Consider the following 72,089-nt stretch of genomic DNA (forward strand, 5'->3'; position numbering starts at 1 on the left):
GATTAGACATCAAGAAAGATAAAGAAGAATGGATTGAAAAATTGGCCGATGCGTTGCCACAAGATGTTTGGGGCACGTATCTTATGATGTTGAAAAATGATGATGAATTTGGAAATCTAACATTGAGCCAGTTTATTGAAAAACTCGAAGTTTAAGAGATGGAACAACGGAAGATGGCGAGAACGAAGGACTTTAATGGTGAACAAGACATTGGTCTATATTACAAAGGAGGTACTAGTGATAGAACCAACATTGCACCAAAGATCAAAACTGCATTTAATGCAAAAAGTTATTCTGGAGAATCATCTCAAGGATCAAACAACAAAACTGGATTCTCTTCATATCCATCATTCGATCCAAATTATTCAGCAACCAAGAATGGCAAAGTACTACAATGCAACATTGCATTAAATCTTGAGAATGGTCAGAATTTCTCGGAAGAGGTTGCCAAAGGTCATATGTCTCTGTTGGTGACCGTGTTAGAATCCTATGAAAGTTTGGTTGCAGAAAGGATCGGAAATCCAATGTTGACAAAAGAGGATTACTATCAGATTGATGCTGAGGAGATGAAACTTATGGATATTAAGTGGTGTTTAGAAAGCGTGTTGAGAAGAGCTGAGAAGTTTAAACAAATCACTGGAAGAGATGACTTTCGTGATGCTAATGTTTCTAATTTAGGTTTTGATAAATCTAAAGTTACTTGTTTTCGTTGCAGAGAAAAAGGGCATTTCAAGCGAGAATGTACAAATCGCGAAGCAAGTGGAGCTCAAAATCCATTCGGCAACAATGATTATTATCGAAAAGCAATTTATCATCAAGTTGCTCAACAACCGTATCAACAACAACAGCCACAAACTGCACATGCTAAGAATGTGATCGAGGAGCCATCAAAGAGAGCTTGGTGATGAAAGGCTTCCAGAGGGCTTCAGTTGGGATAAGTGGGATCCTAACAGAACTTCAGAAAAAGTAGCATTTGTTGCTCAAATTTATGAAGACTCAACTGCTGAAGAAGAATTGGCGTATGCTTACTATCAATCTCAACAGTACAATCCTAAAAAGATTGAAGAAGAACCAGTTTCAAAAGAAAAGGCTTCAGAAAAGGTTTCAGAAAGAGCACCAGTCTTTGATCACTCATCGGGTGAAAAGAGTGATGATGACAGTGAAGAGATTCGAAAACTTGAATTTTATGCAAGAAAATTTTCATCTGATAATGATAATTTGTGTTTTGCAGGTAAAACAGAAAAGATCAAAGAAAAACAAGCTGCGAAAAAGAAGAATCGTAAAGCAGCAACTGTTAAAGAAAAAGATGATAGTGATGATGATAATTCGTATTATGCAGGTAAAATAAAAGAAATACTGGCTGCGAAAGATGACAGTGATGATGAAAATGTTCGAGTGATAAAGAAGAAGGTTAAAAAACTAGTTGACGGTGATGATGAAGATGTTCGAGTGATAAAGAAGCAGGTTAAAGAAATTCCAGCTTTCAAGGTTGAAAAGGAAGTTGATGCAGAAAAGATACCTGAGAAATGTGAAAATTGTGATACTATGAAAAGGCACAACAACAAATTGATTCATAACATGAACAGATTGAAAGAATCTTATGATGTTCTAAACAAAGCCATGAATCAATACAACAAGTCAAGCAGTGAACAAGTGTTAGCTATGAAGACACTCAATGGAGCGTTCATGACAAAGCAGAAAATCATCAATAATTACATTGAGAAATGTGCTGTACTTGAACAAAAATTGGAAACCCAGAGGATAGAAACTGAACGGGTAAACAGGTTATTGAGAAGTTACTCATGTGCTTCTTATGTGATTGACAGGATTTATCCTACAGTGGAAGGCATGAAAGCGTTTGAAGAAGAGAAACCTGAAGAAGAAAATTCTGGTAAGAAACAAAGTGTCAGTTATAACAGGTGTCCACCTCCGCTTGAAAATGGGTATTCTCCACGAAATCCTAATTCAGAAAAAGTCAAAAAGGCAACCAATTTAAAGTGGGAAAATGAACCTTCAGATGGATTGCCAGACAACATTGATGTCACTTTCACATCGTCTGACACTGATCATGAGTCCGAGTTAATTAAGAAAGTGGTTGGATAAAGATGAAACGGAGGAGTCAAAGTCAGAGTCAAAGTCTGAGTCCGACACTTCAAGTCCAACCGTCGAAAATGTCAAACGGGTTTACAATAAAGATTTTCTGATGTCAAAGAATAATTTGAATGACGAGACATTTAAAGTAGCATATACTTTGAATGATTCTGACAAATTATTTTCTGATGAGGAATTTCCAATAAGAGGTGTTAAAACTGAAATGATTAACAAGGTTTTCAAACTAACATAAATTAATATTTCTGAAATAAAAGATGTAAATCTTTCTGGAAAATCTAAAAAGTACACCTCAAGAGTTCAACAAAGGTTAAACAAGAAAAAAGGTTACAGTTCTGGTTCGAGTTTTCAAAAGAAATCAAACCATAACGGTAATTTCAAAAAGAAAGGTCTAGGTTTTATTCCACTAGAAAATCATAAAAATGAGAAAATTTATAAATCAAAAACTAAATTTGTTTCAGGAACAAGTTCAGAGGAAGAGGAAAAGAGCTCATTCTGGAAGCAATCAAACAAAGAATTCCTTGCTAAGAAGCAAGAAGGAATGAAGAATGATGTCGTTCAGAAAAAAGAGACGAGAACCTGTTATCAATGCAAAGTAGTTGGTCACATTGCCTTGAACTGTCCAAAGGCAACCAACACAAAACAGGGAGTCTCTGAAAAACTGAAAGAAAAGATGGTTGAGAATGAACCACCAACCAAACAATTTAAAGTTTTCAAAAATTCAAAATTTAAGGTTGGTGAGTGTTCAAAAAGTTTTTACAAAAGAAAAGTGAAGCTTAACAACCAAAAGTGGGTTGTTAAGAACTCAGATGTTAGTTCTGGCGATGAATCTGACTCGTCAAAGTCAGAGGAGCCACCAGTTGATCTAAAAGAAGAAAATTCAGTTCCGCCAATGGATGATGTCAACTTTCCACCGTTGCGGACTGAAAATTTTAAACAAAAAGTTGGAAAAGTCGAGATTTCAAATCAATTCTTTTCTGAAAAGAAAGAATTTGATGTTGAAAAAGCCTTTAACCCCAAAGTTCAAAATATTTTTGAAAAAATGGTTGACGGGAAGGTCAAAGGGGTAAAGGAATTTTATGAAAAGAAAAAGAAAGGTAAGAAACCGAGTGAGGATGACTCGGAAACTCCCAAGGACCGTCAGGCTTGGGAGAATCTTTATATCTGAAAAAAAACCTGACTTGTCGGAGCTCCCAAGTTGGTAATCGTGGAGCATGAATCGGCATCTTTCTTGAGGAATTGGAAAATTGTCATATTTCGACTTACATGTGGTATTGTTGATGAGAACTTACAAGTGGTTAATCAAGGTCATTAAGTTGAACTTGAGTTAACTTTCATACAAATGGTTGAAAGAACAAAGTGATGAACAAAACCCCGATCTTACAAGTGTTTGTGAAATAACAAACAAACTAATTTTTCGGAAAAACCATTTTGATTAAAACAAACTTAAGTGTTTTGAAATCTTAATGGGAAAATAGTTTGTTGTCAGAGGGAGTTCTGATTGTTTATGCTAAGTGAATGGAGAATTAAAGCAATTCACATCGGTTTGTCAAATTTTCTTTAAATGGTTTTGAATTTTAGGGGGAGTAAGAAATTTCAGAAAATCCAAAAACATTAGAAAATTTGAAAAATCCAAAAAAAATGATAAAATCTCAAAATCCAAAAACATCGAAAAAAACAAAAATGAGTTTTGTTGTGAAAAAGAGGAAATGATAGTACATCAGTAAACAATCACAGCATGCTAAAGAAATGAAAAGTCAAAATGTGATAAACGGTCTCACTGATGATATGCCAGTAGGTTTTTATACATTCAGTAGATTGTTTTCGAGATATAAACCTAAATACGAATACTTACTTATTTCGTGGGGAACATCTCTCGGATATATAGGTAACTCCTGAAATCTTGTTTGAAGGGCTTTCTATTTCTGACATACTAAGTCTTTGTGCGTGATGATATCTGGGGTATTATACCAGGACTTCTGATTTTTAGGGAGCAATAGCCTAGTCCTCGTATAATACTCTGCACTGCTTTAATCGTAAAGCTCACCCTCGGCATAAAAAAATGATGAAACATTGAAAAATGCTAATCATGTGCTGTTGAAGAGAAGATCCCCAAACGGGACACACCTAAAGACGAGCCATCATCTCTTTGTTTGAACGGAAGTTCTAACCTGAGCTCTCATGGTCTCGCATTACCCGTTTACGGATATCATTAGTGTACATTCACCTGTAAGACTGAATATAGAAGTCTGGATACGAGAGTATATTCTGAGGTGGGACACACGAATAAGTTAAGTCCATTAAAACACTAATCTTGTATCTCGAAACAGTTGAACTTTGTGTGAAAATTTAAGTGGATCAGTATACTGACAATCTAGGTGAATCGTTTAGAACTTAAAGTCTAAAAGGTCAACGGTGTTAGTGATTTGTCTCAAAAACTGATATGATCCTCTTACACAAACTCACAAAATATTGTCTGTAAATATTTCTTTACTGCTTTTCATTAAAAACAAAATCCAAAAAGAATGTGTTTTAGTACAAAGTTTTTGAAAAATTCAAAAAGATTCTATTTCATCTTATTTTCGACAACTGATGTTAAAAAGCTGATTTTCAAAATTCCAAGTGCTAAACATGATGAACAGTGGGTTTGGGAGAGTTTGTTTAGAAATAAGAAAAATGGTATTCTTACAAGTGGTTATTAGAGATTATAAATGTAAAATTATTTTGGATGATATCTACAAGTGATGGTTTGAGATTGATTTTACAAGTGGTCTCTAAATTTGTCCAATTTTTAAATTTGTGAAGTTTATTTTGAGGTAGAGTTTGTGCAGGCAGAAGCAGCCAGGTTACGACTCCTGAGAATAGGCAGACTTGAGCCAGGTTCCAGATCCTATGGCTACGGAGAGCCAGGCAACGTTCCTGAATCTGTGAAAGCTGAAAAGTGTGAGCAGAGTTTGAGCCAGGTTTCCGATCCAAAGCCTGTAGATTGTGAATTCCAGACTCGATCCCAGCTTATCGAAAGGGGGAGTCTAAAGACATTAAAGCCAGGTTCGAATCTTGTCTGCTAATACTGAAGATTTTGGATCAACATCCAAGAGGGAGTCTGAAGATGTAAAGAGCCAGTTTCTGATCATGGAACTATGTTCAAGATAGAAGTTGCTGATGCTGATAAGCGAAAGAAAGAAAGAGACTGAAGGATGCTTACAGCGAAAGATATTTTGGAAGAGAGCGAGAAGACTGAAGACTTGTCATTCTGAAGACTCGACACCGAAGACTTTGTCAACATCCAAGGGGGAGTCAAGTGGTATCAGAGCTTCGCTACCGGAATCAGGAGTGTTACAAATGAAATCTCAAGTCACCTATTTATACTAGATCCAGTCCCCATGAAACTGCCACTGTCCACTTCGCACGAACTGGTACACCCAGTTCGTATGAACTGGTCAGTTCGTGTGGACTGGCCATTTCATGATTGTTTTCCGTTTTTTTCGTACTACGTGACTCGATCTAACAATTCTATTACAAGACTCGATACAAGATGAAGTCGACAGACCTATGCACCAACAATACGATGTCCTAAAAATGATAAATCAATCGACATAATAGATGATCAAGAGAAACTATAACAAATTGATGAGTAATACCTCCAGATTTTCTGTCAGAGCAGAGTTGTTGTTTTGTGTTTTGTTGTTGTCGAGAAACCAAGAATTATAGGAGGAGGTCGCCATCTTCACAGGTTGTTGAATTGTTAGATTTATTTAAGGGTAAATTATTTGGTCCGTAATTTAATTTCACGCCCTGTTTAAACACTTGTTTGAGGATGAACTAAACGGTAGTCTGCAAGTTTTTATGTCAAATCATAACATTCTTGAATTTCAAATGATCGTTTGTGTATATTTAAATGTTTGTGTGTATATGTCAAATGATTGTTTGTCGTCTGTATGTCAAATCATAGCCCCTTGAATTTCAAACGGTCGTTTGTGTATATGTATGTCAGATGACTATTAGATGATGTGAAACACTGTGGGATTAGAAAGCAAGGGTATGGACATTTTATGGTTTTTGTTACTTTTTTTTTATTTATCTATTTCAATCATAGATTTGAGTGACAATTGAACTTGTTACTCTCTTTATTATAGATGGGACCCGTTTGTGTTATGCGTATATAATGTATATACGTGTGGGCTATCGGGCCGCATGGGGGAAGTGAAAGTACAGTAATTTTAACGTTTTTTTACTAATTTCGTGAAAATAACTTTAAAAACCGAGGGACGATTAATCATGCATCACGTGGTAGCGTTGATAGCCGAAAGACAAGGGGTCCATGCACTAAGCGGCTTTTGTCTCAATTGTTGAGTGTTATGTGCCTTATGTCCAAGGCTTGATGCAAAACTACTATGGAGTCGGAGGTCTCACTGGGAGCAGTCTCTCTATTCCTACAGGGTAGAGGTAAGGTTGTCTACATCTTATCCTCCTCAGACCCTACCTTAGCTTACTATTGGTGGGATTTACTGAGTATGAGTATAATGATGATGACGACGACTCCTCCTCCTCTTCTCTTTATTATAGAATATCATTGTTTATCTTAGATAATTCTTGAAATGGCTTAAATACAAAACCAACACTAAAATAAAAGTAGTCAGATTTTGTGTTGTTAATATACCCGTTTGCCAGACATGTTATTAAAACACTACATGTTTATTAAACAGATTAACTCAAACGTACATTTAAAAATGGGTAAACCCTTTTAATCTTGAAATGGAAGTGTTTAGAAAAACTCATAAAGCTCGTATTTAGATTTTGAGAATGTTATTTAAGAAGGCAAACATTCAAAGTTTGATATTTCTGTATCTTGGGATTGAAATTAATCTTACCTTTTACCCAGTGTTCTCAACCTTCTATCCTCACTTGGCTTAAGGATCGAACCCAGGTTTCTCTGGGTCTCCTATCACTGTCCACCAATGTCTCACTCTTTTTTGCACCAAATGGAAATTAAACTTGAGTCTTCAAAGAAAAACTCAAGTCCTCCTACCACTTGAGCTAGAAGTCATTGGCATTTAAATTGTTACTTAGTCACCATGTATTACTCATTCACAAATGAATATTACCCGACATGATTTTATGTATGTCCAGACTTTGTTGATGTTTTTCACATGAATAAATATACGGATCGGGTTTAGGTACACCTATCTAACCCGTCAATCTAGAATCCTTCAACCCGCTAATCCGACACGATTGACGCCCATACTATAACCAAATCGGTCAGATCAAAATCCATCTACATAACCAATCCAATCGAGTACTTTTGGACCGCTTTTATTTGGTGAACGGACTAGTGATTGGATCAGAGGTTAAAAACTGTTTCTTATATCATCTTTCCTATCAAAATCTCATTCACGATTCATTTATTTTATTTTGTTAATATTGCAAAACCACACCAAAAGCTCAATTAATTTCATATTTTCTTTTAAATACATGTATATTCACACACGGATACATTTACATATATGTGTAATATATAAATTATGACGCCATTTGTTTTTGAAACCGGTAAGATAATTCTTGCGGTTAAGATAACGCCTTCAGGCATATCTCCATAGTGCGGCGGATCGTGTACATGACCTAGGAACGGATACCAGTTTCTTTGTAAACACCGCAACTAGTTAAATGGTCAAGTTATCAGTGGCGGATCCAGAATTTTTTTCCGTCGGGTTCCTTTTAGTAGATTTTCACTAATTCTCACTATTTTTTAAAAATCATACAAAATTTTCACTATTTTTTTTATTTTTTTCCAAACCGAGAGGGTTCCCGGGAACCCCCAAAACACCCATGGATCCGACATTGCAAGTTATCCATTTTATTAAAAAAAAACTAAAAATACATAAATTGTTAGGAATATTTTCAAACAGAGAATAATTTTGTATTTTGGGTTGAAAGAAAGAGATAAAATAGTTTTGATGTTATTGTTAAACCCTTGTCCTACATAGGAATAAGATGGATACTGGATCAGCTTTATATGTTACAAGTTCTCTTTTATCATCAAAACTATTTTTTTTTTTTTTTTTTGAACGGCAAATTTGGATCCTTGACGGACCATTGAAGTATCATCGTGCCACCAACGGAACCACCCGATCATATCCATCTCAACTAGACATAATACCTATACACCAATTCAGGAGGAAACCTAATAAATATGGAAAAACCCTCATTGTGGGAATCGAACCCAGGACCTATTGGTCCTAAAGTCTTATCCCACCCCAAGTCTCATCAAAATATTTACACCATAATGTAATTCTTCTGGTGGTACAAGCATAGCAGCAGATGCATTTTTTTAACAAAATAAACATCCCTTGAACTATTTACACCACACTTTTTAAGTACATGCAATACATCACATTATTATCAATAGGATTATTACAAAAACCATACACAAATTCAATTTTGTATTTTACTTCCTTTAGGTTTACATTGATAATATACAATGTACTAGTATCACTAGCATGCAGATACACATGGTTTAGAAATCAAATATACTTACAAGCGTATCAATTACCATATCATGACTAGTTCCCTCAAACTCATAATATGCCTAAATGGCCGATGAGGTGGGGCGAGGCAAAACAAGGCCTAGGCACCTCATACACACGCAAGGCGAGTAGCTTGATAAAGCGCAAGTGAGACGAGCGTCTTGATTTAAAGATGCAAAACCAAAGGAGGAAATACTAAAACCATACGACAGATGTGCAAAAATAAAGAAATTATGTAAAAATAAAAATGTTACTTTGTCAAACTCAACTTTGGGATGACATGTTTGCTCATGTCATTAACATGACATGTATAATAAGGAAACGAACAATTTAAAATAATATATGAAGAACGTTATAAGATGAAATGATTTACCAGATTATTATTCTTTATTTACTCGTCTTCATAGATGAAACCTATGTTTATTTTTGTACAAAAATAAGAACTTGTTACCAGGAAACTCACGGATCTTGCCAGTACCATGCTAACCAATGCATCAGGTACATCGTAACTTGCTTTGGGTAGGTGGCCTACAAAAGGTTTGTCAAAGGGCACACGAGGCACATACCTGGATGCTCGGAGAATGACAAGTAACACATAACTAAAAAAACTAATCTATAATGTTTACGTAATTGAACATTTAACACTAATAACTTTTGCTAACGATAGTAAGTTTAAATGCTAATGGGTCAATCTTGATTGGGTTGTTATGGACTCAATGTATCATATTGGGTTGTAACGGGTCATAATATCCATGCATCGTTAAGGTCATTGGTTTTAACATAATGATACAATGGTATATTCAGATGTGCATACTAACCTAAATGTAAATCCCAATTCAGATAAGGTCAGGATAAAACATTAAAATATGTAAAATCAAATCCAATATAATATTTAAAATGATTAAAAGATAGCATGGAGCACGCCTTCCTCCTACAGAACTTGAACAAAGGATTAAAGTACCTCGCACACTATTCTCGAAAGTGGCAAATGTTGGCTCCCTTTAGTAGTCACTATCTTCTCTTTACAAGCATCTCATTTCACTTGATGGATAATTTTTTAAGAATCTTGGTCAAAGTCAAGTTTACTAACGGTGGCAACATTTGGGTAACGGTTAGACATGTGGTCAAAGTCAACATTGGTCAAAGTCAAACCTTGACCCTTACGGCATTTATTTGCTTAAAAACTCAAAGGACCTTACCAATAAGTATGTCAATATAATACCAAGTGAAAAAACTGAAATTTTTTAAAAACTTACCTGATCAGCTCAAATACGCTTTCTTTATACTTGAGCATTATGCAACAGCTTCGAGATGACGAGATCGTGCAATCTTGTTTCCTCAACAAAACTTCTTTTTTCACAAAGATAATAAAATAAAAATGTTAGATGTGAACCTGTGAGAAAACGATGCAGAAGCAAGGTGTAAAGGTCAGTACTTTGACCCAGAATATTGTAGGATAAAAAAAAAATCAATAATGCCCAAAAATAACCATTTAGACGAAATAAACATGTTCAAAGAACTTCAATAGGCTACTATATGTTTCAATATAATGATAGGAAGTAAATTACAAATGCTTTTTACAATTAATATGAAGGGATTTAATGAAGAGTGAAAACACTATGATTCTGTCATCTATTAGTAGTTTTACTAGATGCAGAAAGTAAGTTTTTTAACATGATCAAATGCTCATCATTTGATATATGGAGTGACATACGAAGGTTTGTTACCATTGTTTCTTTCTCCCAATTTAAGGGTCCCGACGCGTGTAACGCTGCCATGGTGTAACGGTAGGCATGCAACTCTAGTCTATGAATTTCATCCGCCACCGCCTCGTTGGCATCTGACTCATCAGGTTCTTGACTTTGACTTTCTTCATGGTATCCAAATTGACAAACGGACTCCGCATCACTTTCGTGATCTTCAATATCTTCGACAAAACCTGATCCATGATAAAGTTCATACGACTTATAGCTATTAATGCTACAACTACCACTTGAAGATGCATATCCAGAGGTTTTGTTTATATATGTCTTCCTATTAGCAACATCATCTACCTTTCGTGCACTTTTTTTATTCGGTTCATCTTGAGAATAAGAGCAGAGTGATGCTCGTTTTAGGGTTTTAGAGGAAACGATACGTGAATCCAATAAATGGGGGTTGTTTTGAGTATCAAAACGAAGATCTTTCGTGTAGAAATCTTGTTTTCCATCAAGCTTAGGGCGGTTTGCATCTTTATGATCACTAGGAACCTTCATGTAAAAAAAATAGTATTAATTTAAATATCACACAAGGACCAAAGGTAAACAAAAAATACATAGAGTAAAATGCCATTTTTCGTCGCTAAGGTTTGGCCAGTTTTGCGACTTTTGTCCAAAGGACTGAATTGCCCTTTAAGTTAACAGAAAAGACTAAAATACCCCTGGCTTAACAGAAAAAAAATGGATGGATTTAACGAGCCGGATGAAAATGGCATGATACCTTTGGACGAAAGTCGCAAAACTGGCCAAATCTCGGGGACGAAAATAGCATTTTACTCAGATACATAAAACAAGCATAGTCTAAAAATTCTTAAATAAAGATACCTTGCCAATCACAATCCATTCACCGTTTTGATACGATTGCCTTACACGGAGTTCTGATTTGGTTACTTCAAACTCTTGTAAAGATCCAACTAATCTGACTATAAACTGGTCCAAACCGAAATCCTTCAACACGAGTGCCATCTTCCATGAAAGATCGTGAAACACTTCCGCCACGTCACCAGGAACCCAAGACTCTGAACTTTCAAACAAAGGAGGACACGGCCTTATAGATTTTATAGATATGTGTTCCACGTCATCCTTGTTGGTAAAACCAGGATAAACATCGTAACTGACGGTGTAGTTGTGTCCTTTGCCAGAAACTATTCGAGCACAACGCCAAGATTGGTAGCAAAATACCTCCACTGTACTTCCTTTCTTATACTTCATGATCCAGAATTTGTCTTCTTTTCCAGATTAAAGTCGTTAAAACCTGTTCATAAAACAGATTATTGTATGATTGGTCAAAAGTTACTGGAACCAAGTCAAGCATCTATATTTTACTAAAAAAAGTCATCATAACTTTATGTAAGTCAGAAAACACAAGCAAAATAACAAAGAGACAACAATCATTTTTCATATCTTATACATCCAATCCTATGCTTATTATAAAAAAAAAAAATTATTAATTTCTCTTACAAGACAAAACCAGCAAGCATCAATACAAGATCTTAACAACAATCAATCATAAAACTACTCTAAACAATTCAAACAACTACGCAACCATCACTACGCTTCTACGAACTATTAGAATTTAGAGCGTCAATTAAAGAACATTTATAGATGATCAGGAGATACTGATCCAAAAACTAACATAAACTTTCAAAATCTCAAAATAACATAAGGATAATCAATCCAAACCACAACGCAGCAATCACTACGCTTCTACAAACTGTTAGAACATCCATCAAACAACATTATAGATGATCGGAAGATACTGATCCAAAAACCTAACGAAAAATTTCAAAATCGAACAATAACCATACGCAATCAAAATCTGGAAACAAACTAATCGAAATCTCGAAATAACCTGACGATAATCAATCCAAACCACAACGCAACAATCACTACGCTTCTACGAACTATTAGAACATTAATCAAACAACATTATATATGATCGGAAGATACTGATCCAAAAACCTAACAAAAACTTTCAGAATCGAACAATAACCGTACGCAATCGAAATCTGGAAACAAACTAATCGAAATCTCGAAATAACCTGACGATAATCAATCCAAACCACAACGCAACAATCACTATGCTTCTACGAACTATTAGAACATAATCAAACAACATTATAGATGATCGGAAGATACTGATCCAAAAACCTAAGGAAAACTTTCAAAATCGAACAAAAAACCGTACGCAATCGAAATCTGGAAACAAACTGATCGAAATTGACGAAATCGTATGGATAATTAGTGAATGATTATAGTAATACCTTCAGATTTGCTGTAGGACGAAGTGTTGAAGTCGAAATTTGTGTAAAAAATGGTGTGTTGATGTTTCGTGTGTTATAGAGAGAAGAAGACGGTTGCTAACTTCACAAGGAGTTTTTGAGGAATAAATGACTTGTATAAAGAGGTTGGAATGTTTTGGTTTATTATTATAAAAAATAAAAAAAAAATAAAAAGAAACTTTATTTTCTTAAATCTAGGGTTTGTTAAAAACGATTAGAGTTAATTGGATGGTCCCTGTAGTTTCACGTTTTTTCACGTTTAATCCTTACCTTTTGAAAATAGCAGCTATCCTCCCTATGGTTTGTTATTTTGTTACTTAGATAGTCCCTAAGTAGATGTCAGTTAGTTTGGAAATAGCAGGTATGCTCCCTATGGTCATGGTTGCAGAAATCGGTCTAGGCGGCCGATTAATCGGCGCCTAGGCGCTCATCTACTGCCTAATTTTGAGCTAGGCGGTCAATTAATCGGTCATGGTCAAAAATCGTCAAAATCGGTCCTAGGCGGTCAAAAATCGGATTAATCGGACAATATTAGTCGGTCAAAATCGATCAAAATCGGTCCTAGGCGGTTCTAGGCGGTCAAAATTGGTCAAAATCGGTCAAAATCGAACCATACTATCTGAAACTTGAAGTATTTATGTGAATTTTGAAGTATTATTTTTATATTATTGGGTATATATATATAATTTTGAAAAAATACATATAAAAATCCCATTCCGATTAATCCCGATTAATCCTGATTAATCCCTAGGCTGTACCTCACCGCCCGACTAGCGCCTAGCGCCTTCTACAACATTGCCTATGGTTTGTCATTTTGTTACTCGGATAGTCCCCGGAGTAAATGTCAGGGGACTATCCGAGTAACAAAATGACAAACCATAGGGAGCATACCTGCTATTTCTAAAAGGTGGGGACTAAACGTGAAAAAACATGAAACCACAGGGACCATCCGGGCAATTAACTCAAACGATTATAAAAAAGAGTAAACTGCGAAAATGGTAGGTTTGGTCACTTTTTTCACGTCCAAAATTTAAACCTTTTGAATCTGTATCTCTATGGTTTCAATTTGTTGTCATTTTCATTCAAAATCAAAATCTGATCAGATTTTTCAGTTAACATCCAGTTTTTTTTTTTTTTTTGTCTTTTTTCTCCCTTTTAATGAAGGGCAACATGGTTTTTGATGAATATTACCACTGACAGTCCCATCATTTAAGTATTTTTTTCTCACTATACATCCGTTAAAAAAAAGTTAACAGAGTTAAGTTTTTTCCTAATTGCAAACTGATGTTTTAGGGTTTTTTATCAAAGCGATGATACGAGTCGATTGATGTAAAACTTACTTCGAAATGGTGCTCCAAACGACGAAAACGGTGCTTCAATTCGGGTGTTTAAACTTCCAATCAACAAAAATCAAGTCGTTTGGAGCACTGTTCTGATGTAAGTTTTACATCAATTGACTCGTATCTTCGTTCTGATCAAAAGCCTAAAACATCAGTTTAAAATTTGAAAAAAAAAACTGCACATGCGTTAACTTTTTTAACGGATGTGCAGTGAGAAAAAGTTACTTAAAAAGTGGGAGTTCTAGTAGTAATATTAAAAGGTGGACTGTCGATGGCCAACCAACTTTAGATAGGATTATTAAAATCCAGTTTCACTTTAGTTTTATATAAATTTATGCTTAGAACACTAATAACCGAAGCATATATGGATGCAAATGGGATGTGAACTTTAGTTGTTGAAACCATAAAGTTGTTGGGACCTAAAACTTTAGTTGATGTCAAGGACTCAAGTGGCAGCACTTACAAACGCATGTAACAACGTTAAAAATGTGACATGTCAAAAATGTGTCATGTGACTCGTATCAAAATTAGTGGTCGGTAGGCTACATGTCATGTGTCATATAAAATGATTAAACTACATTTAAGAGAAGAAGAAATTAGTTCATCCATATAACTATAACTAGTGGGAGACCTGCGTGTTGCGACGGAGTCGATAACGCCAGACATAAACAAATCACCAACTTACCACCAGCACTTACCATCTACAATACCCTATTTTAAGAAAATAGAAGTTAAAAAAAAACAATAGATTTGTCAATTAAACAAATACACCACTTAAAACATGATGTACAAGTTAATATGGAGCAAAGTTTGAAAATTGTATATTGAATGGACCCCTTTTTGGTAAATAGGTTGAAATTTCCACCTTAACTTGTTATTGGTGGTAATGAAATTTCCACCTCAACTCTCCTCGATATACTCCTGATCCCATCTCGCATCTCCTCGATAAACACCATCTATACTTTAACATATACTTATTCATTGAGATTCTTATTAGAATATATGTTTTAAATCTAATATTACTGATATGAATTTTAACCTTTTACCGTATTATCTTTTATTACTCGACTATTTGCCAGTAAGTGATTTTGTTAACCAGTTGGTTGTGAAAACCTAAACTAAAACACAAATTATAGTTCGGCTTTCACCTATAACCAATATCAACTCAAGCTCGCCAAATAATTAACACATGCATCTCTATCAAAAATAGTGCCAGTCTAATGGTTCACTAGTCTAATGGTTCACTGGAATTTCTTGATTTATGCTCGAACTCGGTTTGATCTTTTAGACACATAAAAACATTTTCCTCTAATTGAAGAAAGAAAAACCATAAAAACATTGATTTTACAATGTCCTCTTCAACTCAATATATTCTATTTGCATTCCCACATCCATAACTAAACATGGAAACACTGTCTTTGCACAAAATTTCCCAATGAGATGAAATTGCACCTCTAATGGTAGTGAAAAGAGATCTGGACTACATGTGAACTTTTAGTAAAAGATTCTCATTTCGTTTAGACTCATAGATGCTTAGTTTGCCGCTTTGATGGTCCTTCATTATCCATCCTAGAACTCTTTCCACAACCTACCTACAAGAAAAGATATTAAAACAAAATATATAAATAAAAAAAGAAAACTAAAGTGGTCTAATGTGATGATATTTATTACGGAAAGCAATGTATTTGTACCTCGTCACCTTCATCGGCGTAAGGAGTATTATCAACAGCTCTAATCTTTGCGTTTGAACTTCGAGTTTATGGGTTAGTTCCTTGTTCAAATCCTACATCATGAAAAAAAAATATTTCAACAAATAATTTATGGATTACAATATGATCTGAATATGATGATATCATGACTTGGAACTTAGTGATGATTCGGTTGACAACGCCCTGTATCAACTCTTCCTTTTCCAAAGTTAACTGAAACCAGACAAATGTAGAAATGAACATTACATGTCGATTTGGGTTATCGCTTATCTCCAACAATCAAACGGGTCAAACTAAAACAATTTAAGGAGATATGGGTCAAGCTGAATGAGTCAACCAGGTTCTCCTAAATCATTTCATTTCAAAAATTAGATTACATCAGAATAACAAGTTTTTGTAATCATATTAAAGCATTGACTACTTTAGAAAATGAATAACAATGTTTGTGAGTAAACCAAGCCCATTTCAACCGCTGATAACTTTACCACCTCTAGTTCTATTGTATACAGCCGGTATCAAACTGGTTAACGGGAGTAATAAAAAAGCCAAACCTACCTCGCTCAGTGCGATCTTTTAGCGAAACGTTTAGCTGATAAGAATTCGAATAATATGCATTTGCCAAGTTGGTTTCATTAACAAAAGAAATATGATTATACATATGATACGGTCCGTTGACCCCAACTCCATCTCGGGACCGGGCAATCCGACCCATCATCACATACCCACGTTCATTAAGTTAATTAGGATGCATATTCATTTAGTTATATAGCATGCATATGTTTACTCTTTCCTGTTACCCACGTTTACATTAGTTAGTTTGCATGTTAAACCACACTCCACGTTTCCATGTTTTGCATATCTCCATGTTTACATGTTTCAATTTGCATCTTGTATTTAACACTCATTTTGAGTTTAATGAAGTAAGAAGAAAAATTAGCAAAGTCTTGTTTCTATCTCTAATTCTTGGAGTCTACCCCGCTCAAAGGGTTTCTATCAACATATTAATTAGTTTAATTAAAAAAAATATCCATTTAGTGGAGCTATTTTCTTATCATAAGAACATGATATCTGTTCGAAACTTTCAACTCTGACCTTCCACGAGGTCATAAATGTTTTAAAAACATTATAGTGAATGGTTGGAAAAAAACATTATATTGAATGGTATAAGCAGTGCATTAAACATGGATCACACGGGTTGTTCTGCAGGCTCAAACCAAATGAAACAACAAAACTGTATTTTATAAAGATTTTAAAAACAACAAAAAAATAGTTTATTAAGACAGAAATTAACGATCGAGTGCTATGGAAAGAAAAATTAAATTAGTTAAATATTGGAGGGTTAGTATGCCAAGAGAAGATGATAAGGGGTTAGGATTGCCATATGCAAAAGTTGAGGGGGTTTTGCGGAAAGCGGAAACCCACCGACTTTGTACTTTAAGATTATGTATACTAGTACAAAGCTTATAATTAAAGATCGGTTTACAAAGTGGTAAAAAGCAGGAAAAAATCCATATTAGATTTGTCTTTTGACCCGTTATAGCTTAATAATTGTAACATCTGCAGAGGATCTTACCTTAAATTAACCTGATGATGATGTTAAAAAGCCTAGCCCTTTTATAACAACCCTCGGTAAAACCAACATCCTCATAATAGTTCTGACACCTTAATATATCTTGAAATGTATCAATATGTCTTTATATGCACCCCGTATATGAAAACCGAGCCCAAAATACAATATAACATATTAAATAAATTAAAAACAATAATTATTAAGTTGAGGCGGGCCGCATAGACCTCACCTCAACTTAAGGCGGGCCGCATTAAAGTGTAAATGGACTCCGCTGAAATCTTAAGTTCATGCGGGCCGCGTATGTGTTAGTCTAAGTTCATGGGGGCCGCGAGTGTCCTGAATTGTGGCACGACCCTGAGCTGACACGTGTCAACATCGTGTCAAGCCTAGTAGATGACCGGGCCAAGCTATACGTTGACCGGAGGTTGACGCGGGCCACGTAAGGGTTAGCCTACTTAACGCGGGCCGCGTGAAGACACGATATCAGCCCTATAAATAGAGGCCATCGGCCTTCAGTCCGTCTCGTTCATTTCTTTCTTTCTTTCTTAATTTTCTGTAGTGGCATTATTATACCCAGGCATTATACCCCCTAATTAGGGAGGTTCTACTACGATGTAAGTATTATAACCCCTGGAGACGTATTAGGTACGCTGCCCGATTGATCTAGGGTTCCGTAACGGCTGTCGTGGTTCTGCCCGACGTAGTCGTTGGAATGCCGTCTCGGGGAGGGTATTACTAATGTTAAAATGGGTTATTATACTAACACACGTGCATTTGTGTAAATTATAGATAATCACCAGGAAACCCTAAAGAATAACCTAAAACAGCAATGTGAGTGATCCTTCTTTTTATGAACTCATTTTTGTGAGTTGATCCATTTTTGTAAACCTTTTTATTTACTGTTTTTACAAAACCCCACTTAATTAAATATATACAAAGCAGTTATTGAGTATTTGTAAATAATACAATTATAGTGGGTATGTTGGGGTTTTGTATACAAGATTGGTTACTGGCGTGGTAACATCCCATAAGTTGAGTATGACCGTACCACTGATGTTAATTGTGATGTCTTGGAAACAAATGTAATTGCGGATGTGCCCTCAATACTGCAAATTGGTTTTTACGTAAACTTGATTAAACTGGGATTCACTCACCAGTATTTCCCACTGACAAAATGTTTTTAAAACGCGTTTCAGGTAACAAAATGTGAAAGCCAAATAGAAGCCAGCTGGACAGCACTGAAGGCTTGGAAAAGTGGCAATAAAGTTACCTAAAAAGAAATAGATGTTTTTCTTAAATAAAATAGGGAATATCCCTATGAAATTTCAGAAAACTTGGGTTTTACCCATGTGTTTAATATTATAAAGTATGGTGGTTTACTCTGATTCAATATTTCCTAACTACGATTCTGATGAAAATTTCCGCTGCCAAATTGAATAAATAAACGTGATACCACCGAAACTGGCTTGCAGCCGCCCGTTCCCGGGAACTAGGGATCGGGGGCTGTGACACCTTTTGTTATGACCCGTTTACAGAGAAGGTGAACCTGAAAAACAGAACAATATATATATATATATATATATATATGTTAAAATGTTATACTATCAACTGTTGTTCATGTAATTTGTTTTACTTATTTAAAACTTTATCTAATATACATGTAAGGTTGGGATGAGCAAATGGTACCGGGTACCGATACCAAACCGATACCGGGTATATTCGGTACCGGTAACGGTACCCACTTTTGGAGATTTTCGGTATCAGTACTTTCCGTACTGGTACCGGTTCGGTACCGAGCGGGTACCATGCTCATCCCTAGCAACTCAAACATACCAAATCAACATATTTAAGATTTGAAAGACAAGGTATTTGCTTTTTAGCGGTTACTGTTAAGAGACATAAATTACTAAATATGGTGGAGACAAAAATAAGATAAGTTTTAACATTTAACTGATGGAAGATTAACTAAAACACACGCACTGTAATTATGCATTGTATAAATTGGTTTAAGGCACATTACATCACTTCCCTACATTGATAAGGGTCTAACCATTTTCAAATAATAGCAATGAAATTTTAATAAATAAATTACAACAAATTTTCAAATAATAGCAATGAAATTTTAATAAATACAGCAGATACCATGGTGCTTGTGTCCGTGTGAAACGTTGAATCATCGCCATATATTACTAACCTGTCACACCCCGATTTCCACACGTTTCACCGGTGGGCCCGATGGGGGATTACCGTGACGTAGTTGGCAACAATATAGTCAAACCACACAATATTTAAATGCACAGCGGAAGCATAAAGATAGATATATTCCAACTATCAAATGTAATATCCAAGTATCACAAGTAGTCGAAATAAATCCACAGGGGATCAAAATAAAAATAGAAATATTGTTCAACAGATAGTGGCATCCCAAGCTTGCGAGACTCTAACGATGCTAAGGAGTGGCCAGCCTATTTCGTGTAGAACCTGCATTTAATCTTTTTGGGGAAAATACGTCAGTTTACACTGGTAAATACATTCAACCGACACTTTTGTAAAAGGTTTATTAAAATTGATTTGAATGCACAAGGCACAAACTCTTTATAACTTGGGATAATTAATCAATCAAATCTTGTAAAAGAATTACATGTTCACTATGCGTTCAGTCGCCCGGGTCGTGCCGGGTTTAAGGTTAATAGACACGCCACATAGCATAAAGCCGTGGCGGGAAAACCAACGGTTATACCTTTATAAGTATAGACACATTGTCGGGTGTACGCCTACACCCGCGTGTCAAGGTCGTGGCCATTTCGTAAAATGCTGCCAAGGATATCCGGGACATGGTCATTAAGCTCCCAAAGGCGTAAAGCCAACAAAACCAATTTTTAAACGGGTCATATTGATAATACCCAACTACTAATGAGTTAGGGTCAATTGCCCGACCAAGCGGTATTTTATATACCGTAACCCAAGCCCGTATAACGGAAAATAAGTTAAAAGTATTTATCTGAGCAAGTAATAACCTCAATAAACAAATGCAAGTATCTTTTACTGGTCTCCTATTCTGGAACGAAGGTTTATAACATCCTATTAGAATCCTAACGGGTCTTTAATTTAGCCTTAGCTTAGACCGGTCAGTTTCAAAGGATAAATACGGTTTAATCGCGTGAAAGGCGAAAACCGGTAATGGAATGTGGTTTGGACCCAACAAGTTTGAAGACTTGTTTTATTTGGGTAATATAAACACATTATGGATTTTGAAGTAAAAACGATAAGGTTTGACCCGTTTCGGCTAGTCTATGTAAACTAGTTACATAAACCGAACCGTACGCGCAAATGGCGTAACGGGTAACCGTAAGACTCCTACACAGGTTTCCTAAGTTAATATGCTCTAAAGAGGTTGTGGTATCAGTAGGATACCTTCCATTATGCCCATAACGAGTTAAATCACAACATACGCCCCGTAGGGGTATTTCGGTCATTTTAAAGATTATAAAAGAGATTTCCGAGTTCTACAGGAAATCTGAGTTTCCCGAATAGGTTATAAAGTTTAAAATACTTTATTTATTATATAAAATCAGTAGCAACTGGATTCGGGTCAAAATACCATGTAGAACCCATTTTACGTCCGAAAAGGGTATATTCGGTATTTACCGAATTAATGCCATAACCGCAGGTTATGAGCAGGTTAAAAATATTTTAAAATCTTTAAAAATCTCAAAATATTATTTTACATCAGCGTGTAAAAGGTTTGGTGTCGAAATTTGGGTTTAGATAGGTTTTATGCTAATTGCGCCGTTTAATTACTAAAGTTTCCGTAATCGCGCTATTTAGCATAACTCCTGTTCTAGACCTCGGATTGACATTAAATTTTAGGGACATGCTTAGAAATCAGTAACTAAGGTTATTGTCCTTTCACATGTCCAAAATTCTCGTTTTAAAGTAAAAAGGGCGTTATGGTCAATATTTAAGCATATAACGGAAATGTGCAAACGACTCGGACAAACAACGAACCGGTCACAGAGGGTTATACCATCATGTAACCTAGTCCTAAGAGAGTCCTAAGGCATATCTAAATCATACCATAACGGGTCAGAACTGAAGTCAAAGCAAAAGTCAAAATTTTGCGACTTTCGGTTCCGAACCGGGTCAAAACAGTAAATGGTCGGATCAAACAAGCTTAGACCAGTTATAATACTTATTATCATGTTATATGAGTGTCAAAACAGGTTACACGCCATCTACATTACTGATTATGCATAAAATCGAAAGTTAGCATTCTGTTGACTTTTTCTAAGCAACTTTGACCCGACATTTGGACTAGCTAGAGCGGGAATCAGAGGGTGCCCTTTTAAGGGTTTAAAGCCCACATAATTACCAACATATAACTACCTTTGATTCGGCTAATCACTGGACCATTTGTGATTAACCGTTAAGTCAATCGTTAATTACGACGGATTGACTTTTAAGCGATATCTAAGCAAAAACTAAACTATAAAGGGTGGAGCACACTTACAAGAGTCCTATGCACGATCAGGGATGAGTAGTGAAGACACTTGAGCTCCAGAAATGATCAGAAGTGTTGTTTGAAGGTGTGAAGAACATTGTTGCACTAAGTGGCCTTTTATAGTAAACTACACACCTTAGATCATTGACAACAATGCCTATAAGTGTTCTTGGATGATCAACAACTATCCCTGAGTGCTAGGGGACGTTTAGGGGGCGCCCATGCTCATAATAATGGCTCATATGTTGGTTAAAACACTCAACAGTGCTTCTGTCCGACTTTTCTGCATCTGGGACATTGACGCGGCCCGCGTTAAAGATCATGCAACCTTTACGCGGCACACCTGAATCCTAATGTCAGAGCCCATATCTTTCCTGTCAGCGCGGCCCGCGTAAAGTCCTTTGCTACCTTTACGCGGCCCGCCTGAGACCTGTTTGCAAGATTTTCAAATCTTTTTCATTATTGCAGTTGGCCTTTGGCGTTTCGAAGGGGTAACTTTGCGTTTTGGGCCTCTTTTATTTACGTATAAGGGCCTCGTGACTTTTACCCGCGCCGTTAAGTCCTCGGTTAGTTTATTACTACCCGAAAAGTCCTAACTTTCAATGTTGACGCTTTTAACCCCTCGCATACGAATTCGATCATAACTTTCTCGTTTTAAAACAGAACCTTGCGAAATTTATACTGTATATTCTAGTGAGCATAATTTACTGTTACAAAGTCTCGGGTTTGTTAAAGGGTCACTCAGAGGTATAACTTAAACATGTTGACACATTTAACCCCTGTAGTTTGTAATCTCTCACTTTCTTCCACATTTCGTTCCGTACGATCCATGATTTATTTGTTTGAAGGTACGAGCATCATTTAGGGTTACTGTACAGTATATTTGTCCCTTGTTGACATTTTGAACCCTCGGATTCACATACTTTCTATGTTTGTCAACTTTAGTCCTCATTTAGCATTTATTACCACGTGTAAACTTATGACACGTGTCAATACATTATAGGACGCAAAATTTCGAGGTGTTACATAACCGCTTTCTCATTCTTCTGGCTTCTTTTCCCCAACCATGGATTGTATCTCTAGTTCTTTGGGGAATTAATTCAGCCTTGTAATTTGTACCCATCTGCAGGTATTACAAAGTTCCGATGAATGCAAATATATAAATATTTGATTTTGCAGTCTTTTAGTTTGAAAATTATACCTGCGTATCAAGTGCATACATTGGTAGGGTGCTATAACTGCATAAGAACTGTACCACAAACCTATATGATGGAAATCAGGCATAACAACACTGAATGAGATTAATCCCTATTAGGGTATTTATCGCTAAGTTTTGCAGCCGCTCTGGAACAAAACTAAAAAAAAACACAACTCACAAAATAAATGAGATTAATATGAAAGCGCATCATTTCCCTTGCATTGGTGCGAAGAAAGTGTTCCGTTAATATAAAGTTATAATCGTAAATCGATAATACCCAATAAACAAATCAAACAGACACTGTAACTAAAATTAAATTAACTCAAATCCAAATTAGAAAGAAACAATGGAATACCGTTTCAGATCGCTTAAGAAGAAGACCCTGCAAAAGATTTCGATCCGACCCAGATGCCAAATGTCGTTTTATCTAATAGAAAGTGGCCTTTGTAGCATTGGCCCCATCTTTATCTCTCTAGTTAACTGGAAATACAACAAAATCCAATATTAGCCATTTAAGAAAAGAAACTGACCACGGATGAAGCCCCATTGGTACAAACTACAACAAACTAAATCCTCACACTACACTTGTAAATTTGAATCATAAGTATGTAACAGGCATTGTGTGAGTGAAGATCAACACATCAACACGGTTTAATGAGAAATAAAAAACCAAGTAGATTAAGCTGTAAGACAACGAAATCGAAGGGTTACCTATTTCTGAATCCTCGTAGGTGGATCTCAAATCAACTTGAATCTTTGTTTTCACCTTCGGTTCTGACATGGAACCCTAGATTTTTTAAATAATCTATCAATCTCAGATCTGGTCGATTGAGGTAAGAATTGAAAACAGGTCAGGGGGAAGATGAGAGTCATCTCCATTGATGTAACCTTTAAGATCGGAAAATCAGGTTATAGGGGAGATGGGAACGACAGACTACCAAAAGGTCGCATAACGGAGAGTGTAGAGTAGACGCGACGTGGAGGATGGAGATCGGGCCATGGTGTTAGGGTTAGGGTTTAGATTGATAAACCCTAACTGGTTTTATTAGTGAAGAAGAAGATGGAAGATGAAGGCGGTTGGGTTGTTCGAATGGTTGGCTTTCTCCGACTTTTCGGTGGCGTCTTATTTAATTGGTGATGAATGATGAGCAGGGGTTTCGATGTATGAGAGTTGTTTAACCATTGAGTTTTGTAGGGAAATGAGGGCAAAATGGGAATAAAAATGTAAAAATATAGAGTTTTGTTTGAGACTTTTAGTCTGCCATCTTAAAATATGGGGATGAAATTACATCTTAGTCCATAGGAAATGCTTTATAAAGGTCTATAGATAACATCTAACATAAGAGAAGAATAAATTAGTTCATCCGTATAACTATAACATCTAACATAAATATCTAATATCTAAATATCTAATATCTAATTTAAATCTAATTTAAATATTAATAAAAGACTTCAATTAATGGCACATAATAATCTCTTTTTCAACCTCACAATTTTACTTTTAATTTATTTAAAAATAATTTTGTTATCATTATTCTTATTATTGTTATTATTACTATTTACTACAAGTTATATCAGTTTTATTGTTTTATGATCTCTTCGTCTAACTTTAATCTTATCTTACTATAAAATAAAAGAAACCATTTGATGGACACTTGTCATCATATTAAGCCATGTCTTATTGATAATTATTGTTTTAGCTTAATCTCTTCTAATTAATTATAGATAACCATCAGACTAAATATTATTTAGTTTATATGTTATGGATAATTATTATTTAGTTTAATTTCTTCTAATTAATTATAGATAACTCTCATACTAAATTATCTATATATTAAAATCATAATGAAATGAACAGTATTTTGTATATATTATATTATATTCAAATATTCTAATAATTGTTATTCTCTTTACTTTTTAAGTTTGATAAGTTTGGCGTCAACCGGTACTTGTATCGAAAAGATCGGTTCAACGCTAAAAGTCGGTATCGGACTGAGTTTGATACTCTTTTAGTTCGAGAAATTTGGTACTGCTACCAGTACTATTTGCTCATCCCTGATCACGGGTACCGTACGAACAACAACGGTATCGTACACCTTTTTTTTAGTTTCAAGGGTATGGATGAGCTCGGTGCCAACTGATACCCCGGTTACGGTATCGATATATGAATGTAAAAAACGGTAGCGAACCGGTACCAGGAACGCCAAACGTCAGTACCGAACTGGTACTTAGGATCTTTCGGTTCAGGAAAGGAAATTCGGTACTGGTACCCATTACTATTTGCTCATCTCTAACTACGGGTTTATACCGAACAACATCATTACCATACAACTTCTTAGTTGATTTTCTTTCGGTTATTTTTTAGTGTTTTTTTCTACATTTTCTTTTTATTCTTGTCAGCGGTTCTGTGTGCAACGCCCTTGTATTGATTTCAAATACATATAAACACAGACTAAATAACAAAATAAGTTCGCCGCAACGCGGCGACAGTTTTTATAGCTAGTATTATTAATTTAAGATGTTTTTAAATAACCAAATTATTTATCACCAAAAACCAAACTTTGTATTAGTATATTATTTATTTTTATTTTCATTATTAAAAAAAATATTATATCAATTTTATTACATAATTTTTAACAAATTGTATGTAACTTTTAATATTACTTTATATATAAAATTAGATTTATTACGGGTTTTTAAATATAATTTATATTTTATCACTGAAATGGCTACTTATTTGTTTCTTGAATAACATGTTTGATCACTGTATCTTCTTTTCAATAATCATCTCCTCAATCACCATATCTATCACGTACCAAGTATATCCATTAGTTTTTTTAAATATAATTTTCTTTATTTGGTATATAAAATCATATTTATTCAAGCCATGTAATACACGAGGGATTTTAAAGATATAACTTTTTTTATTATTTGGTAAACAATATTACATTTATTCAACCCGTGTAATACACGTGGTTTTAAAGATATAATTTTTTTATTATTTGGTATATAAAATTACATTTATTCAACCCGTACAATATGGTTGTTATAGATATAACTTTTATTACTTAATATTTAAAAATGATATTTATTCAACCCGTGCGATAAATGAGGTTTTTAAAGATATATTGTTTTATTATTTAATATATAAAATTTACTTATTCAACCCGTGTAATACACGGGGTTATAACCTAGTTAATATTATATACTAAAACATCTTCCAAATATTATAAAATGATAATAGGAAATTATGGTTTATTTAACCTCTTATAAATAAAACTAATAAAACTTTTCAATAACTCACTGAAAGTCTCGTTGATAAATGATGAATTTTGATTATGTATACTTACTCATGGTCAAGTATGGTTATGTTTGACGAATTTCAATCGTGTCTAATTAATTGAGACTATTACTCTTCAGAAAATTCATTAGTTTTGTCCTTCACAGTTTCACGAGCCAAATCAATGATCTGTAATAGTTTATTAACATTGCTTGTTAAGCTGCAATTTTCTTTTTCATTTTACTTGAGTTTATTTAAACAATTTGACTCTCGTTTAATCAACAGAACATTTGATTCTTTTAATTTTTCTAATTCAACTAACAGAATTTTGTTTTGCTCTGATAGTTTGTCAAATTTACCTTGAAGTTCAGTGCAACTATGACAAGTATAACTTACAGATTCTGATTCTGATTTTACCTTTTTGTTCTCTTTACTAAAGAACCCTGATAACTGTTTTCCAGAGCTTCCTACAGTTCTCTAGATGTCACATACCTATGGAAACTATAACTAACTTCCACAGGTAAGGATTTCTTTATCACTGTTAAAGCTCGTTTTTCAACATCAAACACCCGTTTCTCATATTCAACCATCTTCTCATATGAAATCACTAGAATTCTCTTGTCAATTCGTCGCGTGGGAGCAATATACCCATCAATCATACAGCTCCACATTCTAGCATCTTCACTTTGAAAAACAGCATCAAACTTCTTCTTCCAAGCAGCATATTCTTTAACGTTTATCAGTTTTGGCCAGTTATTAACAGTGTCGCTTACCTTGTCCATTCTGACCATGTTTAACACGCAACTTAAAAGTTTAAATGGATTTTGGTATACATGTATCAAAATCTAAATCTAACTTCTCTACTGGTCCTTGTCGAGTTTTACCATGACAGTACCGTTAAAAAACGGTTAAAAATTTATCCAAAATCATTTTTTACCAAATTATACCGTTAGAATCGTCTCGGGAATACGAATCCAACGATATATAGTGTCCAAACCTTTTTTCTGGATTTTCTTTCCTTTTTTTAACTAAAAATAAGGCGGTTCAAACCGTGCAATCCGTTTTTAAAGTTCGTTTACTGATAATTTTCTATTCACGAAAACGTTAAATACTCAATACGTAGCTAAATACTCCAATTTTTAATTACTCCACCTTTTAAATACTCCAACCACGCAGGTGGATAATTACGCTAAACCAAATCAATTACACTGATTAAATACGTCGGCAGGTTAATTACGCTGAGGTTTAATTACGAGGTTAATTACGCGAGCAGATCAATTCAATGTTATGACGAATAGCAAAGTCGCTGATCATCGTGATAGTGTCGCTGATGACAATTATCACAGTTACCAAATCGCCTTTGGATTTAATTACGCGAGTCAGTCAAATACGCATATTCAGACTGCGCAAACGACAAAAACGCAGCAACTTGTTCAGCAAGTCAATCAATAAATATGCTGGTAATGCTGGAAAAGGAATCTTTTCAAAATTTGAAAAGATTTTATCCAAAATCTCCAAATCTTCTTAATATTTTCCTGCAAAATCAAACAAGCAAAATATCAGTACTCTTATAAAGATTTAGATAAACAAAATGAAGAACAAAGCTTCAAATCTTCAAGTTTTTTTCTTTGAATCGTCAAGTTCCCTGCAAGTCATCATCATCATCATCATCGTAATCAGTAAATCCCATCAATAGCAAAGCAAAGGTAGGGTCTGAGGAGGGTAAGATGTAGACAACCTTACCTCTACCCCACAGGAATAGAGAGGTTGCTTCCAGTGAGACCCCCGACTCGAAATATGCAGCATTAAATACACAGGACACCAAAAACAACCTTTTTCAAACCAAAACTCAACTCCAAAACCCTAAAAATTTCGAAAACCAATAATAGCCTCAAAAATTTCGAACCAGCCTTCAAAAATTTCGAACCAGCCCAAAAATCCACCTTTTTCTGCAGCAACCAATTCTAATACCAATTGAAGGTCCCTTAATCCTATGGTTCTTTTACAAAATTGTCTATCTAACCTAGAGTGCGGAATCCTCTACATCAGATTATGACATAAAATAGTAGAAACATAATTAAATTCAAATGGGTTTTCTATCGATTATCCAACAGAAACGTTTACAATCAACCTAGACCTCACACAACCTCACAGCCAATCTCTGTGATTTTTCCTCTCTATCTATCCTACGAATTCTCTCTCTCTCTCTCTACGTTCTCTGTCTCTAGAATTCTCTTAGGCTTCTCTAGGTTTTTCAAACCCTAATCACAAAACATGTTTATATACCACATGTCTGTGAACTAGGCTTTTAACAGAGCTAGGCCATACTCCAAGTCCATTACAATAATTAACTCACTTACCAATAATGGCTTGGATGGCATGGGATCATGTGGTTGCTCCAATAGAATATGGGGGTTTGGGGTTTGGTACACTTAGGGATGCAAACCTAGCGATGCTTGCGAAATGTTGGTGGAGGTTCAAGACCGAAAAGGACGAGTTATGGAGAAAAGTTATATGGGCCATTCGCTACAACTCCAGGTCTTGGAATCCAATTCCAGCGAAAGTTTCGATCGCAGGTCCGTGAAAGCATATACTTAACATTTCATTGAGTTTGACGGCGTTGGGGTTCGGGATTTCTAGCGCTATTAAAGGAGAAGTCAGAGGTGAGGCGGAGGTAGCTTTCTGGTTAGATATTTGGGCTGCTTCAGAGCCATTACAGTCCTTATTTCCACTATTGTTCCAGCTCAAAAAGAATAAATGGTGCACAGTGGCAGAAAAGGTTCGGGTAGGGTCACTCAGGTCGTCATGGGGATGGGATTGGAGACGCCAGTTGGCAAGCAGAGACAAACTAAGGGAGTTCCAACAGATAAATGACTTGCTGCAGGGTCTCTCAGTTTCGTCAGGGCCAGACAGATGGTTATGGAATTTGGAGTCAGCAGGTCAATTTTCCATGAGCAGCATTAAGAGGGTTTTAATTGGATTCAACCAGGTGAGACCTGATTATGTGGTTAAGTGGAATAGTTGGATTCCGAAGAAAGTAGGCATGGTTGCTTGGCGTGCTAAAAAATAGCGCCTTCCAACCAAAGAAGCGTTGTCTAGAAGAGGTATCTTGGTCCAAACTTTGGAGTGTGTGTTGTGTCGAGACTATAATAAAACTAGCGATCACCTCCTAGTCTGGTGCGGGTTTACGCAAACTGTGTGGCAAATAGTATTTCAGTGGTGTAAAATGCAGCCGATAATTGCTTTTAGTCTAAAGGACATATTGGAGGTGCATGAGCAGTTTATCGGATCAGTTCGGAGGAAGAAAGTTTTTCACGCGGTTTGTTTGGTCACCATATGGAGCATATGGAATCTGTGAAATGACGTAATATTTTCTGGAAAAGTGAAGACGGTTACGAACATTGTAGAAGAGATTAAGGCCAAGAGTTTTTTGTGGGTAAAACATCGCTCCAATATGGTGACTTTGACCTGGGAACAATGGAGTGGCTTTGATGTCTTTTAGTTTTGTTTGGTGTCTAGTTGTCCTGTTATGTTCCTCTTGGGCTGTAAGTATTTTTCTGGATGATGTATTTTTGGAGTTAGCCACTAGCTAAAATTTTTTAATAAAATCTCTTTCTGTTGGCCTTTCAAAAAAAAATATCTTACAGGATAGATTCTTTTGTTTTTTTCAAATAGTTAAGTTTATTCATAGAATGCATGCTGAAAATGTGAAAGGTTAGAAACCCCCTGTTTAAGCATACGTCAACCATCACGCATGAGAGTTCTAACTTTATGCCAGTTTTATATAGTAGCTTATAGCAATATCGAAAGCGAGGATTTTACCTAGTTCACAGACATGTAAAAGGGTTTGACACTAAATGGGATTCGTAATATGAAATGTGAGGGTTTATTTTCTTGTATTTGATATTGAGAATGAATTCTCGGATAGTGAGGGAGAGTTATAACGCTTCAAAATCAACATTCTAATATTTTGTTATAGACAAATTGGAAACAAATAATCCCATCTAACTTAATTTGGCCGATAATAATCTCAAGTCAGTTATTGGCCGATAATAATCTGACCTGATCAATTTTTTTTTTTGTAAAATAGTCCGCCGTTAAAATAGCTTAACGGAGTTAAGTTTTTTTCCGAATTACAAACCGATGTTTTAGGGCTTTTGATCAGAACGAGGATACGAGTCAATTGATGTAAAACTTACCTCGAAATATTGCCCCAACCCACAAAAACAGTGCTTCAATTTGGGTGTTTAACTTCCGATTAACAAAAATCAAGCCATTTCGAGCACAATTTCTGTGACAACTGTCAAAAATCCAGGTATCCGTATAATTAATTAATCTTGATTAGTGCTTAATGACTGTGCTGAAATTATAATTAACTGCATTCTGATTACTGCCATACACAAACATGTGCATCATACATTGTTAAATGTCATCCCAATATTGCAAGAAAGCTATATTACCTCAAATGATGCATTAAGTACAGTTAGCACAGTTATCTGATAAATCAGGAAAGTGCTGATAGAACTCAGCACATAGACAGATAGTGTTTTGAGACCCAGTGTGGGCCAGAAACTAAGTACTACACTAGTATAGAGTGTAGGGAAGTAAGGATCACAAAACTGTTTTTCTAGGTAATAGTTTAAGTGCCGGAAAGTGCCTAAAACTCACATAAAGTGCTGAATTCAGCAAAAATCAGCAAAAATTAGCATTTAAACCCATTAATATTATGCAAAAATATGGTAAAATGGTACTGAATGCTTTCCTAAGTGTCGGTAATTAAAAGTGTCACAAAAGGGTACATAAAGAACACTAAACTACAAGTTTAACACTTTAACGTACCAGTATCTAACCGAACAACCGGACATTACCCGAAACATCAAATTTACACTATAAGCATTGTTTTAACATTTCCAAGCTAGTTATGGTCCCCGAACATCATAACACCCCATACAAAATATCTAGTAACTAACACATATAACTAACACTTGGATTTGAATTTGTATGTAACTAACTAGTTAGAACCTAGCCTACATACCACCTATCTCACGGCCCATGCATGACCCCACCAAGGGGATTTTATTTCATTTGTTTAATAGATCTTGTCTCTTGATTATGAGCATATTATACAAGGGTTAAGGACTTGATATGGATTATAAGTTAGCACCATGAGTTCTTCACTTCATTCTCACACACACTTCACACACCATTCTCTCTCCCTCCCTTACTCTTGCTCTCGGCCGAACCCAACCCACACCACCATCATCATCATTCAACTTCCTTCACTCAATCCAACACTTACAAGGGTGCTAGAAGGTATACAAAGGAGCTTGGTGGCTTTGGAAGCTAAAGGACCTTCTCTAATTGCTTTTATCCACTCACTTTCTCCACTTGAATCATCCCTAGCCTTGTGCTAGTGGTAAGAACCTTGATCTATCTATGTTACATCTATTTTAAGTGGTTAATAATGAATCATGATAAAAAACATCAAGAACACCAAAGAATCATATGAAGTGAACATGAACATAAGCTTAAAATGTGAAGTAATCTTGATGAATATAAGTTGTTATGCTTGTTGATCTTTAATTGTTTGTAGAAGTGATGTTAATCATCATAAGGTCTTGCTAAATCATGATTAAAAACATAGTTTAGCAAGATGTGTGTAACGCCCAGTGTCCCTAAACCTTAGACACTTGGCAAGATCAGTCCCTGAACTCCTATAAATTGCTAGTTTTAGTCCCTACGGTTATGTGATGTTGACACTTTGAAACGTGGCATGAATCTTATTTGATATTAATGCTTAATTCCTTATTCTAGAAGTTTGAATCTTGACACTTAAGCTATAAGACTTGATACCTAATCTAGATACTTGATTCTTTATGATTCCTGATGCTTGAGGAGTGATGATTCTTGACTCTTGAGACTTAAATTGGGTGCTTGACTCCTTAGACTCGCAAAACTTAACCCTTGGTTGAACGAGAGACTGGAGCCTTGTCACTGGCTGAATCTATGAAACCTGGAAACTTCTGGTTTATAATGTAATCTAGATACTTTACCCAAACTATGCATAACGCAACGCCTAACCTAACGCGTAAAACGAACCAAAAACTGGGAACGCGGAAAGATGGATTAGTCAGAGTGGTCGTCCGATCGGATGACCATCCGATTGGATAACCAGCCGATCGGATGACCACCCAAGCTGAACCACCCTTTCCATTCCTTTCTCCTTCACCTATAAAAAGGCCTGTCACATCACCTTTCAGTGATGTGACAGCTCTGCATGACCAAGAACATGCGCTCACGCTATTTCTTCATTTTCTCATCAATTTCGGTACGTTTCAAGCTAGATCTTTGTACTTTCTCACTCTACACATCATTCCCCACGTGATTCTCGCTTGAAAACACACTTTTCACCATGAAATCTCTCAGATCTGAGTTCTTAAGGGTGACGTCATCATGGCGGTGGTACAAACTACCATGTAATGTCATTCTGAGCAAGATCTGACTCAGATCAAAGGTATTTCATACGTTTTTACACTAAATCTAAGCTAAAACCTATACTTCTCATATAAAACTTAAGTTTCCTCATTTCGTTCCTCAATTTCTGATTTAATTCAGTGATAAACGTGCCGGAACGGACTGTAGACTCGATCGGCGGTCTAGAGTTGGTTTAGGAACGGATTGTTCACCGATTAAGACGATCACGAGATGGATTCCGGCATAAACCCGTCACCAACAGACAAACGGGTCGGACTGGGGTGATTCCCGACCGATCAGAATGTCTGTGAAATGATCAGTAACTGATTGCCTCAGTCTGGACCGAGATGTCACCATAAATTTTCAAACTTAGAAACTTTTTGACAAACAAGAACAAGGGTCACCCGATCGAACGGCAACCCGATTGGACAACAACCCGATCGTATAGCCACCCTATCAGGTGACATTTGTCTTGAAGCTCTCAAACTCTTGGTAAACAAACAAAAAATTGGAAGTTTGATCGAATGGCCGTCCGATCGGACAGCCATCCGGTTGAAATGTCCAGTTCAACAGCACTTGGATCGAGTGGTAATCCGGTCGGATTACCATCCGATCGGACAAGCCATCCTGGTCCCTTTCATGCAAATCACAACCGAACGGATGGCAACCCGATCGGATAGCCATCCAATCGGGCAGCCATTGTCACTTTACATCACACGCATCATCCGACCGACCGGCCATCCGATCAGACAGTCGTCCGATCGGACAACCCTTCAACCCGGTGACTGGCTTAACACTTTATTCAATCTCGATACTTTGCCCGACTCTTACCCTATCGAAATCTAATCAGGCTAATCCTAAAAAGAGCTTTGTTTGATCCAATAGCAGTTGTACTGTTAAGCAATCACTGTGAGTATACTCGAACCCCTTTTACTTTAAACTTTTGGGGTGTAACATGTATTCTATGAAACTTAAACTTGATTCTTTGGAAACTTATACTCTATCCTATGTGAAACTTGTGATTCTTGATTCTTGACTCTTTGTGCTAAGTGACGTTTAATCCAGAGTGTATAGTTCCGCCTTAACAATAGTAGCGCTATAGGAGATGCACCTCTCCCATTATTCTCGGGGGGGTATTGTTAGGAGGATTCTAGTTTACCTTGAGTCTTGGGTAAACACTAAAGCATCGGGACACTTGGGCTATCTCTGCATGGACCGCGACACTAGCACGGCTGAAACTATTTTATTGATTACACTATGGATATAAGTTGTTTTAATCTATTATTCTAATATCAAACGTGTATACTCGCCAATACTTTTGTATTGATATTTTAATACATGTTGCAGGCTGATAGGATGCTTGGAGGTGCATGGAAATCAGCTAGGAGATGCTTAGAAACATCACCAAGTTAACTTAGAATCTTTGAACTATTTGAACAATATTTGTTATGGTCTGTATTCGATACTCATGTTAGTTATGTTTGCTTTTAGACAATGTTATGATGAATTTGATCTAAATTCTATTGAAACAAATAGTGTTATGGATTCTCATGAGCAATCTGAACGCTTAGTGCTCGCACCTCGATGTTTCCGCCATCGGTTGGGGTGTGACAGATTGGTATCAGAGCCATAACTATAGGGAATTAGGATGAGTAGGAATACTTACCCTAGTCTATAGTTCTAGGAACTTGATTCTTGTTTGTTGTTTAAGACTTATGCATTCTACCGTATCTGCTTCCTAGCAGCACATTTTCCTATTAAACTTACGTGCCTTTCCTAAGGCTGCTATAATATACACTCTATACTATGAAGACACTGTTACACAGTGTTTATTTTAGCACGAGATTTGCCCACAGGATAGGAGTGACATCCGAACCTTGAGGGGAAGTATCCATATTATTCTAAAGTCGGTTTTGTCTGCGGTTAAAAGCCGACAACATTTAGGGTACGATGTTGTCAAGATAGAGGTGAAACTCAGACCTTGATAACTAGTTCCACTCTTTAATGATTTCATGTCTCGCCAAAGTCTCGTGACTTACAATCAATTGAGTGCGTGAAATGACTAAAAGGACGAATATCGTAGGCCTAACATCAATGACATATTTGTCTAAGTAAGTTAAGACGCGTTACCTCAATTCGAAAGGGGTTCAAATCACTTTGGTTAGTCGTCGTTCCTCTACCCGGAACAATCCTGTGTTTTAAAAGCCTATCTCGTTTTTATGTTATCTCGATTTTATGAAAGTGGTTTTATCTATAGGGTTTTGAACTTAATATTTCGTTCATTTATAAATGCTTTTATGCAAGCTTGCACGTTGTCCGCAATCTAAAACGTAAATTCTAATCTCAAATCAAACTAAATTTACGAAGTTTTATTCTATAATCGACGTGGTAAACTTGATCGACTATGGTATGATATGTTGATGTGGTGTGAGACACTAAGATGGCATGGAAGTACGGGACAGAAGTGGTGTGACCGAAGCATGGTGGATACGCCGCTGGTACTTCCTATATATAAGTGCTTCCGTCATATTACCAACTTTCGTACCAAGTGCCATGCGAGATTTAGTGTTCGCAGACCAGTACGGGAAGTCTATGTAATCTACGAAATGTCTATGCAATCTATGGAAAGCCTATGTAATCTATGAGCAGACTATGTAATCTATGAAAATTCTAGCATGATCTATGGTTGATCTATTGTGTAAATCTATGGTAATCTAGCACGTTAAACTCTTTTGAGCTAATCTATGTTAGACTACCTTGGTCTATTGGTTTAATATATGATCATCTACTTAGTTAGTCTATGTAAACTATCTACTTGAGTAAGCTATGATAATCTATCGATATAATCTATGCCAATCTATGAAATGATCTATGTTAATCTACTTGAGTATTCTACGCTGATATGATTGAGTATTCTATGCGAATTAATTGAGTAATCTATGAGTAATCTACGGTAATCTATTAGTCTATGTGAATGTATGATGATCATGATGGGTATGATAAATGTTGCGACACATAGCATGACACCGAGTACGAGGAGAGGCGATGTGCCCGAAGTGTGGTGGATACGCCGCTGGTACTTCCTATATATAAGCATTTCTAACATGTTGACCAAACTTCGTACGATGTACCATGAGGAGGTCGTGCGTTGTGTGGTGTTGATAGTCTATCTCGTATTTTAATCCTTTAATCAATCATGAGTGAACCTTTATTGTGAGATCTCGTGAATCTAGAATCATACGATCCTCTTGTTGGATCTTTAGGATGTCTTCGCGAAAGCTATCCGACACTCTCAGGAAATCCAGGGAGAAGTCTCAGAAAAAGATGATGTCATTCATGGCCGACCAGATTGCTCGAGTCATGCCAAAAATCGTCTCTGAGCTCCAAGGATCAAATACCCCTCCATCCTCTGTGGACTCCAAGGCTAAGAAGCAGAAGCCTACTAAATTCAACTACAAACATTTCATCTCTTGCAACCCTAAGTCTTTCACGGGCAGTGATGGGGTGACTGCTATGCTCGAGTGGTTCGACAGCATCGAAGTTACCTTCATTAACAACGAGTCTCCAGATCATTGATAAGTGGTAAACTACACATATTTGTCCGTGTAAAATGTATAATTATTGTATAGTTTTTATTTATTCTTTTTAGTTTTTAGTATTATATTACATTATCTTGTGTTTTGGCAGGTCCTGGTGCAAATGGAGTGAAAACTAGTAATATGGAAATGACCAGCCAGTTGAGTAGAGTGGGGCGCCAGTGACTGAATTAAAATTTCCGCTATTTTCCGTGATTGGGTTGAGCCCAGTTATCTCTATATTAACAAATTCAAGAGGCTATATATTAATAATATAAATGGATGGAGTGTGGCCGAATTAAAGTCTGCTACATTGCCACATGGGCTTTGAAAAGTAGAAGTCCAGCCAAGTGTTTACGTGAATTGGGTTTTTTGGGAATCAATTAATAGAACATCGAAATTGAAAAGAATATATATTTTAAAGGGGTTTCACGAAAGAAATAAGAGGAGTCGCACACAATCAGAAGCACACACACAACAAGTTTGGGCCGCAAGCCCATATACATCGAACATTAGTGGGGGCGGCTGGCATATTATTTTTCTTGGGGGGGGGGGGGGATTCCCATTATTTATATACTTTGGACACAAAGAAATAGAGATCCGATATATATTTAGACGGTTGAAGGGGAATCAAATCAGACGCACGGAGGCTGCGATCAAGAAAAAAAAGGAGCAGGTTCAAGGTTCAAGCTAGAGATCAAGATTCGAGATAGTCCGGGTTCACAATGAGTTAGTGTTCGGTTTTAGTTTACTTTGTGTTATTCGAACCAATGAACATGATTTGTTATTTATTTGAGACTTGCTTCTTGTTTTTGATGATGTTTCTTGGCTAAATACCTTTAACTACCTAGGCATGACAATAGTTTAATAAAGTTTGGATTTTTATTCGGTTTTTGACGTGGTTTATGGATTTTCTTGTATTGTGAAAGCTATGGAATTTTAACTTGGTGTATATGCATGCTTGATATTTGTTTTACTACTGTTTATTGCTTCGTATAATCCTTGGTGACGGTCTTTATCACATAATAGGGTTGTGCTAGGGTTCTTGATTTAGGTGAGTGTCTAAATCACATAATAGATCATTAATCCTTTAGGGTGAAAATTGCATAAGTAACCTTAGAAGTAATAATCGGTAATTTAATAAAATCAAGTGTTCTACTAATCTTGTCGCTGTGAGGCTCGAGGTTATTAATAGGTCTCGGTTTGGTTTATAACTAGGTCTAAGAAATCGGTCTAGTCTTTAAACATTCTCTTGTCTATTAAACCAAGATTAAAACCCATAGTTGCCTTAGACTTTCGAGCTGTGAGGTAGATTGTCTTATATAGGCACTTTCAAGAAACTAGAGGACTGTGAGGAAATCTAGAAAACCAGTAATCATAACAGCCTAGGTAGTGCCACAAGAATCACCTTGAGAGGGATTGAGGGGCTTAGTTGGATTCTTAATAGGTTTAGCATTTAAAGATCCCGGTTCCATACCACAAAACTATCGAATAGAAATCCATTCTGAGTTAAACTTGCGTCTAGCCTAGGTAGTCTTCATCGCCACTGATTCAAGTCTTCGCCCGAGTTCGCGTTTAGTTAATTTAGCTAATCTAGTTTAGTCATTATTTGCATTATTTAGGATTTTTAGAAGCCCCCCCCCCAATCAATAAACAATTAGTTAAAGTCCGTGTCAGTCTAAGTCTAAATAGAGTCATTAGCGTAATTTAGTAGGGTCTCTTGGGTTCGATACTCGGACTTCCTTAGGCTATACTGCATCGATCGGTACACTTGCCGGTCGTGTGGTTTAGGTTTTAGAGAGTCTTAGTTTTATAAATTTAAAACTTAGAGAGTCTAGTTTAGGGTTTAATTTAGTTAATTTAGTTAAACCACTTTTAGCACATCAAGTTTTTGGCGCCGTTGCCGGGGACTCTTTGGCAATTGCGTTGATTACTTTGTTTGGACTTGCTTGACATTATACGTGCTACGTGCTAGTTATTTCTTTTTTTTGAGTCGTAGGAGACTAAGTAATTTAGTGTCTTTTATATTTGGTCAAGTCAGTTGTTAGAGTCGTATTATTTGTATTCGGTTTTGCTGTGGATGCCCCATACACGTTCGCAGGGACCTCCGCCTGAGCCGTTTATGATCAAGTCTTCCTTCTCGATTTCTTCATCAGAGGATAGTTCTTCTTCTTCGTCTCCACCCAATTCTCCACCACCCACTATGGTGAACCGCACAGTCTACGAGCAGGCAACCACCGGTTTCACCGGTGCGAATTCCCCCATCACCCTTCCGAACATCGCGAATGATAGGTCCTGGCAGATTCCATCTTACATCATGACGGCCATCACGAATTCATGCCAGTTTCATGGACGTGACGACGAGGATGCACCCGCTCACATCAATCGCGTCACTCGCCTTTGCAGCACCTTCTCCATTGAGGGTGTTAATCTCGATGCTCGATACATTCAGGTCTTCCCATTCACACTCGCAAGTCGCGCAGCCGTCTAGTTTGATTCGCAGCCAGCGGGCACTTTCACTACTTGGGCAGGTCTTCGCGATGCTTTCTTAGCCAAGTACTTCCCACCAGCCAAGGCATCTCGCCTTCGTGATCAGATTCACTCCTTCTGCATGGAGCCTGATGAGCCGTACCATTTGGCGTGGGAGCGTTTTCAGACCTTGCTTTCCCGCTGTTCTCAGCATGGTCTGTCCGATTGGGCGTTAGTTGAAAAATTCTACAATGGTCTTACTCCTGAGATTAGAGCTCGTTTCGATACTTCAGCAGGAGGTCAGCTTATAGGTAAAAAGACGGTAGTTGAGTGCAATGATTTGTTTCAGAGTTTTGCCCATTCTGATATGGATTACAGCACTACCAGCAGGACTGCTATTCCTGTGACTACTTCCTCGGCCGGTCGAGGGGTAAACCAAGTTAGCTTGGATTCATCGGTAGTGGCTGTTTTAGAGGGTATAAAGAGAGATTTACTAGAGATAAAGAAAAAGGTCGATAGGTGTGAGGTCTGTAGGGGAGGTCACGATACGATAGAGTGTCCCACACTTACGTTAGAGCAGGTTGAGTTCATAGCCGGTCAGTCTAGGGGTCAATTTAATAATAATAATATTTTTAACTGCAGCTGGCAGGGTAGTGGTAGTAGCAGTGGATATCGCCCTTCAGGCAATCCCCCTGGTTTGCCATCTGGTCAGTATCAAAGTAGGGGGCCTGGTTTATATATGAGTGGTAGTAGTTCAGGTTCGAGTGGGCAGTTTGCTAGTGGGGGGTCGAATCAAAAGAGTCAAGGCAGTGGCAAGGCTTTCGAGGGGAGTTTGAGTAGGATGGAGGAGATGTTCGCTCAGATGATGACACAAAACACGCAAATGATGACGCAGAATCAGACGACCCAGAAATCCCTAACTGAATTTGTTCAAACTCAAGATCAAATTAATAAGAGTCACGATCTTTAGCTTAAAAATCAAGAGTCTACTCTTTTAGATCTTAAGAGAACAGTGACTGAAATAGCTAGGCAGTTGAGAGAGTCCCCTCCTAGTCAGTTTTCAGGTACCACTCACCCAGTTAACCATTCTGTGAAAGCAATTACTACTCGTAGTGGGAAGAATCTACGGGAGGTCGTGAGAGAGAATATTGAGTTAGGAAGTGATGATGAGGTAGATGAGGAGATCGAGATGGAGGCCCCAGGTAAGGTGCAACATAGGCTAAACCCAGCAAGTACCGCACATACCGAGGAGCCTCAGGTTGAGAGGAGAGTAGAGAAGCAACCGGTTAGGGTTAGACCACTGCCCGTATTTGATCCCTCCCGTCTTCCGTTTCCCACCCGTTTTAAGCAGCAGAAATACGCTAGGGAATACGAGAAATTTCTTGAAATGTTCACCCAATTAAAAGTCAATCTTCCGTTCATAGAGGCCCTGAGATCCATGCCCAAATACGCCAAGTTCCTTAAAGATTTTCTCAAGTGTAAGGATAGGTTAGGTGAGTGTTCTAATACTCCATTGAATGGAGATTGTTCTGCGGTGATCTTAAACAAACTTCCTGAGAAACTCACTGATCCGGGCATATTCACGATCCCATGTTTGTTTGGTGGTGATGTTAAAAACCACGCGTTGGCAGACCTTGGTGCTAGTATTAATTTGATGCCATATTCATTTTACGAAAAACTAGGCCTTGGTGATTTGAAGCCAACTCGTATGACCCTCTCGTTAGCAGATAAGACAGTTAAGTACCCTAGGGGGATTGTGGAGAATTTGTTAGTGAAAGTGGACAAGTTTGTCTTCCCGGCGGATTTTGTAGTGCTAGATATGGAGGCCGATGAAAACGTGCCGTTGATTTTAGGGCGCCCGTTCTTGAACACTGCTAAAGTGCTTGTAGATGTCTTCTTAGGCACAATCACACTTAGAGCGGGCGACGAACTGGTAGTTTTCAAGGTGACGAATGCAAGAGGGTCGAGTGATAGAGTCGAGGCGGTAGCGTTAGTGGGGGAAAGTGAGAGGGTTGAGAGTGATGAAGAAGAGGTGGTGTGTGATCCAAGTCTAGAGAATGTGATAAAACCCAAGTGTGGGGATCCACCTGATAGGAGAGTAGGGGAATTAGAAGAGAGAATGCTGAGATTAGAGTCTAAGATAGAGACACTGAGTAAGGCTCAGTGTGGGGATAGGTTTCGATATGAAACATCTAGATTCAAACCGCCCGATGATGAGTTGAGAGGTTGTGAGAGATATGAGGGTGTTTGGAGAAATATGGGTAATCATAGGTTTCATGGTGCTACGGCCCGTGAGATTTGGTACGGATGTGAGCTGCGTCAACATGATCCTCTGTGAGTATATGAAAAGTTGTGCCCATGTGTAGAGTTTGTATTTTGAGTCTTTTATTATGTACCATGAGTCTAATTTAGTAGTTTTTGAGTCAGTCATTTGTGTCGAGTCGGTATTGCTTTGGTGTTTGCTTGTTTTTGTTTATGCAGGTTTGAATATGTACCACCCGTACTCAATATCCATTCGGGTGATTTTGGAGCTGCTTTTCAAATTTCAATGCATTTATCAGGCATGTCAGTTAGTGTCAAAGCCGATCGCGAACGAAATGCTATACGATCGAGCTGGATTGGACGAGATTTTGGAGCTTAGGCGATAATTAACCAGCTAAGTCCTTTCTGATTTGCCCTTGTGTCTTTTTATTTCTTTTTTTTTTTAGTTTTTTGAGTCGGTTTCCATCTTACATCGAGGGCAATGTAAAGTTTAAGTGTGGGGATGGGAACTATCGTTTAGTGTCTAGTTAGTAGAGTCTTGAGTCATAAAAGTCTAAAAATACAAAAAAAATTAAAAATTTTGAAAAATAAAAAAAAATAAAAAAATTAGAAAATGTCTTTTGAAATAAGAAGTTTGCAAAATAAAAAACGGAAAATGATAGAAAAGTCGGGTTTTCTGTTCGGGGTCAAATAATAATAATATGAGATAATATAATCGAGCTTGTGTCTAGTTTGGGATGTGCGGGTAGGCTCGAGTCGGTTCTAGGTTCCTTTGATCTTAAATATACCTAATTGTCGGTCTACTAGTGGGTTCTCATCTAGGGAAAGTGGGGAAATTGAAACCGCCAATAATAGTATAAGGGATGCCGTTATAAGCTAAGATCGTTAGAGTTTTTGGTCATTATCTCGTGGAAAAAGAAAAAAAAAATAATAGAGCTAGAAACTGAATGAAAGTAGTCATTTCTATGTAGTCTGGGTTGGGGATAGCGACTCTATAGCCGGATTACCGCTAGGGTGTGTGAAATCGACCTTGCAAAGAAAATAAAAAGTACCGAAGCCTAAGTAATCCGAGTTGGGGATAGAGACTCTACAGCCGGAATGCCTCTGGGTTAGGGAAAGCAACGTCTATGCTCAAAAAAAAAAAAAAAGAAAAAAAAGATGAAAAACTGATGAAAAAAAATGATGAGAAAAAAAAATAAGAATAGATTTGATTTTAAACTCTCTTGATCTTGGTATAAAGCGGTTAGGAAATAACCCAGAGGTTGTTCCTTTTGTCCTATAAGCTTGAGGGGGGAGTAGGTGGACTTGCAATTCTTAGCGTGAGACCCTAGGTAGATTGACCGCACTTGAACTAAAATCGCATGATAAGGGCTTGGAACTGGGTTGGGTTTAAGAGGATCAATATACTTGTAATCGCGGCTAACACGAGTTTCGGTTTTAATAAAGTAACCTAAGCTTTTGTACCGAACGACTATTCTGACTATGATTCCGTTATGCATAATTCTTTTTCGAGGACGAAAAAAGGTTAAGTGTGGGGATATTTGATAAGTGGTAAAATACACATATTTGTCCGTGTAAAATGTATAATTATTGTATATAGTTTTTATTTATTCTTTTTAGTTTTTAGTATTATATTACATTATCTTGTGTTTTTGGCAGGTCCTGGTGCAAATGGAGTGAAAACTAGTAATATGAAAATGACCAGCCAGTTGAGTAGAATGGGGCGCCAGTGACTGAATTAAAATTGCCACTATTTTCCGTGATTGGGTTGAGCCCAGTCATCTCTATATTATAAAATTCAAGAGGCTATATATTAATAATATAAATGGATGGAGTGTTGACGGAATTAAAGTCTGCTACATTGCCACATGGGCTTTGAAAAGTAGAAGTCCAGCCAAGTGTTTACGTGAATTGGGCTTTTTGGGAATCAACTAATAGAACATGGAAATTGAAAAGAATATATATTTTAAAGGGGTTTCACGAAAGAAATAAGAGGATTCGCACACAATCAGAAGCACACACACACAACAGGTTTGGGCCGCAAGCCATATACATCAAACATTAGTGGGGGCGGCTGGCATATTATTTTTTGGGGGATTCCCATTATTTATATACTTTGGACACAAAGAAATAGAGATCCGATATATATTTAGACGGCTAAGGGGAATCAAATCAGACGCACGGAGGCTGCGATCAAGAAAAAAAAGAGCAGGTTCAAGATTCAAGCTAGAGATCAAGATTCGAGATAGTCCGGGTTCATAACCAGTTAGTGTTCGGTTTTAATTTACTTTGTGTTATTCGAACCAATGAACATGATTTGTTATTTATTTGAGACTTGCTTCTTGTTCTTGATGATGTTTCTTGGCTAAATACCTTTAACTACCTAGGCATGACAATAGTTTAATAAAGTTTGGATTTTTATTCGGTTTTTGGCGTGGTTTATGGATTTTCCTGTATTGTAAAAGCTATGGAATTTTAACTTGGTGTATATGCATGCTTGATATTTGTTTTACTGCTGTTTATTGCTTCGTATAATCCTTGGTGACGGTCTTTATCACATAATAGGGTTGTGCTAGGGTTCTTGATTTAGGTGAGTGTCTATATCACATAATAGATCATTAATCCTTTAGGGTGAAAACTGCATAAGTAACCTTAGAAGTAATAATCGATAATTTAATAAAATCAAGTGTTCTACTAATCTTGTCGCTGTGAGGCTCGAGGTTATTGATAGGTCTCGGTTTGGTTTATAGCTAGGTCTAAGAAATCGGTCTAGTCCTTAAACATTCTCTTGTCTATTAAACCAAGATTAAAACCCATAGTTGCCTTAGACTTTCGCGCTGTGAGGTAGATTGTCTTATTTAGGCACTTTCAAGAAACTAGAGGACTGTGAGGAAATCTAGAAAACCGATAATCATAACAGCCTAGGTAGTGCCACAAGAATCACCTTGAGAGGGATTGAGGGGCTTAGTTGGTATCTTAATAGGTTTAGCATTTAAAGATCCCGGTTCCATACCATAAAACTATAGAATAGAAATCCATTCTGAGTTAAACTTGCGTCTAGCCTAGGTAGTCTTCATCACCACTGATTCAAGTCTTCGCCCGAGTTCGTGTTTAGTTAATTTAGCTAATCTAGTTTAGTCGTTATTTGCATTATTTAGGATTTTTAGAAACCCCCCCCCCCCAATCAATAAACAATTAGTTAAAGTCCGTGTCAGTCTAAGTCTAAATAGAGTTATTAGCGTAATTTAGTAGGGTCTCTTGGGTTCGATACTCGGACTTCCTAAGGCTATACTGCATCGATCGGTACACTTGCCGGTCGTGTGGTTTAGGTTTTAGAGAGTCTTAGTTTTATAAATTTAAAACTTAGAGAGTCTAGTTTAGGGTTTAATTTAGTTAATTTAGTTAAACCACTTTTAGCACATCAATCATCTGAAAACTAGGAGTGCAACTGGAATGTTTCAGGGCAGAGCGTTGGAGTGGTGCGAGAACTCATGAGAGAAACATCTCTTCAAATGAAGAAGCCTATGCTCTTCCATGGGCTGAGGTGCGAGAACTCATGATGCTCGAGTTCTGCCCTCCTCATGAACAATTGATGCTTGAAGAAGAATTCTGGCATCTGAAGCAAGTTGGTGATGACAACCTGGCGTATACTACTCGTTTTAAGCAGCTGAGTCTCGTCGTTCCTCATTTGGTTTCAACTCCTAAACGAATGATAACCAAGTACATCAATGGCCTACCGTCTGCGATGTGTGATTCTATTGAAGCAGCACAGTTGGAAATTATTGAAGAAGCCTATCGTTTGGCAGCAAGTTTGAATAACAATCGCGTGCGTGATAAGCAGTTTGCTACCCCTGCACCTTCAAAGTCCACTAACCAGGTGACCCAGCAGACTAGTGGCAGCAAGAACAAGAAAAGGAAGTCTCAGGGTTCGGGATGTAATGCTATTGTCCCTGCTGCTAAACCTGCTCCTACTCCTGCTGCTCCCGAAGCTAAGAAGCAATACACTGGGCCGCATCCCAAGTGTACAACTTGCAACTACCATCATCCTGCTACTTCTGCATGCCGTCTGTGCACCAACTGTAATCGCTATGGTCACACGACTCCCTACTATCGTCAAGCTAACCCTGCACCACCAGCTCAGCAAGCCCCAGCTCCGGCAACTTTACCAGCACCTCCAGCTCCTCTACAGAATCCTAGGCCAGTCAATGCTGTTTGTGCATGCTACAAGTGTGGAGATACTACCCACCTCCGTAACCAGTGTCCTCAGCTGAACAAGGACCAGCAGCCGGCCGCTCGTAATGACAATGTCGTTGTCAATGGTATGTTCCCTTGTTAATAACCTTTATGCTTCGATTCTATTTGATACTGGTGGCGATAAAAGCTTTGTGTCCGTGGAATTTGAGTCCTTGTTAAAATGTACACGCTCCAAGTTACCTGAGTCATTCTCTGTTGAGGTCGCCAATGGTAAGTCGATTCTCGTAAATTCTATCTTACGTGATTGTTCCTTAATTCTTAACGATCACGTCTTCTCTATTGATCTTATACCCATGAGGTTGGGAAGTTTTGATGTTATCATTGGCATGGACTGGTTGCGAAATAACCATGCCGAGATTGTTTGTCACGGGAAACTTGTTCATCTTCCTCTTCCCTCTGGTGATACTCTGATCGTCAATGGAGACCGACCTTCAAAAGGACTGAGATTGATGTCATGCACACAAGCGAGCAGAAGCTTACGTAAACAGAACCCTGCCTTCTTGGCCCACATGGTGGAACAAAAAGGCAAGGGGAAGAACCTAAGCGATGTTCCAGTGGTGTGCAATTTCACTGATGTCTTTCCTGAAGATCTTCCCGGTCTTCCTCCTCCCAGAGCCGTTGCTTTTCGTATTGATCTCGTACCTGGTGCGACTCCTGTCGGCAGGGCTCCTTACCGTCTTGCACCTTCTGAGATGCAAGAGTTATCTAGTCAACTTCAGGAGTTACTCGATAAGGGTTTTATTCGTCCAAGTACCTCCCCATGGGGTGCTCCCGTTTTATTCGTCAAGAAGAAGGATGGTTCCTTCCGTATGTGTATCGATTATCGTGAACTGAATAAGCTTACCGTGAAAAATCGTTATCCGCTTCCTCGCGTTGATGACCTATTTGATCAACTACAAGGCGCGTCCTGTTTCTCGAAGATTGACCTACATTCTGGATATCATCAACTACGTGTCCTCGAAGACGATATTCCTAAGACTACATTCCGTACTCGATATGGGCACTACGAGTTCGTAGTCATGCCTTTTGGCCTGACTAACGCACCTGCAGTGTTCATGGACCTTATGAACCGTGTTTGTAAACCTTACTTGGATCGTTTTGTTATAGTATTTATCGATGATATTCTCATTTATTCTAAGTCTAAAGCTGATCATGCTCGCCACCTATGGCTAATGCTGGAACTTTTACGTGGTGAACGTTTGTATGCTAAGTTTTCTAAGTGTGAGTTTTGGATTGACGAAGTGCAATTTCTTGGTCATATTGTTAGTAGACAGGGTATTCATGTTGATCCTTCGAAAATCGAGGCAGTGAAGAATTGGTGTACGCCTAAATCCGTGTCTGAGATTCGTTCTTTCCTAGGATTGGCGGGTTATTACCGCCGGTTCATCGCGGATTTTTCAAAAATCGCTGTTCCTCTTACTACGCTAACCTAAAAGGAGAAACCTTTTGTTTGGGGTCCCGAGCAAGAGAACTCCTTTCAAACCCTTAAGAATCTTTTGTGTAATGCTCCTGTGTTAACTCTACCTGATGGCAGTGACGATTTTGTGGTATAGTGTGATGCCTCGAACCATGGATTGGGCTGTGTGCTCATGCAACGGGACAAGGTTATTGCTTATGCCTCTCGTCAGCTCAAGGTACATGAGAAAAACTACACTACTCACGATCTGGAGCTTGGTGCAGTTGTTTTTGCGTTAAAGATCTTGCGACACTACCTGTATGGTACGAAGTGTGTGGTCTTCACCGACCATAGGAGCCTTCAGCATATCTTTGACCAGAAAGAGCTGAACATGCTACATAGACGTTGGGTGGAATTGCTTAACGATTACGACTGCGAAATCCACTATCATCCTGGCAAGGCGAACGTAGTAGCCGACGCCCTTAGTCGTAAGACCCATTTCAAGGCCGTTCGTATTTCTAGTGATTTGCATGCTTGTATTCGTGAAGCGCAGTACACGTCAGCTAATGAAGGTAGTATCTACGATGAGGTGCTCGGTGCTAGAATCGAGCAGCTCGAAACTAAATCTGATGGTCTTCAGTATTATCTGAATCGTGTCTGGGTGCCAGATCGCGATAATCTCCGTGAGCTCATTATGACCGAGGCTCACAAATCTCGTTACTCTATCCATCCAGGTGCCGACAAGATGTACCAGGATCTGCGTACAACTTATTGGTGGCCTGGCATGAAGAGGGACATTGCTGTCTATGTGTCTAAGTGCCTTACCTGCTCGAAGGTAAAAGCTGAACACCAGCGTCCTTCTGGACTCTTGGAGCAACCTAAAATCCCTGTCTGGAAATGGGTAGCATTGCTATGGACTTTATTACCAAACTACCCCGTACCTCTAAAGGTCACGATAGCATCTGGGTGATTATTGATCGTCTGACCAAATCCGCTCACTTTCTTCCTATTCGTGAAGATTACAGAGTGAAGAAACTTGCCCGAGTCTATACCGATGAGATTATAAGCCGTCATGGCGTACCTCTTGACGTAATCTCGGACCGTGATGGTCGTTTTATTTCACGTCTTTGGCAAACGTTTCAATCCGCTATGGGTACGCACTTGAATCTTAGCACGGCCTTTCATCCTCAGACGGATGGTCAGACCGAGCGTACTATTCAGACCCTCGAGGATATGCTTCGTTCTTGTGTCATCGACTTTGGTGGTAACTGGGATGTACATTTACCATTGATAGAATTCTCGTACAACAATAGCTACCAATCTAGTATTCGGATGGCTCATTTCGAAGCTTTATATGGGCGAAAATGGAACCTACGGAAATGCCTAGCCGACGAAGGACTGCAAGTTCCTCTTGAAGACTTGCAAATAAATGAGGCTGTTCAATTTGTGGAGAAACCGGTCGAAATCATGGATCAAACTGTCAAGCGTCTGTGGCGCAGCAAAATTCCCATTGTTAAAGTTTGATGGGAAGGAAAACGTGGCGCCGAATTCACTTGGGAATTGAAAAGTGATATGAAGGCCAAGTACCCGCACCTCTTCAAACAGTCTTCTTCTAAGATTTCGGGGACGAAATCTCCTAAATGAGGGGAGACTGTAACGCCCAGCGTCCCTAAACCTTAGACACTTGGCAAGATCAGTCCCTGAACTCCTATAAATTGCTAGTTTTAGTCCCGACGGTTATGTGATGTTGACACTTTGAAACTTGGCATGAATCTTATTTGATATTAATGCTTAATTCCTTATTCTATAAGTTTGAATCTTGACACTTAAGCTATGAGACTTGATACCTAATCTAGATACTTGATTCTTGATGCTTGAGGAGCGATGATTCTTGACTCTTGAGACTTAAATTGGGTGCTTGACTCCTTAGACTCCCAAAACTTGACCCTTGGTTGAACGAGAGACTGGAGCCTTGTCACTGGCTGAATCTATGAAACCTGGAAACTTCTGGTTTGTAATGTAATCTAGATACTTTACCTAAACTATGCATAACGCAACGCCTAACCTAACGCGTAAAACGAACCAAAATCGGGAATGCGGAAAGATGGATTGGTCAGAGTGGTCGTCCGATCGGATGACCATCCGATCGGATGACCAGCCGATCGGATTGTCACACCCCAACCAATGGCGGAAACATCGGGATGAGACGAAGTGTGAAGATTGCTCGAGACATCATAACACTATTTGTGACGATAATTAAATAATTCCCATTTCATTTCATAACTTCCAATTGTCAACATTACATAAACTCAAGTAACAACAACTTCAAAAGAAATACATGATAACATAAGCAAAATTGATACGACATATTATACCTAAACGTCTATATGTGTATCTAGGCATCAACGCTACTTCTTTTCATAGCATCGTCATCATCAACCTGTAACATGTTTAAAATACAATTCAATGCAAAAGGAAAGGCGAGTATACAAGTTTGGTACGTACATAACAAAAGATAAGTTTTAAACAATTCCTCATTGCAAGCATGTGATTCAAGATAAACATTTAAATATGGCATGTGTCTAACATATCAAACCAAAAGAGACGCAACATGCTCATGACATAACCTCAAGTCTACGGGCGGGTCGTCAATCCTATAGCGCTACATATGTCACGGTTTGGCTCGTACGAAGTTAATGATAAGTTCAACACATAAGAATCACCCAAGTTTAAAGTATCAAGCCATCACGTATACAAGCATGTTATAGGAATGTTCATGTGTTTAAGCAAAATGTTCATGTGTAAGTTTTTGATAAGTAAACATGTTACACCCCAAAAGTGGTAAAAGTAAAAAGGGGGAAATACGAGTATACTCACAAATTTGCATATGCTTTCCGATTATCCCATGTGACGAAGTTGATGAGGTTAGAAGGTCAAATGCTTAGGGGTTAAAGTTCAAGTATGTTTAGAGTCGAGATTTGAAATAAAACAACATGAAAATAACATATGAGAATAACATGTGAACATAATCATCTAATACATATGATGCTTGTTCTTGACACTATATAACTCCAAGAAGTTTATATGGTTTCATGGAACAAGGTTCCATTAGAATCGTAACAAGTTATCATACTATAGGATGATATAATCTAGTACTTTGACATATGAACACTAGTTCATCATCTAAGATTCGATTATTTGGATTATGTGTTTATTATATATTACATATATCATATACATATTATTAGGTCCAATATTTCAAGCTTGAGGTAGAAGATTAAGATCTTCATTTAGGTACCTCAAATGTGTCATAGAAATCATGTAGGAGGTAGGAAGAACAATCTTCCATTTAGGCACCTCGTATATGTTCACCACTACACTTGTTGTAACAACAAACAAGGAGGGTCATGAACTAAGATTAGTACAATAATGTAAACGATCTAAGCTATGAGAAATCATCAAATCATGTGGGGATTTTATGTTGGAAAACCCCAAGTTGTTCCATAATCACTCGTACATCAAGTTTGAACTTGAACATGATTTGTGGGTTAAAAACCCTAATCAAAACAGAATTTATTTGAGGTTTAACCTCTGATTTTGTATGTCTCAACCTTGTTTTTAAGCTTAACCAACCACGAAATATGTTGTAAGCATTAGGACATAGGTTTGAGATGAGTTAGACTCAAGTTTGATAAGTTTAAACAAGTTTTGAAAGAATTAAAAACACAACAGAAAGTTTATGGACATTTTTAGGGCAATTCCAGGTCTGATTTCTCCAAGGAGAGATCAAGGAATCAAACCCCATGATTATCCAAGCAAGTAGGAAGAAGAATAAAGTAATTTGGTTGAGTTTTGAGCAAGTTATGGTCACTTTTGTATGAAGGTATGAATCTGTCCGAATTTCTGATTTGCAAGAGTTTAGAGAGTGATTTAGGAGATATTAGAGAGTGTTTGTAAAGTGTTTTGAGCTTGGAGGAGGCATGGTATTTATAGGGGAAGGATTAGGGTTAAGTTGGTTGGCATTGAATACAATTAGTTGAGGGTTTAAGTAATAAAATAAAATTGAAAACATAACATATAGTTGCGCCGCTGATTCTGCCCACATGTAACCTTGTTATTATATTTTTTTTTTGGCCATTAATTGTGTAGAATGGTGGTGACATTTAGGATGTTAATGTTTAAAACAAACAAACCATCATACATGATGTGGAACATATGATTCTATTTATTATGTCTAAAAGTATCATATATAATTATTAGTATATATAGTTTAAATGCTTATTATCATCATGTGTGTTAGAAAAAAATAAAACAAAGATCACTAAATGGCTGAGCACTTAAAAGATATAATCCATATTATCAATATTATATCAAGGGGAAATATTGAGTATTACTTCAAACAATTTAACACAATACAGCCACCACTTGCGGCCGCAAGTTGGTAGGCTTGTTGATATTTTTTTTTCTTTTTTTTTATTTGTTTTATCAAATAGCTGTGATTAAATGGAAAATTTGAAAAGTGATTCATTAGGTGAATAAGTGGGTTATTAATACGGTGATGGTTACGGAATCGAAGAGTTGAAAAAGCTAGTGTATGAAGTTAATTAATTTTTATGGAACCATATTTATTATTATTTAGATAGCAATTAGCTATTAATAAAAAAAATATGTATGGATGCTAACTAACTTAACTTTAAAATAAACTCATAAACTCTAAATTAACTTAACTATCATTAATAATTTCTAAAGTTTTTTTTTTTAAGTGGAGTAATAATTTCACATTTTATTTATTACGGTTCAGACCCATTTATAAAAACGAGTCGGTTTTTGTGGGATCGTGTTTTTTTTCGGATGTTACACGGATGACCACCCAAGCCGAACCACCATTTCCCTTCCTTTCTCCTTCACCTATAAATAGGCCTGTCACATCACCTTTCAGTGATGTGACAGCTCTGCACGACCAAGAACACGCGCTCACGCTATTTCTTCATTTTCTCATCAATTTCGGTACGTTTCAAGCTAGATCTTTGTACTTTCTCACTCTACACATCATTCCCCACGTGATTCTCGCTTGAAAACACACTTTTCACCGTGAAATCACTCAGATCTGAGTTCTTGAGGGTGACGTCATCATGGCGGTCGTACAAACTACCATGTAATGTCATTCGGAGCAAGATCTGACTCAGATCTAAGGTATTTCATACGTTTTTACACTAAATCTAAGCTAGAACCTATACTTCTCATATAAAACTTAAGTGTCCTCATTTCTTTCCTCAATTTCTGATTTACTTCTGTGATAAACGTGCCGGAATGGACTGTAGACTCGATCGGTGGTCTAGAGTTGGTTTAGGAACGGATTGTTCACTGATTAAGACGATCACGAGACGGATTCCGGCATAAACCCGTCACCAACGGACAAACGGGTCGGACCGGGGTGATTCCCGACCGATCAGAATGTCTGTGAAATGATGAGTAACTAGCCTCAGTCTGGACCGAGACGTCACCACAAATTTTCAAACTTAGAAACTTTTTGACAAACAAGAACAAGGGTCACCCGATCGAACGACAACCCGATCAGACAACAGCCCGATCGGATAGCCACCCTATCAGGTGACACTTATCTTGAAGCTCTCAAACTCTTGGTAAACAAACAAAAACTTGGAAGTTTGATCGAATGGCGACCCGATCAGACAGCCATCCGGTTGAAATGTCCAGTTCAACAACACTCGGATCGAGTGGTAATCTAATCGGACAAGCCATCCTGGTCCTTTTCATGCAAATCACAACCGAACGGATGGCAACCCGATCGGATAGCCAACCGATCGGGCAGCCATTGTCACTTTACATCACACGTGTCATCCGACCGATCGGACAGCCCTTCGACCCGGTGACTGGCTTAACACTTTATTCAATCTCGATACTTTGCCCGACTCTTACCCTATCGTAATCTAATCAGGCTAATCCTAAAAAGAGCTCCCTTTGATCCAATAGCAGTTGTACTGTTAAGCAATCACTGTGAGTATACTCGAACCCCTTTTACTTTAAACTTTTAGGGTGTAACATGTATTCTATGAAACTTAAACTTGATTCTTTGGAAACTTATACTCTACCCTATGTGAAACTTGTGATTCTTGATTCTTGACTCTTTGTGCTAAGTGACATTTAATCCAGAGTGTGTAGTTCCGCCTTAACAATAGTAGCACTATAGGAGATGCACCTCTCCCATTATTCTCGGGGGGGGGGGGGGGGGTATTGTTAGGAGGATTCTAGTTTACCTTGAGTCTTGGGTAAACACTAAAGCATTGGGACACTTGGGCTATCTATGCATGGACCGCGACACTAGCACGACTGAAACTATTTTATTGATTACACTATGGATATGAGTTGTTTTAATCTATTATTCTAATACCAAACTTGTATACTCGCCAATACTTTTGTATTGATATTTTAATACATGTTGCAGGCTGATAGGATGCTTGGAGGTACATGGAAATCAGCTAGGAGATGCTTAGAAACGTCACCTAGTTAACTTAGAATCTTTGAACTATTTAAACAATATTTGTTATGGTCTGTATTCAATACTCGTGTTAGTTGTGTTTGCTTTTAGACAATGTTATGATGAATTTGACTAAATTCTATTGAAACAAATAGTGTTATGGATTCTCATGAGCAATCTGAACGCTTAGTGCTCGCACCCCGATGTTTCCGCTATCGGTTGGGGTGTGACAATGTGAAAGTAGAAATTGTTGTGGGATGATGGATCATCCACACTTAAAGCATGAACTTGAAGGAAAATAATGTTTCCTTGAAAAACTATGATTAAAGTAAGTTGTTGGTCATATGGATCTAAATATTTATAAATGGTATTTCAAAGAAACCAAGTTAAAAACATAAGTTTCATATAATCTTGGTTCTTACATAAACAAGACCTGTTTTTAGTGATTAACCAAGTGTAGAAACACTTGTGTAACAAGAGAATTTCATAAAGAAACATTTTTGTAAAACATGATTACAATTTGTAAACACCTAAATTCTTCAAGAATGACATTTTTAAATAAACAACCACACTTTAAAGGGTAACTAAACTCACTAAACACACTACCAAGTTACTACAAATTTTCATAAACTTTCAAGTTCATGAAGTGGTAGATTAAGCCTGGTTTTGGCAAAATTGGTAAGTGTAAGTTGTTTAGAGTTGAATGTAAATTGATTGTAATGATTTTTACAAAAGAAAATGATATGCTTGAAAGCATGGAAACCTCCATTTTTAGGGGAAACTATGGCAAAATTTTCTAAAAATATGAACACTTAGAATTTTTTTTTTAAACAAATATTTACCAGTGTATTTTAACCATGAGTTTTCCATATAAACTTTGCCATAATTTTTGTGACAAAATATAAGTGTTGGAGGTTGGTTTTTTGTAACACCTCGAAATTTTGTGTCCAATAATGTATTGACACGTGTCTTAAGTTTACACGTGGCGTATTGTATTTAATAAAGGACTAATGTTGACAAACCTTGAAAGTATGTAAATTCGAGGGTTATAAATGTCAAACAAGGGTAAATATACTGTATAGTAACCCTAAATGGTGCTCGTACCTTCAAACGAATAAATCATGGATCGTACGGAAGCGAAACGCGGAAGAAAGTGGGAGATTACAAGCTGCGGGGGTTAACTGTGTCAACATGTTTAATTATACCTCTGAGTGACCCTTTGACGTACCCGAGGTTTTGTAACAGTAAAATACGCTCACTAGAAAATACTATATAAATTCCGCGAAGTTCCGTTTTAAAACGAGAAACTTATGACCAAATTCGTACGAGAGGGGTTAAAAGCGTCAACTATATAAATTAAGGCTTCTCGGATAATAAGTAAACTATCCGGGGGCTTAACAACACGGGTAAATAACGCGAGGTCCTTAATTGTAATTAACCGAGGGCCATATCGCAAAGTTACCCCTTCAAACCCGAAAGGTCAGGTTATTAATTACCAAGATTTTGGTAATCATTGTAAAAAGATTTTAAAAGATTGTTTCTTAACCCCTTACGGACCGTAAAGGTCATGCCTTACGGACCGTAAGGGAGCGCATGATTGATTTAGATCCGCCACAGGCTTACGGACCGCAAGGCCTAAGCCATACGGTCCGTAAGTGACGCCCAGCGACAGAAATATGGCTGTTGGCTCTTTTAAGCGGCAAGACAATTATGGATGGGTTTTCCAGAGTCATGGGCGCCCCCTACTCGACCCATAACACCTTAGGACACCTGCCCATCATCCATGATCACTTGTAGACCAATGTGTGATGATCTAAGAGCATTTCTTGCACTATAAATAGACCTTCAATGTTCACAACTTAAACACACCTCAAACACACTCTTCTGATCATACTTGGAGCTCTCAAAGCTTTCTCTTATCATTCTAAGTTGTGCACAAGTCTCTGTAAGTATGCCAAACCTTTTATGGTTTTGTTTTTGCTTAGTTTAGCCGAAAAGTCAATCCGTCGTAACTAACGATTGACTTTGCGATAACTCACGAATGGTTCAGTGAATTGTCGAATCAAAAGTGGTTATGTGTTGGTATTTATGTGGGTAATAAACCCGTATAAAACAAGTCTCCGAACTTCTTGGGTCAGAACCACATTCCATTCTCGGTTTTCGCCCTTCACGCGATTAAACCGTACCTATCCCTCGAAACTAACCGGTCTAGGCTACGGCTAATATAAAGACCCGTTAGGATTCTAATAGGTTATTTTAAAACCTTCGTTCCAGAATAAGGAGCCCCAGTAAAAGATATCAATGATTTAATTGATTAAGGAATATACATTGCAAAGGTAAATATTTTTAACTTATTTTCCCTTATACGGGCTTGGGTTACGGTATATAAAATACCGCTTGATTGAGCATCAAATAATTCCATCGCTTAGGTGGTTAATTGAATAGTTTGATCGGCTCATTTAAACAGTCTTGTTACTTAAAAGCCTTTGGGGGGTTAATGACCATGTCCCGGATATCCTTGGCATCATTCGAAGAAATGGCCACGACCTTGACAGTCGGGTGTAGGCGTACACCCGGTATTATGTCTATATTATTAAAAGACGTAGCCGATGGTTTACCGACCTGGGTTTTACGCAAATGTGGTGTGTCTATTGATCTTTAACCCGGACAGGATCCGGGCTACTGAACGCATAGAAGGAACATGTAATTCGTTCACAAGATTATAATTTTTAAATAATTCTCCCAAGTTAAATAAACATGTTTATGCCATGTGCATCCAAACCAATTTTTAATCATTTTACAAAATGAGTCAGTTGATTGTATTTACCAGTGTAAACTGACGTATTTTCCCAAAAAGATTAAGTGCAGGTACTACACGTAATTGGCTGGTAGTAGCTCCCTAGCATCTAAGGAAGTCTCGCAAGCTTGATGTCTATCTGTTGAACAATATTTTTATTTATTTGATCCATCCTGTGGATACTATTCAACTACTTGTGATACAATTGGATATTACAGTAAATGGTTGAATTATATTTATCTTTATGCTTCCGCTGTGCATTCATATATTGTGGTTTGACTATATTGTTGCCAACTACGTCACGGTAATCCCCCACCGGGCCCACCGGTGATACACGTGGAAATCGGGGTGTGACAGGTTGGTATCAGAGCCAACATTGAGTGAATTAAACACTATCCTAATGTGTTTAATCTCAGTGACACAATTGCACATACTTGAGTCTAGACTTGAACATAAGACAAACTGGAATCATATTTTTTCAGTAATCTTGTTCTTTTATTATTGTTATTTAAAGTTTAAAAGTAGGAAATATGCCGCCAGTGATATTCCGAGGAAGAGGAAGGGGAAGAAGAGGCAGAGGAGAGATCGTTACTCATCACGATCACGAAGCCGGACCTTCAAATACGCGAGCTCCTTCAACCACAAGGAGTGAAGAACCGCAAAGGCGAAGAGACCTTTATGAACCTGCGAGGCATTCCACCTCGCATAGCTCAACGCCATCATACCGGCACTCATTCGGGCCAAATTCCGAGAATGACCCCAACAACCCACAACCCTCCTTCATACCTCTACAGCGTTCAGTATCACACCGAAATTTTGACGACCCTACTCGATACTTCAGAGGTCAGTTTAATCCAGCTGACTACATCCAGGAACCTTCAGGCTTTGTTCCGTTAGGGCCGCAAGACCACTTCTCCGAAGATCATATGGACGAGGATACTGATCCGACAGAACCTGCTCGTGGTACGCCCACGCACCCAATAGAAATCTCTGATGGGTCATCCTTCCATGGTGCACCCTATCAGGGACCAGATAGCTTCATGGCATTGTTTAATCAACACGAGTGGTACCATACGCCACAGTCATCACAACAACCACAACATCCGCGAGATCCCTCCGAGGATCCACATTTCGTGGCAGTTACGCCACCACCTCCGCCACCGGCACAGCCAGTAATGCCTGATCCGCCAAGGCGTAGGAGGACAAATGCCCGTATGTCCACACGAGGAGGAGGGGATTTCCACTTCAGCACCCCTCGACACTCTAGTAGTAGCCACTACCCGCCACTACAAGAAGAAGGGCCTTCAAGTCCTGTACAGGAGGCGAACTCCACACCAGCTGCACCAACTTCGCCACCCTTTGGGTATGACCACCCAATACCTGCGTACACGGGTCCAACGGCTTACAACCCGTTCGAACCGTCATCGCAAGCACATTACAACTACAACTATGAGCGCGACCCATATGTGGTGTCGGCCAGGTATAATGCACGATATCCTGACGGAGCTCATGGGAACATGGGAGCACCGGACTACTCAGTTCATGGGTATCCAGCACCTCCCAGACCTCCAGTTCCGCAACAGGCGCCACAACCACGTTTCTCTCCTCCCGAACAAGAAGAAATACTCCACCGTTTGAGCCGTGTGGAGAGAGAATTCGAGGAAGAACGTAAGAGCCACCGAGGATTCCTCAAGGGCTTAGCAAACCTACTAAAGGGCAAGAAGAAGAAACGTGACCATTAGTCCTTATGTATGTTCTAATGTAATGTTTATTTTAAAAAGAAGTCCCTGCGTGGACATTTATCATATTTCAGTCCCTACGTGGACTTATCTTTTAGTCCTTGCATGGACACTTATCTTGTATTAGTCCCTGCGTGGACTTGTCACTTATTTTAAAACCTCTATGTAGGTATGTACTATTTAAAAGTCCCGTTTAGGGCAGTATGTAGTCGAATTAAAATTATGGAATGTTATATTATGAATTTCATTTTGTGACTGATATATATGAAATAAATCAAAACCATTCCTTTTAATTTGATCGGCCAAAATAAAGAATCTTAGAGTGAAACCTAGCCAGGTGTCTTTTAAGATCCGGCCAAGATGGTAAGACCTAATTAAAAGATTCTGATTCCCTGTTAACCTCTGTAAGCATGTTAACAATCATGGCAGATGTGATTCGTTAAAATTACACACGCCATTCTTATACAAGAATCCTTAAAAGGACTCCAAAGCCCAAAATAATGATATAATAAATCATGGGTTAAATCATCAATAAAGATGATCACTTGTTAAACATCCATAAGTGATGTAGTGCCTAAGGGCCAAATTATCAAACATCCGTTAGTGATGTAGTGCCTATGGGCCGTAATTGCTGTCATAATAAGACAAAAGACAGTGGTGGTTTATGACCCCCTGTCAGAAGGAGTAAAAGGACTACGGTTCAAACCTTCATACCTTGATTCTCTGTAATCTCGGCTAACATTATAATAACGTCCTCGTGACTAGGCTTTTATGCCACTAGCAATATTAATTGTAATTAGGATAAGTATGTTCAAATCCTAAATGTAATGTGAGTAACGAATTAACCAAATATGGTCTTCAATACCATGGTCAATGAATTGCCATAAAAGACAATTCAATGATAAACTCCTAAACAGAATTTTCATTATCTTCTGCAGGAGATACAAGCTACTATGGCGAATCCAAATGGAGGAAGTAGTCATACAAATGAAGATGATTATGATAATGCCCAAATAAATTTAACGGGCGCTCAACTCAAGGCTCTTGTCGACAATCCTGTGCAAGCAGCTCGGGATCGACAATATACAGAATCCCGAAGCAGAACAGTTTCCAAACCACCATCAAAGCCAAAGACACACTCAAAAACCCACAGCAAACCACTATCCAAACCTAAGAAGGACGACGATAACCACTCGTCCAAGCCCAAGAAAGACGACGACAATCACTCGTCGAACGAAAATAGTGTTCGTCGCGAACGGGAGTATACTGATGCTTCCCATGCCAGGGGCTGCACATACAAGTACTTCGTATCTTGTAAACCCCGAGACTTTACGGGGGAGAAGGGTGCTGTCGAATGCATGACATGGTTGGATGAGATGGACACAGTAGTGGACATCAGTGGCTGCGCTGAAAGGGATGTAGTGAAGTTTGTGTCGCAGTCATTTAAGGGCGAGGCCCTAGCTTGGTGGAGGGCGCTGGTTCAGGCCTCAGGAAAAGCTGTGCTTTACAGCATGACGTGGGAGGAATTCGTTTCTCTCATCAGGGAAAATTACTGCCCTCAGCATGAGGTGGAGAAGATAGAGTCCGATTTTGTGTCATTGGTGATGACAAATCTGGACTGCCAGGCCTACTTGACGAGCTTCAATACGATGTCTCGCTTGGTTCCTTATCTAGTCACCCCGGAACCAAGGAGAATTGCTCATTTTATCGGGGGGTTAGAACCCGCGATAAAGGCTAGTGTGAAGGCCTCTCGGCCAACGACCTTCAGGTCTGTGACTGACCTCTCTTTGTCCCTCATGATGGATGCGGTCCGACTGAGATCGCAGAGGAACAAAGAGGCCGAAAAGAGGAAGCGTGAGGATGATACCTCGCGAAGGTCAGGAAAGAAACACCATGGAAACGGTGATGGCAAGAGAGGGGGTAAGTCGAGAAAGGATGGGCAACAATCGGGAGAGAAGCCCAAATGCAAGAACTGCCAGAAATTCCACTTCGGGAAGTGCAGGCTTGGGTCGAACTCACAGTCGCAGTCAAAGACGTATGCTTGTGGACTGTGCAAGTCCAAAGACCACAAAACTGTGGACTGTAAGAAGATAAAGGACGCAACCTGCTACAACTGTAGTGAGAAGGGGCACATCAGGAGCAACTGCCCCAAGTTCGCCAAGAAGACTGAAGAACCCAAAAAGAATAACGCTAGAGTCTTCGAAATGGATGTGAAGGAAGCCCTGAAAGACGACAACGTAATAACAGGTACTTTTCTCGTGAATAATATATTTGCAAGAGTACTTTTCGATTCAGGCGCTGACAAATCCTTCGTAGACCAAAAATTTTGCAAACTGTTGAACATGCCTATTAAAACCCTAAATGTAAAGTACAAAGTAGAGCTAGCAGACGGCGCTGTAGAAACCGTCTCCACTATATTAGAGGGATGTATGATATCCATTAAGAACCATTCTTTTCCTCTATCTCTACTTCCCTTTAATCTAGCTGGTTTTGACATCGTTCTGGGCATGGACTGGTTAGCACACAATCAGGCCCAGATAGTCTGCAATAGAAAACAAATTGTGCTAAAGACCCCGACTGGAGAATCGCTCACCATTCGAGGGGATACGTAGTATGGGTTGCCCGAGAACGTAACCATGCTCAAAGCTTCGAGATGCTTAAAAAGAGGTTGTGTCATCTACATGGCACAAGTGATTATTGAAGAATCCAAAGCAAGGATAGAAGACATTCCTGTCATTGCGGAGTATCCAGAAGTTTTCCCTGATGACCTACCTGGGTTGCCACCAGATAGGCAGGTGGAATTCAGGATAGATATCATTCCTGGAGCAGCTCCCATTGCTAGAGCACCCTACAGGCTAGCACTGACTGAAATGAAGGAATTGAGAACCCAGCTGGATGAACTGTTAGCAAAAGGATTCATCAAGCCTAGTTCGTCTCCCTGGGGAGCACCTGTCCTGTTTGTGAAGAAAAAGGACGGATCGATGCGTCTGTGCATCGATTATCGTGAACTCAATAAAGTCACGATAAAGAATAGGTACCCATTGCCAAGGATCGACGACTTGTTTGATCAATTGCAAGGGGCTAGCTATTTCTCAAAGATCGACTTGAGGTCGGGCTACCATCAGTTGAAGGTCAGAGATGAAGACGTACACAAAACAGCATTTAGGACTCGTTACGGTCACTACGAGTTCCTAGTGATGCCTTTTGGGCTCACGAATGCACCGGCTGCGTTCATGGATCTCATGAATCACGTCTGTAAGCCGTACTTGGACAAATTTGTCATCGTATTCATCGACGACATCCTTATCTATTCAAGGAATAAAGCCGACCATGAGAAACACCTATGATGTATTCTCGAATTACTGCATCGCGAGAAACTCTATGCCAAATTCTCTAAATGTGAATTCTGGCTACGAGAAGTCCAATTTCTTGGACATGTCGTAAGTGAAAGTGGTATCCAGGTGGATCCCGCTAAGGTAGAGGCGGTCATGAATTGGCAAGAGCCAAAGACGCCTACAGAGATCCGTAGTTTCCTGGGATTGGCGGGATACTACCGGAGATTCATTGAGAATTTCTCAAGGATTGCTGCGCCCTTAACTTCTCTAACCAAGAAGAAGGAAAAGTTTATTTGGGGCCCTAAGCAGCAAGAATCCTTTGATATTTTGAAACAAAGGCTGAGCAACGCTCCTGTGTTGACGCTACCAGAAGGTACCGAAGAGTTCGTAGTTTACTGCGACGCGTCACACACAGGCATGGGGTGTGTGCTCATGCAGAAAGGCAAAGTGATTGCCTATGCTTCATGACAGTTAAAGGTGCACGAAAAGAATTACACCACCCATGACTTGGAGCTGGGTGCCGTTGTATTCGCCCTAAAACTGTGGAGGCATTATTTATATGGAATCAAGTTTGTGATCTATTCAGATCACAAAAGCCTTCAACATTTTTTCAATCAGAAGGAGCTAAACATGAGGCAACGCCGTTGAATGGAGACCATGAATGATTATGATTGTGAGATCAGGTACCATCCCGGCAAAGCGAATGTAGTCGCTGATGTCCTGAGCCGGAAAGAAAGGATGAAACCCATCCGAATCAATGCGAGGAGGATGGAAGTAAAGAATAACTTGATTGAAAGGATATTAGCTGCACAGCGAGAGGCTGTGTTGGAAACTAATTATCCTAAGGAAAAGTTGGGAGTAACTGAGGAGCAGTTAACTCTTCACAAGGATGGACTTTTGAGATTAAATGGGCGGATATGGGTTCCTATTTGTGGAGGACTACGAGATGTTATCCTCCAGGAAGCCCATAGCTCCAAATATTCTGTCCATCCTGGAGCAGATAAAATGTATCAGGATTTAAAGGCAAACTATTGGTGGATAGGCTTGAAAAAGTCTGTAGCCGCTTATGTAGCCAAATGCTTGACTTGTGCGCAAGTCAAAGCTGAGCATCAAAAGCCATCTGGCTTGCTACAACAGCCTGAACTTCCTGAATGGAAATGGGAGTGTGTAACTATGGATTTTATCACCAAGTTACCAAAAACGAGCAAAGGAAACGACACAATATGGGTTATAGTCGACCGACTGACTAAGTCAGCTCATTTCCTACCCATCAAGGAGACTTATAGCTCCGATACCTTGGCCCAGTTATATGTTGATAAGATTGTCGCCCTACATGGCATACCTGTGTCTATTATCTCTGATAGGGATACTAGGTACACGTCACATTTCTGGAAAAGTTTCCAACAATCTTTGGGCACACGTTTGAACTTCAGTACAGCTTACCATCCTCAGACAGACGGTCAGAGTGAGCATACTATTCAAACGTTAGAAGACATGCTGCGAGCATGTGCTATAGATTTAGGTGGTAGTTGGGATAAGAACCTACCCCTAATCGAATTCTCCTACAACAATAGCTACCATACCAGCATAAAGGCTGCGCCTTTCGAGGCATTATACGGTAGGAAGTGTAGATCGCCTGTTTGTTGGGCAGAAGTAGGAGAGGTCCAATTATCGGGACCAGAGATAGTTTTCGAGACAACGGACAAGATTGTCCAGATCCGGGAACGTCTCAAAGCTGCCCGTGATAGGCAGAAAAGTTACGCTGATCCGAAGCGTAAAGATTTTCACTTTGAGGTAGGTGAAAAAGTGTTACTAAAAGTATCACCCTGGAAGGGGGTGATGCGTTTCGGTAAGAAGGGTAAACTGAGCCCGCGATACATAGGACCTTTTGAGGTTATCGAACGGGTCGGGTCAGTTGCCTATAAATTAAACTTACCAGAAGAGCTCAATGGAATTCATAATGTGTTCCACATCTGCAATCTAAAGAAGTGTTTCGCTGATGAATCATTGGTGATCCCACACACAGATGTGCATATAGATGAGAGCTTGAAGTTTGTGGAGAAGCCTTTGTCGATTGAAGACCGACAGGTGAAAAAGCTCCGAAGAAAACATGTGCCAATAGTTAAAGTTAAATGGGATGCCCGTAGAGGTCCCGAATTCACGTGGGAAGTTGAATCCACGATGAAAGAGAAATATCCCTATTTGTTTGAGTAAATATCGGGTCGAGATTTATTTTAAGGGGGTGAGGATGTAACACCTCGAAATTTTGTGTCCAATAATGTATTGACACGTGTCTTAAGTTTACACGTGGCGTATTGTATTTAATAAAGGACTAATGTTGACAAACCTTGAAAGTATGTAAATTCGAGGGTTATAAATGTCAAACAAGGGTAAATATACTGTATAGTAACCCTAAATGGTGCTCATACCTTCAAACGAATAATCATGGATCGTACGGAAACGAAACGCGGAAGAAAGTGGGAGATTACAAGCTGCGGGGGTTAACGGTGTCAACATGTTTAATTATACCTCTGAGTGACCCTTTGACGTACCCGAGGCTTTGTAACAGTAAAAGACGCTCACTAGAAAATACTATATAAATTCCGCGAAGTTCCGTTTTAAAACGAGAAACTTATGACCAAATTCGTACGAGAGGGGTTAAAAGCGTCAACTATATAAATTAAGGCTTCTCGGATAATAAGTAAACTATCCGGGGGCTTAACAACACGGGTAAATAACGCGAGGTCCTTAATTGTAATTAACCGAGGGCCATATCGCAAAGTTACCCCTTCAAACCCGAAAGGTCAGGTTATTAATTACCAAGATTTTGGTAATCATTGTAAAAAGATTTTAAAAGTTTGTTTCTTAACCCCTTACGGACCGTAAAGGTCATGCCTTATGGACCGTAAGGGAGCGCATGATTGATTTAGATCCGCCACAGGCTTACGGACCGCAAGGCCTAAGCCATACGGTCCGTAAGCGACGCCCAGCGACAGAAATATGGCTGTTGGCTCTTTTAAGCGGCAAGACAATTATGGATGGGTTTTCCAGAGTCATGGGCGCCCCCTACTCGACCCATAACACCTTAGGACACCTGCCCATCATCCATGATCACTTGTAGACCAATGTGTGATGATCTAAGAGCATTTCTTGCACTATAAATAGACCTTCAATGTTCACAACTTAAACACACCTCAAACATACTCTTCTGATCATACTTGGAGCTCTCAAAGCTTTCTCTTATCATTCTAAGTTGTGAACAAGTCTCTGTAAGTATGCCAAACCTTTTATGGTTTTGTTTTTGCTTAGTTTAGCCGAAAAGTCAATCCGTCGTAACTAACGATTGACTTTGCGATAACTCACGAATGGTTCAGTGAATTGTCGAATCAAAAGTGGTTATGTGTTGGTATTTATGTGGGTAATAAACCTCTGAAAGGGTTCCCCATGATCACCACTCCAACTAGTTCAAATGGCGAGTCAAACGCGTACTTAAAAAGTCAACAGAAAGCTATTTTTGCGATTCTTGCATAATCTGTAATGTAAACGATATGCAACCTGTTTAGACACTCATAAAACATGATAATAAGTATATAAACTTGTTTACGCTCGTTTGATTCGGCCATTTGCTATATTGACCCGGTTCGGAACCGAATGTCGCAAAAGTTTGACTTTTGCTTTGACTTCAGTTCTGACCCGTTTTAGTGCAATATAGATATGCCTTAGGACTCTCTTAGGACCAGGTTACATGATGGTATAACCCTCTGTGACCGGTTCGTTGTTGTCCGAGTCTTTTACGCGTTTCCGTTAATTGCTTAAAAAGTTGACCGTAACGCCCTTTTCAAAATAAAACGAGTATTTCAGATACGTGAAAGGACCATGACTATGCTTACTAAATTCTAAGCACGTCCTTAAAGTTTCACGTCAATCCGAGGTCTAGAATAGGAGTTATGCTAAAAAGCGCAATTAAAGTAAACTTTTGTAATAAACGGCGCAATTAGCATAACGCCTACCTAAACCAAGATTTCGTCACCGAAACTTTTACCCACTGTAATAAAATAATATTTTGGGATTTTTAAAGATTTTTAATAAATTTTAACCTGCTCATAACCTGCGGTTATGGCTACGGTTCGGTAAATACCGAATATGCCCTTTTCGGCCAAAACTTGAGTTCTACAAGGTCTTTTGACCCGATTCCAGTTGCTGCTGATTTTAAATAATAAATAAGATATTTTAGACTTGTTAAACTGATCGGGAAACTCAGGTTTCCTGTAGAACTCAGAAATCCCTTTTAAAAGTCTTTAAAACGACCGGAAAACCCCTACGGGGCGTATAATGAACTAAAACTCGTTACGGGCATTATGGAAGGTATCCTACTGATACCACAACCTCTTTAAAGTATATTGACTTAGGAAAACAGTGTAGGACTCCTACGGTTACCCGTTGCGCCGATTGCGCGCACGGTTCGGCTTATGTAACTAGTTTACATAGATTAGCCGATACGGGTCAAACCATATCATTTTAACCCCAAAATCCAGAGTGTGAATATTAAACCCGTATAAAACAAGTATCCGAACTTGTTGGGTCAGAACCACATTCCATTCTCGGTTTTCGCCCTTCACGCGATTAAACTGTACCTATCCCTCGAAACTAACCGGTCTAGGCTACGGCTAATATAAAGACCCGTTAGGATTCTAATAGGTTATTTTAAAACCTTCGTTCCAGAATAAGGAGCCCCAGTAAAAGATATCAGTGATTTAATTGATTAAGGAATATACATTGCAAAGGTAAATACTTTTAACTTATTTTCCCTTATACGGGCTTGGGTTACGGTATATAAAATACCGCTTGATTGAGCATCAAATAATTCCATCGCTTAGGTGGTTAATTGAATAGTTTGATCGGCTCATTTAAACAGTCTTGTTACTTAAAAGCCTTTGGGGGGTTAATGACCATGTCCCGAATATCCTTGGCATCATTCGAAGAAATGGCCACGACCTTGACAGTCGGGTGTAGGCGTACACCCGGTATTATGTCTATATTATTAAAAGACGTAGCCGATGGTTTACCTACCTGGGTTTTACGCAAATGTGGTGTGTCTATTGATCTTTAACCCGGACAGGATCCGGGCTACTGAACGCATAGAAGGAACATGTAATTCGTTCACAAGATTATAATTTTTAAATAATTCTCCCAAGTTAAATAAACATGTTTATGCCATGTGCATCCAAACCAATTTTTAATCATTTTACAAAATGAGTCAGTTGATTGTATTTACCAGTGTAAACTGACGTATTTTCCCAAAAAGATTAAGTGCAGGTACTACACGTAATTGGCTGGTAGTAGCTCCCTAGCATCTAAGGAAGTCTCGCAAGCTTGATGTCTATCTGTTGAACAATATTTTTATTTATTTGATCCATCCTGTGGATACTATTCAACTACTTGTGATACAATTGGATATTACAGTAAATGGTTGAATTATATTTATCTTTATGCTTCAGCTGTGCATTCATATATTGTGGTTTGACTATATTGTTGCCAACTACGTCACGGTAATCCCCCACCGGGCCCACCGGTGATACACGTGGAAATCGGGGTGTGACATTTTTATAAATAAAAGTGGCTAAATATATATATTTAGAATATATATATATATATATATATATATACAATGAAGACACAATGTGTGTGTTTATTTTTATACTTTCTGTATTATATTATTTTAGGGCATGAAATAATGTGACACATTAAAACACCAAGAATATCAATCCAAAATATTACCAAAATTTCAAGGAATAAATATACAAGTTACACACAAAATATTGGCAAAACCGAACAAGAAATGTAACTTACAAAATATTCCGGAAAATATGTTCACAAAATATATTTTGGTAAATAATATTTTGGATATAAAGGAATGAAAATATGATTTTCACAATTACTTCAAGAGTATATCATATTTTTGACAAGGGAAGAATATAACATTTTTTACAAGTATAAAAATATATATTTTCCTTGGAGTTATTAGAAGATATATTATTTTTGGGAAAGATATATATTTTCTTGAGTAAACTTGAAATACATTATTTTGGATAAAAATAAGTTTATAAATACTTTCTTAGTTAGACTTGAAAATATATTATTTTGGAACTACAAATATTTTTGCCAAAAGAAAAATTATGGATAATTTTTCTAAGTAATACTTCTTAAATATATATTTTGGAAATATATATGTTGGTGGACTTTTATTAGAAATATTATTCCGGAAAGTTTAATAATTAATTAAGTATGAGGATACTTAACAAAAACATTAAGAATACGTATTCTCATACGTATAAATACACATCGGAATAAGACCCCAAAACATGGCAAAAATACACATGTATAAGATAGCCACATCCTTGGGAAGGAAATACAAGTATAAATACTTGAGAAGTGTTATTACAAAAATATTGTTTAACAATTATTCCAAAAAGTTATAAATATAATTTAAGTTAAAATATTAATTATTTTGACAATAATTATATAACTTGGAATAATATCAGAAGCGTAAAAGAAACGTAACTCAGAAACGTTAAAACTAAGTCAAGGCACGGCCCGTTCGTCTAATAGACATTAGTACGTTGTAGATAGTCGTGTTCACCGGAGAAGTTCGAGTTACGATTGTTGAAGACGCAAGACTGTGAGTTTCGTGTTCCCCCTTTTTTTTCTTTAACTGTTTTCAGTTTTATAACTTCGGGGGTGAAGTACATGTTACAATTGTTTACAAACGTTATTATTTGGTATGGTTAGCTAAGGAAGGGTACACTTAGATCATGTGAGTGGTGGGCATAACGCTTAAGGCCATCAATCCTAGTTGTAGGACCGAGGGACATGAGTGATAGATCTATTTGGGTGTAGCGAGCCCCGCCCATGTTGGATCAGGGTTGGCCCATGGGTAGACTATGTCTTACAGCCGGAAGCCCGGTGCAAATCTCTAGGTTTGAGCTCCCTGCATCACGTCACACATATCAATGGCCTTGCAAACCATTGGTGATCTGTTTTTCCTTGTTGCTTTTATACCGGGATTTATAAACTTACATACATACTTACAATGATTTCAAAGGTTTATACATACACACAAACAAACACACGAACTCGCTCAACTTTTGTTGATGTTTTCAAAATACATGTATTTCAAGGAATTAGTAAGTGGATCTGGCGGGCGTTGGAAGTTCATGTTGCATCGTGAATAAAGATGTCATCCATGGTTTTGAGGTTTGGGTTGGGTGTCTTATTCCTGGACGAGACACGTCTTCCAAACCTTAACTTTTGATGAGTCCTTAATGAACTCCTAAACAATTCGTATGGGTTGTAAACTTGAATTTGAAGTTTACGTTTAAACAATGATGTTGTGATGTTTCTAAACTTATTTAATGGATGACAAATCTATGGTTTTATCATATAGTTGTTGTTATGATTGAATGCAACGGTATTAAGAAAGTCACGCCATAATCACGCTTCCGCAAAAGTCAGGGTGTGACAATTTCGAGGTAAGTTTTACATCAATCGACTCGTATCCTCGTTCTGATCAAAAGCCATAAAACATCGGTTTGTAATTCTGGAAAAAACTGAACTCCGTTAAGCTATTTTAACGGCGGACTATTTTACAAAAAAAAAAAAACCGGATTATTATCGGGCAATAACTGACTTGGGATTATTATCGGCCAAATTGAGTTAGGTAGGATTATTTATTTCCAATTCGCCGTTGTTATAAGATCAATATTATAGAAGTGAATGTTCTGGAGGTTTTGGTGGTCTAGGTGTAAAAAAAAGAGTGAAAATAGCTGAGTTTTAGTTTTGTTTGTGAATATAGGTAGTTTGATACACCTTTTAGTAGACTTGGGGTTACTTTTTTTAACGTCAAATTTGAATCACTAACGGACCACTGGAGTATCATTAAATCTTTTTTAAGAAACTATATAGATTGTTGCTTCGAACAAAAATGTTCTTTCGAATTGGGCGTCTTTAATCAAGTCCGTTTTACCTGACAATGGACTTGTGAAGTCCCCCATTACAATAAGTGGACTTCTCCAAATCCGCTAAACGTGTTAGTAGACTTTAAAATTTTTGACTCATGCCAAAAATCAACCCCAAGTCCCCTAAATGGTTTAACAAACTACCTGTTTTCACAAACAAAACTCAAACCCACCTATTTTCACTCTTTTTCACTTAGACAACCTAACCCTCCAAAAAAAAAAAAAACTTATAGAAGTGGGGTCTTATAAAGTCAATGTTTTAAATAATGGTGTTGTTATGGTGAAATCATTAAATTTACATCTAACTATATATACCAAATGAAAAGCATAATGAAATAACTTGGGAAACAATGTAAATAATGAAAAAGGAAAGTTGAGGGTCTAAAATTATATAAGTGGCGAAACTCAAAATTTAATGTACTTAATGGGAATATGAGATGTTTGAGGATAAAATAGACATATTGAGAAAGAGTGACAAGGTTGTGTTATTAGGGTCAGTGGCGGATCCAGAAATTTTTCCATGAGGGTGTGAAACATTTTTAAAAATTTTATATAAGTAAAATAATCGGTTCGTATCAGGTCGGTTCGGGTCAGGTCATGTAAAACAAAAGAAATTGCGCCATAACGTCCCTACTCATGGTTTCTATCACAAACAAATTGATGCATAAGTTTATCGCTCCATAATATAATGTTTTAATTTTAATTTTCAACCCTAGAAATCGTGTGTAATCACCCTAAAAATCATCTAAACAACATAATCACCTTAAAAATCATCTAAACAACCATAAACAACATCAAAACACATCAAATTTCAAACCTATTTAAGAATTTTGTTACCCTTTGGTGTCGGACGACGGTGGTTCACGGCTGCTGATGACGTGCTGTTGTGGTTGTTGTTGTGTTCGATGATCGCTGGTAGGAGACGACCCAAGAGAGGGAGGGCGGGAGGAATTCTAAGGGACTATTGGGCTTATTTTAATTATTATAGTTTTAACTTAGGTTGAGTTTGGTTAATGGGCTAGTAATTAGTGGGCTAATTATGTTTAATGAATAGTAGGTTAAGGTATTGGGTATTTGGGTTAAGTTGGGTAGTATAAGTTTATATAATTTAGGTAGTTTTTTAATTAGAGTTTACTAAAAAAGATTTAAAATATAAATCGAAAACATTTTTTACTTAAGGTGTGTGGACGAAAAATTCCAAGGGGTGCGGACGAAAAAATTCAAGGGGTGCGGACGAAAAAATCCAAAGGGTGCAGACGGGATTTTCAACGGAAAATAGCACTAAAATTTTTTTTTCCCGGGGGTGCGCTCGCCCACCTTGGGCTACATGTAAGTCCGCCCCTGATTAGGGTCCATATTGTCAGAGAAGGATGAATCTGGACCTCAAAATTCGGTGATTAAAGCTTGAAGGAAAGTTTCAATATCACTCATTTGTGGTGTTCTAGAGGTTTTGTAACAATGTTATCAAAACTGAATCGGAATTCTGGTCAGTTTACGGGTTCATTGGTCTGAGCGGTTTTAAAAACCAGATAACGACATAAATAATTTAAAAATCGAACATATAAATATCACAAATCTAAAACAATATATAACAATGCTTTAATCTTTGTATGCTGCATTTACAATGTTAGTAAAAGTATGAAACATTAAACAAACAATGTTTACTTTGTATATAACACTAGAGGTAGATTCGACTTAAGGTGTATTTTTTTTATATGAAAGCAAACCTAACATTTGATGTTTTAGAAATTATATAAGGATAGTTTTATATCTGTCACACATGTTTAGTTTTATACATGACGACGGGGGTAGCCCAAAGACAAATAAAACCATTAATATGCAAAGAGCTTAAAAGGTTGAAAGGTTCATCGGATGAAAAGCTGCATAATGAGTGAATCGAGGAACAGTAACTAGTCATGTCCACCAACTCATCTCACCAACTCACGCTCACCAACTCACAAAGTCAGAGCAGGTCTGTACAGGCACACCCTATTAACCAGGGGTCCAAAGCCTTGAACCCCAAAAGGGGAAACCCTCCATAAGCAAACAGGTCTCACTAGTATAGTCCATACCATTTCGAGAAGTGTCTTCCACTATAAGAAGACAGCTCAATAACACTTCAAGGACATTCCAAAAAGCAGAGAGATTCCTTAATCTCTTGTCATTTGAAGAGTTCTTGTCACTTCCAAATAACTCTTCATCAGATTCATCTCATTCATTCTATTTGCTTTCTTTTCTTGATCCGAGTCAATCTTGGAGAAAGAACTTCAAAGCAAATAACTCAAATATACTAGTGAACCTCCTTCCACGTTTTGCAAACGTGGAGGGACCCCGCGACCTGCGTTAGGCAAAATCAAACCTTTCAGCCCTTTTGCCTGACCAGTCCAGCTACCATCCTTGGTCCCGTGTTTGTTGCATCAACAAGTTGGCGCCCACCGTGGGGCTACGCCGCTGTTTCTCCTCAAAAGAGACCTGGTACGTGTAGCTCCTTCCATTCCAAACCACTATGTCAGAAAGTGGATCTCCGGGAGAGGTAAACCAGATCCCTAACACCTCTACCCCGGGAAGTGGTCAAGCTCACACAACAATAACAACGCCTTTTTCAACTCCGGGGAGTACACCCGAGTTCCTCACCTTTAACACACCAACCCCATCCAGATCTGGAGCTCCGTCTCCCAACGTTGGTGTGTCTGACACTCCGACACGCGTTGAACTTACCCCCGAGGGGGTCGCTCATAACTTCCTTGAGCTGAGATCACTTCTTAACCAACATGTGAACAGAGAAAGGGAAAAGGGTGTAAGGATTCGTCTAGATTACGACGAGCCTGAGCCAACGTTATCTCCTGGACCACCTCTACCACCCTTCGTTACAAGAAGTGAAGCCGGTCCTAGCAACCCTTCAAACCTGCACCCTTATCTGTCCACTGTGACGAACCCCACTGTTCATCCCATTCTCTCTTCCCAACCAACTGTTAGTGGTACCCCTCTGGGACACGAGTTAACACTC

General features: G+C 38.0%; 1 protein-coding gene and 2 long non-coding RNA genes across 11 annotated transcripts; all 3 read right to left on the reverse strand.

Annotated features, from left to right (window-relative positions):
- Positions 1 to 8,976: 8,976 nt before the first annotated feature.
- Positions 8,977 to 12,792, reverse strand: LOC110865292. 7 transcript variants are annotated; one of them, XR_002550514.2, is made up of 5 exons: positions 12,655 to 12,792; positions 11,216 to 11,645; positions 10,688 to 10,882; positions 10,361 to 10,572; positions 8,977 to 9,980 (listed from the first exon to the last, which is right to left on the reverse strand). XR_002550514.2 is itself a non-coding variant. In XM_022114540.2 (4 exons), the coding sequence occupies exons 2-4, from the start codon at positions 11,600 to 11,602 to the stop codon at positions 9,972 to 9,974; spliced, it is 918 nt and encodes a 305-aa protein (XP_021970232.1). In that variant the 5' UTR covers positions 11,603 to 11,645; positions 12,655 to 12,792; the 3' UTR covers positions 8,977 to 9,971. The 7 variants fall into 7 exon arrangements, 4 of the variants coding, with proteins under 4 accessions (XP_021970232.1, XP_021970230.1, XP_021970229.1 ...); XR_002550511.2 differs by having other exon boundaries at positions 8,977 to 9,718; positions 9,890 to 9,983; positions 10,361 to 10,882; XR_002550512.2 differs by having other exon boundaries at positions 9,469 to 9,983.
- A 2,513-nt stretch (positions 12,793 to 15,305) lies between these two features.
- On the reverse strand, positions 15,306 to 19,470 carry LOC110865297. 3 transcript variants are annotated; one of them, XR_002550516.2, is made up of 6 exons: positions 19,434 to 19,470; positions 18,804 to 18,837; positions 17,295 to 17,332; positions 15,872 to 15,934; positions 15,704 to 15,795; positions 15,306 to 15,600 (listed from the first exon to the last, which is right to left on the reverse strand). It is a non-coding gene; the product is annotated as an uncharacterized LOC110865297 (long non-coding RNA). The 3 variants fall into 3 exon arrangements; XR_004888230.1 differs by lacking the exon at positions 19,434 to 19,470 and having other exon boundaries at positions 15,712 to 15,795; positions 18,804 to 18,873; XR_004888229.1 differs by lacking the exon at positions 19,434 to 19,470 and having other exon boundaries at positions 18,804 to 18,873.
- Positions 19,471 to 22,837: 3,367 nt separating this feature from the next.
- Positions 22,838 to 24,139, reverse strand: LOC110865299. The gene is made up of 4 exons (XR_002550518.2): positions 23,702 to 24,139; positions 23,346 to 23,470; positions 22,994 to 23,136; positions 22,838 to 22,915 (listed from the first exon to the last, which is right to left on the reverse strand). It is a non-coding gene; the product is annotated as an uncharacterized LOC110865299 (long non-coding RNA).
- Between the last annotated feature and the right edge of the window lie 47,950 nt (positions 24,140 to 72,089).

The sequence above is a fragment of the Helianthus annuus genome, chromosome 3 (genome assembly GCF_002127325.2).
Source record: "Helianthus annuus cultivar XRQ/B chromosome 3, HanXRQr2.0-SUNRISE, whole genome shotgun sequence".
Classification (NCBI taxonomy): Eukaryota; Viridiplantae; Streptophyta; class Magnoliopsida; order Asterales; family Asteraceae; genus Helianthus; species Helianthus annuus.

Coding starts and splice junctions, on each gene's coding strand:
- LOC110865292 (XM_022114537.2), bottom strand. CDS start 11,602: ATGAAGTATAAGAAAGGAAGTACAGTGGAGGTATTTTGCTACCAATCT. Junction 10,883..11,215: donor AATGGATTGTGATTGGCAAG/GTATCTTTATTT, acceptor TTTTACATGAAG/GTTCCTAGTGATCATAAAGA.